General features: G+C 44.9%; 1 long non-coding RNA gene and 1 pseudogene across 2 annotated transcripts; one reads left to right on the forward strand and one right to left on the reverse strand.

The window, feature by feature from the left end:
- Positions 1 to 6,355: 6,355 nt before the first annotated feature.
- On the reverse strand, positions 6,356 to 26,371 carry LOC136454471 (cinnamoyl-CoA reductase 1-like; annotated as a pseudogene).
- Positions 26,372 to 32,523: 6,152 nt separating this feature from the next.
- On the forward strand, positions 32,524 to 48,609 carry LOC136451871 (uncharacterized). 2 transcript variants are annotated; one of them, XR_010758663.1, is made up of 5 exons: positions 32,524 to 32,657; positions 32,745 to 32,859; positions 34,028 to 34,100; positions 34,207 to 34,305; positions 48,346 to 48,609. It is a non-coding gene; the product is annotated as an uncharacterized lncRNA (long non-coding RNA). The 2 variants fall into 2 exon arrangements; XR_010758662.1 differs by lacking the exons at positions 34,028 to 34,100; positions 34,207 to 34,305; positions 48,346 to 48,609 and adding an exon at positions 32,970 to 33,993.
- Positions 48,610 to 72,089: the final 23,480 nt, after the last annotated feature.

A 72,089-nucleotide genomic window follows, 5' to 3' on the forward strand; every position in this document is an offset into this window, starting at 1 on the left:
AACCTCCAACAAATTTCATGAATATTGGATTCATAAATAATTTATAAAAATTCATACAAGGATTACCTATTTATAAAAGAAAAATCTATAACTACAAATCTATATATGCACTGATCCTCAAATTTTTACCAGAGCTCATACATGTCAAACATAGCTTAGCACAAAAGTTTCATAATTTTTTGAGCACAGGGACTCTAGATATAAAATAAACAAGTTTGTATGCATTCAAAAACACATTTCAAGTTTCAATTTAAATCTTCCAAAAACTTTACTGAAAATGCTAATATCATATTTTTCCTAAATACTACACTTCACCAAGATCTTAACCAAATTTGAACTACAAATTTTGGATCTCCCAAACTCCAGATATAAAATTTACAAAACAACATGAAATCTGGAATTAAATGAGCTATCCTACTCTCTACTGTCGCTGACCGGTGGGACCCGCCTGACAGTGGACCCACGCGTCAGTGACTCAGAACAGGGCAGTGGCGCTGCTTGATACCGCGCGGCCATGGCTCACCGCCGGTGAGCTTTTCCGGCGAAGCCAAGGGCACCATCATGACCTACAGCTCAAACCGCGTCGGATGGTCAAGTGGTGACCGTGTAGGTGTGGTGGAGCGGGCTCGTCGCCGGCCATGGCGGCACGGCGGCGCTGCTCTGTGTGTGCTGGCCGTCTTCGGCCATGGCAAAGCCTGGCGAAGCATGCAATAGCACCACGGCATCTATGTGACTGTGACTAAGCAATCTAGGCGGTTGGAGGTACTCCGACGAGGTATGGCCACGGCAGCAGCCATGGCGGCACTCCGCCGAGGGCGTACCCACGATGGCGCAAAGCGAGCAGTGGCTCACCTAGGGCACAAATGAGGGCGCTGCAAGGTGGAGACGGTGGAGAAGGTTGAGGCGGAGCTGCTAGCGCGACCGATTAGCAACTAGGGTGGAGGTGAGCGCTGGCGAGCTCGGCAGAGCAGCGGCGACGGCAATGGCGCTGGCGGCTGCGCTGGGGCAAGAAGGAAGCCGAGGAAATGGAAATGGCGAGTTGGGGGCAGTACGGGCGGGCGCAGGGAGTGATAAGGCGTGCGCTGGCCTAGCTTGGCCGCATGAGGTAGGGCCCCGATGACGCGCGGCCGTGCTTCGGCTCCACGCGGCGCATGAGCCCTGCCGATGCCGGCCACTAAATCGACGTCATTTAGTTCGTCAGTTAAGCGATGCAAGGTCTAACAGCGTGTTTTGGTGGCGTTAATTCTCTTAAACCGTGACGTATCACTTATCAGTGCATACTATCTAAACCAAAAGTGTAGCTCTATGTACCAGTTTCATATTCTCTTCAAAGATCGTGTGCTAACTCGCAACCAAAACCGAGTTAAATCACCCTAAAGGTCAGCTCGTCAGGCTGTTTAACATCTAGACTTAGAAAAAAATTCTAAGTGTAGGAATCAGTGTATTAGTGATTTTTGTGAGCCCAATTCAAGCATGTTAGGTGCTAAACTAGTCAATGACCCAAAAATAAAAGTTGTTCCTCTTGCCAAATACTACTACTTTGCTTTAGTGACCACCTCCATGCAAGGTCTCTAGCACATAGTTCAAACTTGGTCAAACATGTTACATTCAATTGATGGTATACATTCAAACTAATGCTTAGTGACCTATTTACCCCTAACCATGAATATCAAAGTTGTTCATATTGATACTCTAAACATGTTTAAGCTAATTGCAAGGTCACACAATCATTTCATGTATTAGTCACACATAGGGCTATCCAGGTCAACACATGTAACATTACTTAAGTGCTTGATCATGAAAGGTGACATTCATGAACAATGTTCCACTTGCTAACCTAAGTGTTGCTAACATGTTTTTGTGACTCATATCAACCAATTACCTATATACACTCATGATCATATGCATATACACATGGAAACATGAAATACTAAGAAATGTTGCATATGTTTCAATCAAATGTTTCAAGTGTAAATGCTTATATATGAGTGCTTGATGATCATGCTCATGCTATGCAAGTCAAGTTATGCAAGGCTAACACCTAGGGTGTTACACCGACGTGGCGCGGTGTTCTTTAGTCTCCCGATCAAGTGTCTGACATCGCGATTTCAAGCGATTCAATCTCCTAATCCAAATCGAATTTGTGCACGTCGGTAAAACGAAAAGTGTAGACCTATGTACCAGCTACAAAAGTTCTTAAGAAACCTTCTCCTAATTTGCAACAGGTGAGGAGTAAAATCAGCCCAAAGTTGAGCTCGTCACACTGTCAGTGAAACAAGACTTGGCAAAAATTCTAAGTGTTGAAAATAGTGTAAAGCTGATTTTTGTGAGCCCATTTCAAGCTTGTTAGGGGCTAAACTAGCTTATAACCCAAAAATAAAAGTTGTTCCTCTCATCAAATACTACAACTTTGCTTTAGTGACCACATCCATGCAAAGTCTCTATCATATGGTTCAAACTAGGTCAAACCTACTACATTCAAATGATGACTAACACTTGAACTATGACTTAGTGACCAAATTAGCCTTAGTCATGATTACCAAATTTGTTCATAATGACATTCTAAACATGTTTAAGCTATTCCTAGGGTCACACAATCATTTCATACATTGGTTACACATAAAGCTTTCCAGGACAACATACATTGCATCACTTAAGGACTTGATCATGCAAAGTGACCTTTGTGAACATTGTTCCACTAGTCATCCTAAGTGTAGCTAATATGTTTTAGTGACTCACATCAACCATTTACATGTATTCACTCATGATCATATGCATCGATGGGTATTCGTTCATCCGGTTGTTGCATAGATGAATGCCAGCACATCCCACCGGCATCCTTAGCTCTTGCTTCCTACCCTGCTTCTTCAAAAGGTTGACGACGAAGAGATACCGCCATAGGTCGAAGTGGGGACTAATCCCCAAGAACCCCTCACACAGGGTGACGAACGCCACAATGTGCTAGACCCCATTGGGAGTAATGTGCTCCACCTTATAGTAATCCAGCAGCCCTTGAAGGAACTTGTGGGTGGGGATGGTGAATCCCCGCTCATGAAAGCGAGCAAAGGACACAACATAACCTTTGGGTGGCGACAACTCATCCTCGTTGTCGGGCAGCCGCCACTCCTCGGTGGTGGTTAGCGGGCAAAGGAGGCCACGGTGAATGAGGCTCTCTAGGTGCTAAGGGGTGATGTCGGATCTGCACCACGGCTCCATGGAACAATTGGGAGGAGGGTGGATACGAGCTTGACAGCGGCCACGATGCGGGTATGGGAGGCTCAGGTGATTGGCGGTGGAAGTTGTATATGCAAAGGCAAGATGGCAAAGTACGGAACCTTGGGGGCAAACCCCTTGGTTTTATAGGGGCGACAGATGTGAGAAGGGCAACCATCCTCCAAGATCTCTGTGCCTACCATGATACACCACCATGTCATGTCGTAGGATATGTGCCCGTAATCCCTATCCTTTCCCACCAAAAGTCACGCCGGACATTTCGCCTTCCCGGGCAGACTAGGACTATTTTCCCACAGAGGGGATATGGGTCAAGAACCATTTCTCTGGCCCACCCAGGCCCAGGAGTTTGAGGGATGGCCCAATAGTTTCGACGGCCATCCCAAATAGGGATGGGCCCGTAAGCGGCCAGATCTCAGGCACATGAACCCTAAGGAATCTCGATCCGTGATTAAGTCTCAACTAGGCTAACCCTAGACAAATCCCCACGAATGGGATACCAGGGTTCCCTTTAAACTATCCAGTTGTCAAAATACCAAATCTCACAGCCATACTCGCGAAGCGTCTGAAATACCCCCCGGGCAATTCTATCCAAATCACCTGGGGGCTCAGGGGCTACACCCGATGGGTGCGCTCGCGCGCACCCTCTAGCAAATAAAAAACCCAAGTGATTCTATCTGAATCACCCGGGGGCTTGGGGGCTACACCCATCGAGTGCGCTCGCGCGCACCCTCTGGCAAGTCAAAACACTCCCGGGCGATTCTATCCGAATAACCCAGGGGCTCAGGGCTACTATCGGGGACCTAATACAGGGGTACCCAATGAGGTAGAGCTAATAACCATCAAACGTTGATGCTCTCAAGCAGACAAGAACACAACCGCACTTCTTATCCATATGACCAGAGGTTGGCTACGCCTTGCCTAACCCCCGAGGGCTGGACTCCACTTGACCCGACCCCCGTGGGCCAGACTCCGCCTCACCCGATGTCTGGGGCAGACTCCGCCTCACCCAACGGCTGAGGGCTGGCTCTGCCTCACCCAATGTGGGAGGGCTAGCCCCGCCTCGCCTGACGGCTAAAGGCAGGCTCCGTCTCGCTCGATGACTAGGGACGGGCCTCACCTCGCCCGACCCCTAGGGGCAGACTCCGCCTCGCCCGACGGCTGAGGGCTAGCTCTGCCTTGCCCGACGGCTGAGGGCTGGCTTCGCCCCACCCGACGTCCTAGGACAGGCTCTGTCTCGCTCGATGTCCTAGGGCTGGCTATGCCTCGCCCGGTGACTGCACCCTGCTCCTTCATAATGACGAGCACATGGTAGGACAGGACACTCAAGTCAACCGTAATACCGAGGACCATGCCCTACGCACCAATGAGAAGGTACCGTCAGGATACGATGGGACAAGCGCTTTAAGCCCTTTCTAGCCTGATAGAGCCCGAATAGTGTTGTAGGCACCGACTTTTGTCTTACAGTTTTATGGGCACCGCCATCAGCCCTCGGACGTGGATCCTAACATAAGCATACGACAACCACTATAATCCAGAAGGGAACTCACGTCATCCATAGTGATGGACGTATGGTCACTTCCCCGTCTACTCCCCGTAGGGTCACAGCTCAGGTCCTTGGCATGCCACACCGTTCATCGGTGTAGGATGGGACATACCCACTTGCTAAATGAGGCTAGGGCATGGCCCTATAAAGATCAGTGAACACGCCGACCCTGACATGGTCTGCCATGTCAGCAGGGTAGGCACAAGGGGAAAGGAAGACCTAGGTCCTTCGAAGGACCTTCTCTACCCTCTGGTTTTTCCTCTTTCTCCCATCTAAATCCATGCTCCCCCTTGGTCTATAAAAGGGAGGGTAGGGCACCCCACTAAGGAGACAGATCGATTCCACACATAACACACAACCAAGCAGCAACCGAGCTCTTGGCATTCTTTCGATCGATACCATCAGAGACTTGGGACCTATCCCTCTCTCGACCGTTTGTACCCCCTACTATGAACCTTTTTTGGTACTAATAACACAAGCAGCAGCAAACTGGACGTAGGGACATTCTGCCCGAACCAATATAAACCTTATGTCCTTTAGTACACCATTCGAGCCTAACACACAACAAATATAAATTTACTAGTTGGTGTTTGTTCGAAACACCAATTTTTTTCACGAGCCTAGCTAGTCGCCTGAACATAGACAATAGCTTTGTGCCTTGGACAATGCTTCCTTGTATTGGAATTCTGAGCATTTGAATAGCGATCCTTTGAGTAACATGAAGAACAGAGAAGATCTCATCTATAAGAATTGCATAATAATCGGTGCTTTTAGTACATCTTCTATCAATATTCTTTTCTTTTTGAACCTCTTGGTATCTTTAAGCAATGATAAAAAAAATCTCTTGATCAGTTGTATCCAAGACGACGCTTGGACTCAAAGGTAGGGTATTTTTCATTAATGTAGGGTCTTTTGTACGAGAAGCAATAGTATGTCTAGTAATAGTAACTCTGGTATGAAATCATGTAAAGTATCTCTTCTCGCCATCCCCATAACATATCAGGAAAATGCTTGCATATTGATAAGGGTCATATTCTATTGTTACAATTCTACCGGATATACCTTTTATTTTGTTGAAAATTGATTTTATGCTATATGTGCTTATGCCTTCCCCTATGATTTGGGGCAATGATTCCTTTGGCATTACGGTCTTTCCCATAATGGTGTCATCCATGAACCGATTTATCTGTGGATTAGATTTTGATTATTTTGACAAAGCAAGGAAATGTGCTTAAACCGATCCAAGTGAGAACACTTGGTGACAACATATTGCCTTTGTCGTATGTTTTTTTAACAAGAAAATTTCACTACTATTGGTTTGAATTGTAAAAAAATTGGGTACTCAGCTTGAACATTATATTGTGATATACTGATATTGAAGGATACGTTTCGAAAAAAGAACAATATATGAACACCAATTGCTTTCAAAAAAATATATTGAACACCAGCTTCAAGTTTGCCTTTATTTATTGAACCATTTGAGTGGCTATTCACTTTAGGAATAGTCTTTTCATGTTCATACATAGTCCAAGTATACCAACTAAGGCATTGCCACCATCTTGTTGAAATCCATTTTTTTTATATACTTGTTTCCCACAGGGATGACTTATGTAGCAGTACTGGGATATGACCATTCTCCTGTAGGCTGACCACTGTGTTGTATAAACTCTCTTTCAAAGGAGTGAACTTCATACCCAGAGCACCAAGCCTTTGCGTGGAGAACTTGTAAGGCTTGATCATTGGCTTGTTTTCATCCTTGCATCTAATTAATTGGTTAGACAAACAAAGGAAAAGTTAAAATCCGCAAAGCCAAATACTCAACGATGACGTATATATCTATTCTTTGCGGGAAAGAGGAGGAAGTTAAGTTTCTCAGGTGATAGTATTTTTAGATACATTTTGGTGGTGGTGGTGGTGGTGGTGGTGGGTGGGTGGGTGGGTGGGGGCGAGGGAACCCCACACCATGTTTTAATGCTAACCAGTTAGTTTTGAGATCATAAACATTTCTAAAATAATATCATAAATTAGACAAACATTGCATTTCAAATAAAGGATGTACTATTTGAAATCATAACAAGAATTACATATAATTACTTGGTGGTGATCGGGTATTGTGGGAAGAGCTCTCTCATCATTTGAAGAAACTCTGATTGATGTAGCATGTCACCTATGCAGAGGTACCGCCCATGCGTGCTCAGATCTTCATACACCAAAATATGGGCAAGGGCAACGTCCCGCACATCGACATATGCGCCCACTGCGTTTGAGTATGCCTTCTTTGTGCCCTTCATGTAGGTGGCGACACCGGATAAAGTTAAGTTTAATGTTGGTTGCCTATTGTCACTGATGGGACCACTATTAGCAGTTGTATCCCTCTCTTTGATGCCTCTTCCATTGCAGTCTTCTCAGCAACGGTCTTTGCATAGCAATACTTGTTCTGTAATTTGATCATACATATTAAATCAATAAAAATGATGCATGCTAAACATACTGGGTCAGCTAGCCTAGTATATATGACAATTTTATTTTCTGTAAGGGTTTTATGAGCCATATTTATGTATGGCATAACATGCCCCACTTAATTTTCCACGCTGATTGTTTGGATGCTCATAATAAATCATGTGCTATGTTTAAGTATCTACGATGATAAATTTGTCACTTTTTACGTTCGTTATAAAAAATGATTTAATGACGCAAAAATATGGAGTTGATAATAAGATAACAACCATCACTGTATGAGAAAATATATAAATGATGTCCATATATATGATGGATCCTAACATGATCCATCACTTATGAGGTCTTCGATCACGGCCTGACAATAATCCATCATTAACAAGTTGTCATTGGTCACTATCTTTGACCTACAAATGACATTTCTTGTGTGTGCCAATAGATGGATGGATGCTATATTAACGTGGCTCTAGGTATGATGATATATCAATGCTATATTTGAACTGAAACATGAAATTGCATAAAGAGCCTTGTTGAAATGAAATTGTTGGACAATGGTATTGCATGGAGAGCTATTAACTTGCGTGCTCTTAGTTAGTATGCATGTGCTTGCTTAATGAAGCATGATCAAACTAAAATCTTGGAAAATCTTTGTTTGTCGATTGCATATCTGAACTATGGCAATTGTTGCATAATTGTTAAGTATCAATCTTTATTTTCTTAGTGACATTTGACTAAATTGGAATTAGGTTGTAATATGAGTAAAATATTTACTATCGACAACAATTGTCCATATTCACTTTTGTTTAATTAGATATATTTTCAAGGTTAACTACCAATTGAGATCTCAAATCTAACTAATTATTGATGATGTAAATGATCAAACTACTTGCGACCAACTAGTTGTTTGTATAAGAGCATAATGTGTTTTATCCATATTAAATTCATGCTCAATATGTAGATGGTTAGTTATAAATATGGATGATTAATCTGATGTGGCACGGTACAAGCAGTTAGCAATTCTCTTTGGAGCATACTAGCATACCTAGTTCATCAGTATACTCACTAAGAGAATTCCCTTTGTATTCTGTCATGCAATGTACACTAACTTTGGTCTTGTGGCTTGATGGTCTAGACATATGGTTCTTTTTTATTGGATTGACGCTCCTAGTTGTAGGGTTTAGCTTTGGGAAAGTACGTATCCCCTCTTGTACCGCAAGTTAGTTCAAGAAAATGTGTATTTACCAATAACCTTTGGCCACTAGAAATTGCGGTGTTAGTTACGGGTTCTTTTGTTGACACTTGAAATTGCAGCAAATGGAAGTTAGAAAGAAGATTTATTTGATTTGGTTGGAGGAAAGTATGATTAATTATAGATGTAATGATCTAGTTGAAGGTTGAATTTAACAAAGTGACATGGTACATCTCACTAGCAATTGCAATTCTATTAATGGTATACGTATTGGGAACATATTCCTAGGACATAGCCATGCCAACGGAATCCCTTTTTTCTTGTTCTATGTGATATGTATTAACCTTAATCATCTAACAATGATGACGAGGTTGATACTGATTCTAATATATTATGATGCTTACTTCTAATATATTATGCTCCTGTACACATGGTGAGCAGATGAGAAGGCCATGGCTGCATTGGTGGTTAAAGTCATGTAATGATTCCTGGAACACTCCTCCCATGCACACTCTAGGTGTCCACTATCCCCAAGGCATGTGCTACTAGTGGCTGCTCCACGTGTAGCCATGGATTAACCTTGAACATAGTAAGACGGCCGGACTTCCTCTTTTTTCTCATGATTGCTTGTTCTGGTGATAAATACTTCTTCCTAAGTATAAGTTAGATAGGTCTTAGTCCATTTAAAAACTTTCTATGATATATGAATGATAGTCATTTAGTTACAACCAATGTTGGTGCTCAAACATGATCCTACGGATCCAAGATGCAATCCACAATAGACTAAAGAAACTTTGTGGATATGTATTTCAAGATATGTGCAAGGGGAGATGGTATTATGGATATATATATATATTAACAATTTTGGCATTTGTTTTATCGTCAATTAAGTATCATACTGAAAAAACAGTTGTACAATAGTGTTCGAAACCCTTGAGGACCATGGGTTCTTTATGCTTGAGAAAATATTATTGCAATATATTGACTTCTCCTTTTTTTTGAATAAAAGCGCTTGCAAAGGTAGAAGAGAGGGTGTTGAGTCAATCAGTGAGAGGCTTGAACTATTTAACAAATTTGATATGGTATAGTAATATATAATCTAGTTACTTTGATATACAAGAGCACTGGAATTTATTGTTTAAAAATATTATTGTATTAATTTACTTGTAGATTTTTTTGGTAATACCATTATGATAATTACTTTCCACTTGGGCTCTCCTACTATTATGGCTCTGGAATGGATCACAATAAAAAAGCAAGTTCCAAGCATATATATTATACGTTTTATTTACCAGGAGTGGATGAATTACCTACAACATGATTTATCATCTACGGTAAATCATTGGATCATCCATTTGAAGGGAAAGATAGTACGCTAACTCATGCACTAATTTATATAGATGAAGGAATACGATACACTAATATTGGATATTATACACAATATACTAGGTTAGATAGTCAAGTGTAATGTATGGATGTTTGTGAAAATATTTAATGTCACAACTATTATGTGTGTGCACTTGTATTTCTTGAGGGAACTATTTTGGGGCCGTTTGGCCGGGCTCCTACCTGCTTGGGCCCCATACTGTAGCATCACTATAGTGCATAGGGAGCTGTAGCCGAAGGAGAAAAAAAAGAACTGGCTCGGGCAGCTCCTTGTGTCACTGGTACAGAGACGGCCTTTACTCCCGGTGGGGAACCCCCTCTAGTCCCGGTTCCCCACCCGGGAGCAAGCATCCGGGACTAAAGGGGTCCTTTAGTCCCGGGTCAGGAACCGGGACTAAAGGGGGACCTTTAGTCCCGGTGGGTAACATCAACCGGGACTAAAGGTGCCTCCTGACATGCCACGAGGCCGGCACCCTTTAGTCCCGGTTGGTAATATGAACCGGGACTAAAGTTTTTTTTTTCTTTTTTTTTCATTTTTTTCTTTTCTTTTCAAAATAGGTTTTAGAAGTCGTATTGTATGCTGCTAATAATACATTTATATGCGCGTATAGTATGTTTCGGTTCAAGCACAATGAACGTATTAAATCACACAATTCAAGCATAGAAATATATATATATATATATATATATATATATATATATATATATATATATATATATATATATATATATATGCATGCATGCATATGTGTATTTTACATTATATTATTTTATGTGCATATATTACAAAAGATTGTATTACAGTTGTTGTGATATAACAAGTTTTCTCTCATCCTCTAGCTTGGCTTCCATGGCAGTGTTGGGTCGAAGTAGAACTCGCCCTTGGAATCGATGACCTGGTCATTAAAAAATCCGGCTATAGACTCTTGAATTGCTTTGATTTGGTCTTATCGTATGACCTTTTCCTCCAACCATCGAGCCTACAGGTTTGAATTAAAGGAAAATAAATTAATATATGTACATACATATATATATAAAGACATAGTAACACAATCAATAATAATAATTAAATGAATATATAGTGTATTTTTAACGTACTTTGAGTCTCTCTGTAGGAGTTCTTTGGGAGACCTCCTTGATAAACTTGCAAACATAGTAACCACAGTAGTTGTTCCCCTGTTTCTGCCTCAGACACCACTTTACGAGAAAAAGATTTGTCATCCAATCTGGTGACCCAGTGAAAGCTATATATTTAATTAATAAAGATGATGCGATTTAGGGGACTTACTTTCAAAGGGATTACATTCAGTGGCGCTTTGTATTTTCCCATGTGTTGCTTCTTAATAAAGGTTTTCCAAACACTGCCCAATAAAAAATTTGCCACGTCATCAGATATAGTTAATCATCATGTTTGTGTGTATATATAGTTGCTAGAGATACCGAAATTACCTCTGGATAATATCTATCATATCTTGGTAGTCTTGTTGTGGTTTTCTCATCGAGTCATAGATTATCAAGTGACTTTTCACCAGATCGATGTCCATCAATATCCAGTGATTCCTGCATGTGTTTATAGGATATAACGCATAACACTCATTAATTAACTAGAATCAACATATGAGCCATTAAGGACAATCGACATTATTAACACTCACTTGAAGTTGTAGGGAAAGAGTATATCCTTCTTGTGGCGTTGGTTCACTAAGAAGTTCATGAGGTTACTCTCTGACTCAGACTTTCAATTAGGCTTTGGAGTAACTGGGTCTTTGAATACTATATGAGGGTCAACAAAACCAATTTCATTTAAGCCTTCCTTTTTGTGCTCTATCATTGTAAATCTGCATATATATAGTACTTGTTAGGATAATTTATATGCATATATACACATATGATGAGTTTAATAATAGATCGAAAGAATTATTACTTACAGGCAATAGCAGCTAATAATAACTTTGTCCAGAGAGGTCAGGTGGCATAGTTAATGAAATTCTGCAAAGTCAACATACATAACATCATCGCCACGGAACCAATGTTCGTCTCTAATTCTGACACCAACGCAGAAGTCTCCACCGGTAGATGCCTACATGTACCACTTGTTTAGCAGGTACATTTGCGTCCCCAGATCACCTAAGGCTTGAGGGTTGTATAGACTCTGGCCTAGTACAAATTTTTTCTTCCAAATATCAACCTCCGCCGCACTCTCAATGTTTCCATCACCAAACATCTGGTAAAGGTCGAGACCAGTCTCTTCAATAAATTCACCAAGATGATCCAAATCGACATCCGGATGTATGTTTGCCTGATGCATTAATCCTAAATTCGAACCATATTCATTACCAACAACTAGCGGGGGGACTGATTGGTGCGATTATTGTCTGAGTTGTGCAACTCCTTTCCCTGCCCGCTTCTTTTTCTGTGCCGCCTCAATTGACTTGGTGAGAGTGCGGTCATAGTCCGTTAACGTTGATTTGGACGGCTTACGAGATTCCCGCTGTTGTTGCTGGTAAGAAGCCACCTTTTTTCTTAGAATATCTGGAGCTATGAAGAAGTATGGTTTCTCCGGGTTTCTCCTTCCTTCTTGATCCTTTTTAAGTTTGTCATAGAATCTGGACATATCTTTTTTATATGCATCAGTTACTTCTTCCTTCTCTTCAGATATTATTTTGGAAATAGCCCTTGGTTTCACGGTGGCTTTCTTTGCCGGCGAGGGCTAGTTCTTCGTTTGCGGGGCTGCCTCTTGCTAGTACTTGGCTTCTTGGAAGGTGGGGGCGGGGGAGGCGTTGGAGGCCTCCTTGGAGGTGGTGGCAGCGGCGTTGGAGACCTCCTTGGAGGTGGCGGCTGCGGCGTTGGAGACCTCCTTGGAGATGGTGTGGATGCAGCTTCGCCTTCCAACACATTGTCATCGTATAGAGCACTATGATGATCTGGCGATTGAACAATTGGATTTAGGTTGAGGGAGGATCTGCTACAAAAAAAAGGAATGACATATTATTATGAGTAGATTGTTAATTAATTAAGCAATATAAATTAATGATGTAGTGTTTTCATCCGCACCTATGGTGAGGTAGTTCAGGAGGAGGTGGAGGCGACATCTCGGGAATGATGATGTAGCGCTTGCGCTATAGAATGAATGTCTTCTCTGCTTCTCCGAGAGTCTTCTTGCCATCACCTCCAGGAATGTCAAGAGGCAAATCACTAAAACCTTTTTCAGCTTTATCTACCGAGATGGTAGCATATCCTTCTTGGATTATATTCCCATGAATCCTTGGTGTCTTGGTTCGATCGATAGGATTAACAAGACCGATAGCCACCTTGATTGTGGAATTCCCCTTCGGAATGTGTAGCTCACATGATGTACAAGGTTCAGTGATGTCATCCACAGGGAAGCGCAGTCCTGTGTCTCCTTGATTTGGTATCTTCGTGGAAGCGCAGCTGCTTTTCAACTAAACAGATTGGCTAATGTTGATTCCTGGCTCTGATGCCTGCTTGCTTGCACTCACTGCTATTTGCACTTGCCTTCTGATTTCCTCCTGCATTCTCGCTTCAAGGTTTTTTTCCCGCGCCTGTGCTTCACGCACCGCTTCCTCCAACCTCTGGAGCCGCTGTGCCTCTTCTTCCTTCTTTCTCTGGCGGCTTCTGTAGGAAGGTCTGTCCTGAGGGAATCCATGCTCCCACGAGACACTTCCTTTGCCTCTAGTTCGGCCACCGTGTTCAATAGTCCCGATGGCGTATGTCAGTTCATCCTTCTCTCTGTTGGGCCTGAACGCACCACTAGCAGTAGCTCTCTAAGCATAAAACAATCTTTCTGCTACTTCTTGCAGTCTTGCACCATAAACGCACGTCCCTGTCTCCTAGTCTAGTGTTCCCCCATAAGCGAAAAATCAATTCTTTGCACGCTCTCCCCACTCGAGTGATTCTGGTGTGATACCCTTGGCAAGAAGGTCTGCTTCCATTTTGTTCCACTTCTTAATGGCAGTCGGGTAGCCACCTGATCCCAAGTTATGGTGGTATGTCTTCTGTTGGGCATTACGTTGGTTCTTTATCACCTGACTCACACCCTCTTCCGACGTCTTGTACTATACAAACTCATCCGAATAGGGCCTCTGCTTTGAGATCGGGCCTAGGACAGTAAAATCTGGTGCTATGTTCTTCTTGACATACGTCGTGTATAGGTGTTTGTTCCAAGTCTAAAACTGGGTGGCCATCTTCTTCATTGTCCAATCCCTAACTCGCTCCTTCAATTCATCACCATCTATTATATCATCATAACCATCTGTTTGGAGCATGAAATGTACCAAGACATCTTTCCAAATTAACATCTTGTCACGATCGAAGACAAAACTGATATGAGGAGCATTGGTCTTCTTCTTCCATTCGCGGGTACTGATCGGGAGCCGGTCCCGTACAAGGTAACCATAGTGGTGCACGAATTTCATTTTATTTGTCCCCCCCCGGTTCGCCTGTATCCACATTGAACTCCGAGATGATGAAGCGGCCCTCCAATGGCTTTTTGGGACCTCGAACATTTTTACTCTTTGTTGTAGTTGTTGATGTCGATCCAGTGGGCTACAAAACATAAACATTATTTTTAAAGTCATGAGCACACATAAGACATATGATAATATATATAGCTAATAATAAAAAAATATATACTTGGCCAATATGTTGTTGCTCATTTTGTTCAAGAGCTAAGTACTGACTCCCGTCATCTGCATCCACTTGCACGTTATTTTTAGCACCATCATCGTCGGCAACTTGAGTGGTAGTGTTGATCAAATTCATCATCAACTCCTCCTCATCCATGTTTCTCGGGTCGGCCATCTAGCTTCAAAAAACAAAACCAATATATAGTACGTCAAATCTTTGCTTACATGCATAAAATCTATGAACAATATGCATTATTAAATCTTGCCCCTCGGTCTCGGACGCAATTCGCCACACTAGGGCGAACCGCGTCGGTACTAGGGCGAATTAGGGCTATACATAAACGGTCGAGGGCGAATTGCGTCGGTGACTAGGGCGAACTGCGTCGGTTCGCCCTAGTCACCGACGCAATTCGCCCTAGTGTGATTGTTTAGTGTTAACGATAACAATAATACGAATGTTGATCGACTAGGCCACGAGAGAGGGTGGTGTGACGAGAGTGGCGGTGCTCCACTCCGCTGTATATATGTTTGTACACATGGGTGAACGAGGGCGGCGGTGCTCCGCCGTATACATAGAAACGCATGGGTGAACGAGGGCGGCGGTGCTCCGCAACGTATATATACATGCATATGAATACAAATGACGTATATGTACGTGTCAGCGCGGTGGCCGGTGTGCTGACGACGACGACGTGAGGCGGGCCAGGGCGGTGTTGGTGCATGATGTTGTGATCCTATGTACCATGTGAACCATGTAGTCATTCATCATATATCTTAAAGTAAACATAGTCACTTTATTAACTACAATATATCTTATGCCGACAAATATTCATGTAAAATTAAATATATTAATTAATTCAATATTCATGTCAGGCTTTTACACCATATCAGTCACGACTAAGTTTCATTCACCTTCATGTATGAGTTTGTTTTCATGCTAGACATGCCAGGTTTAAATATCTGCAATGATGCAGTAGTAGATACATGTCGCAAAATAAAAAAAATGCAGTACCAGAAACTAAATGCGGGCAGGTTATCATCGGCAATTTTAAGATAACTGAATGTCGGCTTTCACACTAGATACGTGAGCTTGATTTCACACTAGAATTTCATCAGTCACAACTAAGTTTCAGATAGCAAGTTAAAGATAAATAAGTTTCAGATTGCAAGTTTCAGCTAGCTAAGTTTCAGATAACTAAGTTTCAGATAGCAAGTTTCAGATAACTAAGTTTCAGATAGCGTCTAGCTCCCATTCCGGCCAGCCGGTGCTCCGATCCGCTGTCTCCTCCCTGATGTCGTTGCCCCATGTGGAGAAGGAGCCAAGACGACGGCAGCAGCTGATGGCTCCTCCGCTATGGATGACAAGCAGCAAAAGACCCCAACCATGCACGGGCCCTCACTGATGCTGTTTCACCATGCACGACGAAAGCTGAGAGAACTCACCTCGGGCGGGCACGGTGGAGGGCCGCACGGGCGTGCGCGGTCATGGAGGGCCGCACGAGGTCGTCGGCGCAAGGTCATCGGCGGTGGAGGGCCGCATGGGCGCGCGCGGTGGAGGGCCGCACGAGGCGAGGCGGTGGCGGCGCGAGGAAGAAGAGAGAAAGGGCGGCGGTGTTCGATGAGGAAGAAGAGGAGGGGATCAATCTGCGCCAGGCACTGGTGGTTATATACCAGGGAGATTTACTCCTGGTGCCAGCTACCAGCCAGGAGTAAAGGTCCTTTACTCCCGGTGCGTGTTACCAATCGGAAGTAAAGGTCCCTTTACTCCCGGTGCGTGTTACCAACCGGGAGTAAAGGTATACGCACCGGGAGTAAAGGGTTTTTTTTGGCGGGCTACGAAACTGCAGCCCACCTTTACTCCCGGGTGGGCTTCCCACCCAGGAGTAAAGGTGGGCTGCAGTTTTGTTTCCCGCCTGTTTTGAGCAAAATTTTTAATAGAAATATGGATTTTCTTGTTAAATACATAGTAAATTAAATAAAAGGCATAAAATTATTTTGTTAAAAATATGGATTTTCTTTTTCTTTATTGCACATAGGAAAAATCTATAACCTAACTTTTTTATTTTTTGTTATAATTATAAAACATAATGTAACTAATATTTATTATTTCGTTAATGCAAAAATGTAGTGTTTAATTAAAATTATTGAAACTATTGGTTTTGGACAGGAAATTTGTTTTCACATCATTTTAACGTTAATATTTTAATTTTTCATCACTCAATATCCTAATTTAACTTTCGAGAGAGAAATCCCACCAAATCAAACATTGATTTAATTTAAAACACGACATAATAAACATCTAAATTCACAATTATTACATAATATCTCAAACACACACTACATTAAATCACTATATCATCAAGTGGGCACAGCAGTGAACTTCTTCTTTATGTATGTCCCTTGGTTATGACCACGTCGTAACCATGGAGTGTCCTCATCATTTACCAAGATGCTAGGGTCTTTGTTCACTTTGAAGGGCGGAATTCATTCACCCTTTTCATAATCTTCTGACATGTCCGACTTGTCCTCAATTCCCACGATGACTCTTTTCCCTGAAAGAACTATGTGGCGCTTTGGCTCTTTGGTTGAGTCATTATCGTTTTTCCCTCTTTTTGGTTTGGTAGACATATCATTGACATAGAATACCTGATTCACATCCTTGGCAAGGACGAATGGTTCGTCTTTGTACTCAATATTACTAAGGTCTACTGTTGTCATTCCATACTCGTTGTCTACTGTTACCCAGCCTCTGGTCACCTTGACCCATTGGCACTTGAACAATGGGATCTTCAAAGTAGGTGCATATTCTAGTTCCCATATTTCATCTATGTGGCCATAATATGTCTGCTTATTCCCATTCAGGTCTGTGGCATCTATGCAGACACCACTGTTTTGGTTGGTACTCCTTTTATCTTAGGCTACTGTGTAGAATATGTTCCCATTTATCTCATATCCTTTGTATGTGATGATATGCCATGATGGTTGCATAGCCAATAAATATAGTTGCTCATGGATGCTCTCATCACCTTGACATTTTTTTCACAACCAACCGCCGAAAGTTTCCATGTGCTTACACGTAATCCAAGCTTCAGTCTTCCCTGGAAACTCGGATCGTAAGAGATCCTTGTGTGTCTCAATATACGGATCTACCAAAGAGGAGTTCTATAGAACTATGTAGTGCGCTTTATTGAAATAATCATCCTCCGTACCAATATATGTTTTCCTCCCTAGTGTCCCCTTTCCGCTTAGTCTCCCCTCATATCTTGATTCAGGAACACCAATCGAGTCAAGGTCGGGAATAAAGTCAACACAGAACTCAATGACCTCTTCTGTTCCATAGCCCTTGGTGATGCTTCCTTCTAGGCGAGCACGGTTGTGAACATATTTCTTCAGGACTCCCATGAATCTCTCTAAGGGGAACATGTTGTGTAGGAACACAGGACCGAGAATGAAAATCTCCTTGACTAGGTGAACTAGGAGGTGTGTCATGATATCAAAGAAGGAAGGAGGGAACACCAACTCAAAGCAGACGAGACATTGAACCACATCATTCTATAGTTTAGCTAGATCAGTTGGATCAATTGCCTTCTGAGAAATTGCATTGAGGAATGCACATAGCTTCACGGTGGCTAGACATACATTTGGAGGTAGAATTCCTCTTAATGCAACTGGAAGTAATTGCGTCATGAGAACGTGACAGTCATGGGACTTTAAGTTATAGAATTTCTTCTCTGGCACATTTATAATACCCTTTATATTCGAGGAGAATCCAGATGGTACCTTGATGTTGTTTAAGCATTCAAACATGATTTCCTTCTCCTCTTTGCTTAGAGTGTAGCTGGCAGGACGTAGGTAATGGCATCCATCATCTGTCTTCTCTGGATGCAGGTTGTCTCTTTCTCTCAAACAACGCAGGTCCTGTCGTGCTTCAAATGTATCCTTAGGCTTTCCATACACACCCATGAAGCCTAGCAGGTTCACACAAAGATTCTTCGTCAGGTGCATCACGTCGATCGAGCTGCAGACCTCTAGGACTTGCCAATAGGGTAGCTCCCAAAATATGGACTTCTTCTTCCACATGGGTGCGTGACCGTTAGCGTCATTCGGAACAGGTTGGCTGCCATGTCCTTTTCCAAAGACGACTTTCACATCATTGACCATATCGAGTACATCCTCACCGGTTCGGTTGCGAGGCTTGGTCAGGTGGTCTGCCTTCTCTTTAAAATGCTTGCCTTTCTTTCTTACGGGGTGATTTATAGGAAGAAATTGATGATGGCCAAGGTACACGACCTTTCGATATTTTTTCAAGAATACACCTCTAATATCACTGAAGCAGTGTGTGCATGCATTATATCCCTTGTTTGACTATCCTAAAAGATTACTTAGAGCAGGCCAATCATTGATTGTTATGAACAACAATGCTCGCAGATCAAAGTGTTCCTGTTTGTACTCATCCCACACACGTACACCTTCTTTATTCCACAAAATGAGAAGTTCGTCAATAAGTGGGCTCAGGTACACATCGATGTCATTGCCAGGTTGCTTCGGGCCTTGGATGAGCATAGGCATCATAATAAACTTCCGCTTCATGCATAACCAAGGAGGAAGGTTGTAGATACTTAGAGTAACAGGCCAAGTGCTATGACTACTGTTCTGCTCTCCAAAAGGATTGATACCATCTATACTTAAAGCAAACCTTAAGTTTCTTGCGTCATTTGCAAACTACGGGAATTCTCTGTCGATTGCTCTCCACTGGGACCCATCAGCAGGGTGTCTCAACATATTGTCTACCTTACGGTCTTCTTTGTGCCATCGCAACAATTTTGCATGTTCTTTGTTTCTAAATAGACGTTTCAAGCGTGGTATTATAGGAGCATACCACATAACCTTGGCATGGATTTTCTTCCGTGGATGTTCGCCCTCAACATCACCAGGGTCATCTCGCCTGATCTTATACCGTGATGCATGGCATACCGGGCATGCATCCAATTTCTCGTACTCTTTGCCACGGTAGATGATGTAGTCATTAGGACATGCATGTATCTTCTCAATTTCTAGCCCCATAGGATAGACAACTTGTTTTGCTTCGTAGGTAGTGGCGGGCAATTCATTGTCCTTCAGAAGCATCTTCTTTTAGATTTTTAGTAACTCTCCAAATCCCTTGTCAGATACACCATTCTTTGCCTTCCATTGCAGCAATTCTAGTGTGGTTCCCAACTTTTTCTGCCCTGCATCACAAGTTGGGTACAGCAATTTCTTGTGATCTTCTAGCATCCGCTCAAACTTGATCTTCTCCTTTTCACTTTCAAATTCTCTTTGTGCGTCACGAATGACCTGACAAAGATCATTAGCAGGCTCATCTTCTGTGGCTACCTCTTCTTTAGCTTCTCCCATTGTAGTATCATTGAAGCACGCACCATCAGGAATAATATCATTGTCGTCCCATTGTTCTTCTTCACCTTCTTCCATTACAACGCCGGATTTTTCGTGCTTCGTCCAACAAATATAGTTTGGCATGAAACCCGACTTAAACAAGTGTGAATGAAGAGTCCTTGAGCAATGATATTCCACCGTATTCTTACATATGGCACATGGGCAGCATATGAAACTGTCGTGTTTGTTTGCCTCGGCCACACGTAACAAAGAATGCATGCCGTCAATGAACTCTTGGGAGCGACGATCAGCATTATACATCCAATGCCGGCTCATCTGCATTACATGACATAAATACCATATTAAAACCTAGATCATAATTAATTATTTATACAACATGCGTGCCACCACAAAAGGTACAAATTTATGAAAGCATCGCTACAATGTAGACAATCCCAACTAACACTAAAAGAACTAAAGCTAAAATACATTTTAGGAGCACAAGGATTTCATGACCAATCTCAACTAAAACAGATAGATCCCCCGATTGTGCAACATCTTTGGACTTCTTCGGCTAGATCACTATCTCATTAACCACCGTATCTGCCTGTTGTGCAAGATATTTTTGCACGAGTTCAACATACTCTTCCTCCTAGTAGAAGCCTAAACATCGTCCACTGCCATCCCACTGAAATTAAAATAAAAAAATTAGAACTTTAATCACAACCATCATGAAAATAGGTATAAACTAACCATAATCATTAAATACGATAAAATAACTCACATTGCGATCCGGACACTTGTAGAAGATACGATCCTTGTTGGGACCCTCCTTCTTCACTCGGTACTCTATCACAATCTTCGTCTCATCACGACACTTGCCGCATGGAATGAGAGGGAGACCCGGCCTAAGTCGCTTTGGAAACCCATGAGAGGCCGAGGACCCGGAAGTAGTTGTCATCTACTCTCTATACTCATTTTTTAATACACTATAAATTTCTCATTTTATAAACAAATAAAATTAAGAAACTATAAAATTATCTATATCTCTAAACAATGATATTTTTAATGGTCATTGTGTTCTCGTCTTTTACTGCGGCAGGTAAGTAATTCACATGATATTTCCGTAAATTAACAGAAGAATGGGAGTGTACACACATAACAATCGATTATCGTTTATATTTATATATATACTACGTTTGGGTACAGTGATTGACAGACTACTGCGACGATATCGGGATGTGTGAATAAATAACCATCTGTACTAGTTGACCTTGCTTATGTGATCATCTCGGTGAGCATTTCTCCACCGGACGGCATCGTACTTGGCCACAGAAGAGCTCCGATTCTACGAGGAAGGGAACACGGTCTTCCATGACCGTTGCCGCTCTCCCTCGTAGAATCAAAGCTCCTCCTTGACGTCCGTTACCGCTCGGCAGAAAACATGCTCGCCAAAATGAACACGGCCCGCTAGTTCAACTAGCTACTTTAACCTTCCTTCATGTAAATATGCAAGCTTGAAGTGATTTTGAACTCAAATTGCTTACAAATGAAAAAACCCACAATAAAGAACCATATATATATATAGTGAACAAAATGGGATAAGACAATGATGAAACATGAGAGTATGAAGTTGGTAACCTTTAGAACCGAAGAATCGACGGAGGAATTGAAGAAATCGATGGAGGAATCGAAGAATGGATGGAGAAAGAGTAAGAACACTGCTTAAATTTGAACTTAAGCTCTCGGGCAAGCTCAGGGAGGAAGAAGACGGCCAGCAGGATTTATAGCTCAAAAACATGTTTTAATAAATAACCATCCGTACTAGTTGACCTTGCTTACGTGATCATCTCGGCGAGCATTTCTTCACCGGACGGCACCGTACTTGGTCAAGGAAGAGCTTCGATTCTACGAGGAAAGGAACACGGTCTTCCACGACCGTTGCCGCTCTCCCTCGTATAATCAAAGCTCCTCCTTGATGTCCGTTACCGCTCGGCAGAGAACATGCTCGCCGAGCTAAACACGGTCCGCAAGTTCAACTAGTACGGATTTTCTATAATTTTCTAACTATTTTCTAAGTTTTTCATTTCATAAAAAGTTAAAATAAAATGTTTAGTCGCGGAGTCCATAGAAATGACCATATTTTGACCTAGCAACGCATTGTCAATTGTCATTACGTTGCATTGCACCCCGGACCAGACTCCGGACAATAAAATACTATGGTCGATCGATGCCGTTCTTTGTCGTACAGTCGCACGGCGACGGCCGACGGACCCGTTCAACCACCAAATCTGTCAGGTCCGGCTGTTCGGGCGTATCGTCAAAAGAGAACGGATTTGCTTCCTATTGCACGGCCTTGCATTGCATCTGTCATACTAGTCAGAGGCACTAGTCCCTATACTCATTTTTAATACACTATAAATTTCTCATTTTATAAACAAATAAAATTAAAAAACTCTAAAATTCTCTATATCTCTAAACAATGAAGTGTGCTATGCATGCTATAAATGAACGGTGAATACTAGTTTTTAATAGCTACTTTAACCTTCCTTCATGTAAATATGCAAGCTTGAAGTGATTTTGAGCTTAAATTGCTTATAAATGAAAAAAACCACAATAAAAAACCATATATATGTAGTGAACAAAATAAGATAAGACAATGGTGAAAAATGAGAGTATGAGATTGGTAACCTTTACAACTGAAGAATCGACGAAGGAATCGAAGAAATCGACGAAGGAATCGAAGAATGGATGGAGGAACAATAGAGGGAGGAAGCAAGAACACTAGTGCAGTGAGCTTCAAAATGTGCTGAGCTCAGGCTCGGGGAGGAAGAATGAGACGGCTGGGATATAAAGGGGGATCTTTAGTCTCGGTTGGTGGCTCCAACCGGGACTAAAGGTATCTCTAGTCCCGGACGCAAAAAATTCTAGGACTAGAGCCTATTTTGATCGAGGATCAAAGATCTGTTAGTGAGAGAGAAAAATAAATTTTGTGAATAGTACTGCTACGCGTGTATCAGACGGAGCCCGAGCTGGCAGAATCCATACCAAAGTGGCCCTTTGTCTTTCTTCATGCTGATGTACATGTATTAGTGGATGTGGATGCTTTGTTATTTAGGCCCCGTTTAGATGCGAAATTTTTGGCTTTTGGCTACTGTAACACTTTCGTTTGTATTTAGCAAAAATTGTCCAATTATGGACTATTTATGCTTAAAAGATTCGTCTCGTCAATTACAGGCAAACTGTGTAATTAGTTATTCTTTTTACTTACATTTAATGCTCCATGCATGTGCCGCAAGATTTGATGTGACGAGAAATCTTGAAAATTTTTGGATTTTGACTTGCATCTAAACGGGGCCTTATTGTTTGTAGGAAGATGGTGGCCGCCAAATCTTGACTTTGCTCCAAGATGTAGCCAGGAAATATAATAAACGTAGGGTGCGGGTGGTCATGTCACAAAAAAAAAGTATCCATTTTCGTGTCGTCCTGAGTTCGTCACGCGTCAATCAAGATTTAATGTAGGTAGTGATTATTTTAATAATTTAGCTGCACGTACTTCACTGCCCTATATGTTCGCACGCTCATTCTTATTAAAAATTAGTTCCATTAAAAAGTTGAAAGTCAGTGGGATAATACGTTAGGAGATAATGTGAATAGTTAGTGAAAGATGATGTTGTTGAGTTATATGTTAAAATAGAACGTTATAAAATATATAGATAGTAGAAGTAGTGGACCTGTGTTTGCTTGCAGAAGTCAAGGTCACTCCAACAACTCTCGTCCACAGTCGATCAGGGTTCCCGTTAGGGTTCATATGGACTGCTCCATAAGACGAGGTGAACACCACACGTTGCACCCCATGTCTGCTGCAGCGTTCGTAACGTTCTTTGTTCCCTCAATAGCAACCGGCACAAGGTCCTGCATGCATGCATCATTTGCATTGTGCATAAGCATATACTCCAAGATTTGCATAAGTATATATATGACGCTTGAATCACTACGTAGAAAAAGGGTTTTAGGGGTGGCTGGGTTTTAGGGGTGGCTGGTATTGATTTGTAGGGACGGTTTTGCCAGCCGCTCCTATAAAAGGGTGGCTAAAAATAATTGATTTATAGGGACGATTTTCAGGCCGTCCCTACAAATCAATTTGTAGGGGCGGCTGGTGTTATCAGCCGCCCCTATAAATCTGATTTGTAGGGGCGGCTGGATATTGAGCCGTCTCTACAAATCAATTTCCAGAAACGAAAAAAGGGACAAAAAATAGCAATTTTTTTTAACCGAGGAGGTCCCCACCGACAGCCACACACACCCTCACTCTATGGTTGCAAGCACGACCTCTCTCTCGCACACCATCTCCTCTACCACTACACCTCACATTCACTTGTGTACATAATCCATTTTGATTCCCCATGTATTATACAAAACTGAGCATAAATTGATTGTTTGAGCCCCTAAAGTAATTCAAATGAAAAAGTTGTCAACTATAAAGTTTTATAACTTTTCGAGATCTACAACTTTCAATTTGGTAGTTTCTCCATTTGAGGTCACTTATAAAATTTGAATTTCAAATAATATAAATTCGAACGTAGTTTTGCATGACAAGATGGTTTCAAATGAGAAAGTTATCAACTACAAAGTTTCATAACTTATCGAGATCTACAACTTTCATTTTTACTGTTTGTCCATCCAAGGTCGTTTAAAAATTCAAATTTCAAATTTTTAGAAATTCAAACGTAGTTTTTCTTGATAAGATGATTTCAACTGAAAAAGTTGTCAACTACGAAGTTTCATAACTTTTCGAGATCTACAACTATTATTTTGGTTGTTTCTCCATCCGAGATCGTTTACAAAATTTAAATTTTAAATTTTAGAAATTCAAACGTAATTTTTCTTGACAAGATGATTTCAAATTAAAAAGTTGTCAACTATAGAGTTTCATAACTTTCCGAGATATACAACTTCTATTTTAATCATTTATTCATCCGATATAGTGGTAGTAACATTGTTCATAAATGTTACATATCCCTCTTATTGTTTATGAAACTATAAGAGAGATATGTAAATTTTGTGAACAATGTTATTACCACTTTATCGGATGAAGAAATGACCAAAATAAAACTTGTAGATCTTGATAAGTTCTGCAACTTCTATGTTCATGATTTTTTCATCTAAAATCAATTAGTATTCCAAAATAACGTTTGGCCTTCTCTATGTGCTCCTCTAGATATTGTTTCTCTTTTGCCCATCTATTTTTTTCTTCTTTTTTTTTTGCTATCGTTGTTTTTTGAAAAATTTTGACTTTTTTATTTTATTTTTTTGATATTTTTCCTTCACTTAGGAGCACAAAAAAAGTAACCACAGAAAATATGAGCTCAAATAAGTGAAAGACGTGGCCTGTGGAAAATTCAGAAGACGTGCTCGAAATCGACAAAAAGCTTGTGACCACTAAAAGAGGATCTTGTGACCACGAAAAGAGGATCTTGTGACCACTTTTTGACCAATCTAAAATTGTTCGACCCCTAAAAATTCAGGGATGGACGGATCCGAAATTTTTTTCTGATCGATTTTGATATATGGAACGTCGAAATCGGAGTTCGTATGCGAAAACTAGACTAGTTTTAAGAATTAGCTCCGAATTAGAGGACAAAATGGGAACAATAATTTCAAACAGTATTTTCAAGTAGTAAATGATTTTAACTGAAAAAGTTATCAACTACAAAGTTTCATAACTTTTCGAGATCTACAACTTTTATTTTGATTCTTTCTTCATCCGAGGTCGTTTACAAAATTTGAATTTTAATGCTTACTTTTTAATATCCGGCGTCCATTTGTAGAGGCACTTCATTGTTGAGCCGCCCCTACAAATCAATTTGTAGGGGCGGCTCAATATCCAGCCGCCCCTATAAATCGGGTCATTTGTAGGGGCAGCTGATAACACCGGCCGTCCCTACAAATTTATTTGTAAGGACGGCTCATTTGGCAACCATTTGTAGGGGCGGCTCTATCACCAGCCGCCCCTATAAAAAAAATCGTCCCATTGCTAAAAAAAACATTTTTTACGTAGTGAATTGGAATATGTAAATCTATGGAAAAAGAAGGAAGCCTAACAACGCATAGACAGGAGGAAGTAGACTACTACTGACTGGATCATTGGATATCGGGGAGGCAACATGGAAGACACCATCACATAAGCTGAACGCACGACGAAGTGACACGTAGTCCAGCACATCAGCAAGGTACAGAGACACCATCACAGCCGTTCCTGAGCTCCATCCAGTGCCAGCAGATGGAAATTCTTGGAGTCCTCTGGCAGGCACCATAACAAGAAATTGAAAGTATAAACAATTTGCTGGAACGAATAGACACACACCAATATGCATGATAATACTGAATAGCTAGCAGCGTACGTGCTGACTCACCAGGGTCCCTGGCGGTGCCCCTCACAGCATAGCCGCGTTGGAGCAGCTCCTTGACCAGCCATGACCCGATGAAGCCTCCAGCTCCGGTCACGCACACCAGCTGCTCAGCAGTAGCTGCCTCGGCCATCGGTTGACGATCTCTATCTCTTGCGAGGCAAATAAACTACTATACCGGCGCACGAACAAAACTGGTCCTACATTCGACTCTCTTATATAGGCCACTCAAGGACGTCTCGATGACTCCATCTGCTTCTATCTATCTAGTAATACTACGTATTAAATAAGGGACAATTGTCTGTTCACTTCTAAAGATGGTCCTTTATTGACAGACACCTACTTTGGAGTATTTTGTCAGAAAACACTCTGGTTCGGTGAAATTAGGCCACAAAATACCGCGGACCAGTTGCAGCCGGTTGAGGAGAGAGAACGGCGGTGAAATGACATTCTTGCCCCTACCGCTTTCTTCTTCCTCTCTCCGTTTCTCCGGCCGGCGCTGCTGCTGCTATGCGTGCGCCGTTGTAGCCCACTACCACACGCCGCCGCCGCTGCTTTCCTGCTGAGAGCACTCACCTAGAGCAGACAGCAGAGGCATGTAGCATCTCTCTCGTGACGCCCGGAGCAGACAGCATAGGCATGGACACCGCGGTGGAGCTGGAGCAGAAGCCGGCGGTGAGGTACTAGAGCGTGATGGGCGCGGCTGCACTGCCATGAGGACGGTGTGTTCGTGTGCCCCGACTGCCACGCCCTCGCCACCGTCACCTGCCACGCCGACGCCACCGCGCTCTGCTTCGCCTACGACGCTGACATCCACTCGGCCAACCCGCTCGCGCGCTGCCACGAGCGCCTCCCCGTCGCGCCCTTCTTCGGCGCACTCACCGACACGCCGCAGCCATTCCCATCCCCGGCCTTCGCCGCCGCGGCACAGAGAGAAGCGAGACAGAGGGAAGCGAGAGGGAGAGAGAGAGAGGGAGAGAGGGGAAAGGAGCTGGGGAGTAGGGTGCCGGCGGCAGGGGCACAGGTGCCGGCGACGACGCTCTATGCCCGTCTCCAACTGAGCGAGAGAGGGAGAGGGAAGGTAAGACGGAAAGGAAAGAGAAGGATGGAGGAAGCAAGGAGAGGGCAGAGCAACTCTGGCCAACGCCGACCTCGGCTTCGGCGAGGTGGCCGGCGGCGTGCGCTGGTCAGGGAAGGAGAAGAGAGCGAGAAGTAGCAGAGAGGGAGAGGTAGAGATGGAGGGGGTGCTCGGCAGGAGAGCGTCGGGGGGGGGGGAGCGGAGTTCCGACTCGGCCTGCGACCACCGTGGCCAGAATCGCTGCCGCCCGGCGCTCGTAGTCCGCCCTTGCCGTAGTCGAGCACCGTCGCAGTGCTCTACTTCTTCCCCCTTCTTCCTCCTCTGCTCTGCTTCTTGTGCCCGCGTGTGGACGAGACTGAGGCCGTCCTCCTGCCGTCGACCTCGCCGCGACTCCACATGGAAGCCCCGCCGCCCGAAGCCCAGCTCCCACCGACGCCCTGCCCCTTCGCTCTCCCTCCTTGCCTTGCCTTCTCTCTGTCGCTCTCCCTCTATTCTCTCTGTTGACTGCGCGAAAGGGAAGAAAGCAGAAGCCAGTAGCAAGCGCCCGCCACCACCTTGCCCTCTCGCTGGTCGACGGCGGTGGCTGCTGCTCAGCAATGGAAGAAGAGAAGAGGAGAAAAGTAGGAAGAAGAAGATGGCAGGTGGGGCCCGCGCATCAGTGAGAGGGAGAGGGGCTGACCCAACTATGGCTTAGGGGCACCGGATGTCAAAACAAAAAATTTTCTCTCCTCAACCGGCTGTAACCGGTCCACGGTGTCCTGTGGCCTAATTTCACCGAACCAGAGTGTCTTCTACCAAAATGCTCCAAAGTGGATATCCGCCAACAAAGGATCATCACTTTGGATGTCCAACAGACAATTATCCCTAATAAGCAATATGAAGCTTAAAAAAATCGAGGAAGTTCGCACCCGGGTTCCACGTGAGTGTGATGTCTAGCGCAAATCATCGGTGGAGAGTGGGCTTTCGTTTAAGGGAAGAAAGCAACTTGAGCTGATGAGACAAAACACAGTCATCTAAAATAATCAGCTATTAATTTTTAATTTCATAACTAATTGCACACCTACAATGTGATGATCATGTTTGGGAGAGTTATCAAGCATTAGACGCTAGGAAAAGCTAGCTGACAAGCTAAATTAGAGTTATCTGTATGCCAATATATATAGCTTCATTGGTTAAGGTTAAGGAAAAAGTCTACTTAACCCTCCACCTTTCATACTTGTCTACTTCATCCCCAAACTATGAAACCGTCTGTTTTACCCCCTGAACTTTCTAAATCCGTCTATTCTACCCCCTGGGCGGTTTTTGATAGTGGTTTTGCTACAGTAACGATGGGTTTGCTACAGTGTTGGTTGTTTTGGATTTTTTTATTTATTTTCGTTGAATTTTTGAAAAATCATAGTAAATCATAGAAAAATCATAAAATAAAAAATCTAATTTTGTTGGACTCCACGTGAGTAGATCTACATAATGAATATATAATACGGTATGCTTCAGTACAAAATTTTTACTGTAGCCTTAGATTAATTGAAAAATCTAATTTTGTCTGTAATTAATTGGAATAATTCATAGCTGCAGCTTCTATGGTCCAATTGTGGTGAAATTTTTATGGTACGCTAATTATTGTATGCTTGAACTATAGTAAAAATTTCGTACTCATTGGACTATGTATAACTTAGTTATAGATAAATTCTAATTAATTACAGATAAAATTAGATTTTCCAATTAATCTAAAGCTAAAAAAAAAATTTGTACTAAAGCATACCGTATTATATATTCACTGTGTAGATCTACTAATGTGGAGTCCAATAAAATTAGATTTTTCATTTTATGATTTTTCTATGATTTTTCAAAAATTCACCGAAAATAAAATTAAAAAATTCAAAACATCGTACTGTAGCAAACCATTGTTACTGTAGCAAAGCCGCTGTCAAAAACCGTCCAGGGAGTAAAATAGACGGTTTTAGGAAGTTCAGGGGGTAAAACAGACGGTTTCATAGTTGAGGGGTAAAATAGACCAAGTATGAAAGATGGGGAGGTTAAATAGACTTTTTCGTTAAGGTTAATGTGACGAAACTTGTCCAAATATAGGATCGGAGTTCTATGCTAGCGCTCATCATGAGTGTTCTTGTATATTTTCTTCCTTGTCGCAAATCGAGAGAAGAAAATTATGGTACTCCGACATGATTCGCACGTGGTTCTACTATATATCCGTGCTACAACAAATCCAAGAGAGGTGCGTTTGCTTTTATGGATGTAAAGGTTTGCAATGTGTGGATGCACGTATAGTGACAATTTAGGTTTTATCACTGTTTTTATATATTTTTTTTTGTGCGGCCATACGCACTAAGTTGAATATAGTTCGGCCCATGTGCATGCATGTCAATTTCTCCACGGAAGAATGAACGAAACTCATTGGTGCATGCATGTCTATTTCTCCACGGAAGAATGAAACTCGTGGAGGAAGAAAGGACAGGAGATTCATCAAATTCCGAAAGCACGGCCGGTTTAGATCGAGAAACCGAAATTCAGGCAAAGCAGTCAAGCAGATAGTACAAATACAATACAAAATACGTATAGCTAAAGGCAGTCCCAATATAGTTTCTATACATATTAATTTCTACAGACACTACGTGTAGAAATTATGGTCCCAATAGATAGTTTCTATAAAATAATTTTCTATCCAATCGCATGCATTCTCTCTCCATTCTCTACCAATCACATTCATTCATGTCTTGGTTCTCGTGTAGACATGTTTTCTAACTTAGGGCAGTCCCAATGGTGTATTGATGATGGTTTCTATCCTCATTAAATAACTTGCCACGTAGGCAAAACGTTGACATAGCAACGTAATTAATAAAGAAAGAGAGCAAAAATCCTAGAAATGATTTCCTCATGAAGAAATCAGGTCTTCTCTTGACCCAATGCACCAAGAAACCATGAAATCACCGTTGGGGAGAAACCACTAGTTTCTAGGGGGCTCGTGCCGCACTTCCATTGGAGAAAGAAGATAGAGTTGGAAGAGAGAAAGAGAAAAATAATTATTACTCATAGAAACCATGGGTTGGAAAGTAGTATTTTTTTGTGCGGTATCTTATGTTATAGAAACTACTAGTTTCTTTCATTGGAACTACTCTTAGATCCGGTTTTTATGATTTTTATTTTCTCTCTCATCAATAACTACCTTGCCACATCAGTAAAACGCTTAGGTGACAGTATAATTAATGTTCATAGAAACTATGGTGATTTCTATATTGAGAGTGTCCTAAGTTGTCTCCAAAAGTTAGTTCGACTCTAAAGCAGGGTGCTATTTTTTTTTACATTAAAAACACAATCACGAGGACCACGAGACTACGCAAAAGAGAGCTCTCGCCATCGCACGACTATTTTTTGAAAGAAGGGTTGCCCGATGTCCAAAGAAAGCCCTACACATTCAATAAAATACAAAAATACGGCCATTGGTTAATCATTATTGGCAATGACTGTTGCATGAACTCATCTACCTATCTAGATTATCTTAAAAGCAACTCTAGTCTAGGAGCTTAATTTGTGAACGAACCTATTTCAATTTTTTGGCAAAAAGGAAAAAAAAACCTTCAATGATTTGGTAATTAAAACAACTCTTTAAAAATAAAAAGTTGTTCAAACTCCCCCTCCAACTCGTAACTTTGCCCGTGGAATAGGAAACAAGTAACACCCCTCCTGCAGTTTTTTTTCGTGTGTGTGTTTCTGACACAGTTTCTCTCGTTGTTTTGGGCGCCACTCACGATCTCTCCCATCGCCACTACCGTCTAGTGATGACCTCCGTTGGCGTAAGAAGTTATAAGTAGTCCCTCCCTCCTAAAACAGAAGTTATTCGTCTTTCTTGAGAAGTTAAATATTTTTAATTTTAATCAAATATATATATTTATTTTTTAATATTTATAATATATAATTAGTATTATTAGGTAGATCGTTGAATATACTTTCATAATAAACTTATTTGAAGATATAAATGTTCATCGTATTTTTTATAAATCTAGTTAAAATTGAGAAAGTTTGACCTGCACGTATCCTATAACGACTTCTATTTTAAAACAGAGGGAGTACCTCTCTAGCAACTATGGCTAGCGCCTAGCGTCATCTTGCAGCATTAGCTAGGTGCCACATCTTCTGCAACTAATAAATAAAATATGAATATTTTTTGGTGCGATATTTGGTTGAAAGGTCCTGCGTGCTGTGTTTCCGCATTCTGGCTCCGATGCCTGGCCATTTGAAAAGAAAGGATCGCTCCCGTGATTATCTGCACGGCTACGCATCCACAGCGCCCCATCGTCGCCCCTCACCGCGCCGCCGCCGCCGCACGCTCCGTCTCCCTCGGTTAAATCAACGCCGTCTCCTGGATCAGCGTCATGGCCGCCTCCGTCGGCTGGATCTGCGTGGGGCGGCTAGATCGACGCCGTCTTCCGGATCAACGCCGTGGCTGCCCTCGCGTGGACACGCCGCCCCTTCATCTCCCCCAACTGGATCATTGTTGAGGTGGTCGGATCGACGCCGTCATCAGCCGGATCGATGTCGTGGCCGCCCTCTCGACGCGTCACCACATTCGCGTACGTGATCATCTTCTGGCTTCCTCTCTCTTTTAGGCATTCCGGAGACCAGGGCCATGAGTCCATGAATGGCGGCGGCGGCCATGGCTAATCTATAGGGCTCTGGTTGCAGCTGCAGCCATGGCGAGCACACGCCGCCAAGCCGTCCCTCCCCCGTTCCGCATGCGCCAGCGTGCTCAACTCACAGTCACTATTTCCGTGCAGGTAAGCCCTTCAATGAAATGCCCCTTAAAGTCTGCGTCGCAAGATCCGCGCTGTGCCGTATGTCGTGCTCGCTGCCTGTAGTGAAGGGGGCGCGGTGAGGGAGGCGGCGACAGCGCGTAGTGTGCCATCCGCCTGCATCGAAAGGTGCCTGCTTGGGAACTCGTCCTGCCTCTCTTGCCGCCAGATCCTGTCCCTCCGGCTGCCTCCCGGCAAGCGGGTGCGTCCACTACAGCTTGCGGCCACAAGACGAAAATGTCCCGCATAGCAGAGTAATGCAATGATCTTCCATGCTTTTCTGTCCTGTTCTGAAATAGCGAACCATGCTGTCATGTTCTGTCTATTTTGAAATAGCAAAACTTATATAGGCTTCAAATACAGTGAACTTAATCCCTTTTTCTCTGGTGAATTTAGTGGGGGCGGATTGGATCTATCTTCCTTTCATAAAGCTAGGAAGTTGGTAGTTGCTCATGACCATTGTGCCAGTTGACTCTGACGGCAAACAAATGAATGGGGATTTGAACAATGTGAACAAAGACACTATTGAAAGCAAGGTAAATCAAAGCAAATTGCTCAAGATATATAGGTGACCCTCCAAAACCTTACCTTTCATATCAATTTACTCGTTATAATTTGTCAAGGGCAAAGTTAAGGAAGAAGATGCTCAGGTGCCCTTGATGAATGGGAGAAGAGGAAAGCCACTGGTTCTGAGATGAGGAGTTGGCAAGGCAACTGCAGGAACACCTAGATATGCATGTTAGTCTGATTCTCTGTTGTGGTGATGCATAACTTTCCAGATTTTTTTACAACACCAATGTCAGAATGTTGAATTCAGTGTCAATATAATGTTTTTCATGGTGGGGCAGATGTTTTCAGTGGTGGGGTGGAGAGTTCAGATGCTGAACGTTATGGATGAGCATGTTAGCCTTCAGAGGCCTAGATAAAGCAGGTGGTGGTAGAAGAGATTTTCGACGCCGGGTCCAAGGCAGGGGAAGTGTCCGAGGACGAGGAATGGGCGGAGGAAGATTTTAGTCAGCGACATAGTTGTAGGTTTATAGGTTTGTTGTGTGTCGTGTGTGCACTGGGTGTAGGGGTAAAAGTGGTACGACGGTGACCTTCTCAAATCATGTTCACATTTTTTCTAGCCTAATGGTGACCTTAGAATATTATATTTATTATAAATAAGAGCTACCAATTTATTTCTATTAAGAAGTTTGTCTAGCGTTCATGTTCTACAACTAATGGTGGTCTAGAATAATGGTCAACTCACATGGATCAATATGGTGAGCGTAAATGTTATTTCATGGTCTTCTATACTTTTCGATTTATAATTTATATAATGCTACTATTTTACTTTCTGATTTCATCCAGCCTCCGTCGTGGTCCATGTTGGACTGTTGGAGTACACAAATCCATTTAAATTCCAAGTGGGCCTTGATTTGTTTTTTTTTCTAAACCAGGTAATAAAAAGATTATCTAAAACAGCTAAGCACCTCAGTATATCCTATCTGGGATTGGGTAGGGTAGGAAGGAAAAAAAAGCGCCATAGATTGACAAACAGGTTACCAAGTCTACACTGATTTTGTATTCTAGCTGTTTGCTTCATCTCTATCTTCTAACCCTACTGTTTTTGTTTGGAAATATCAAATCCTATGTGTCAATCTCTTGTATATGTTTTTCATTGAGTTGATTGTTACCCAAATCCATCACTAAATTTAGCTCATTGGTGTGAATTGGTATGGTTGGTTGGACTGGGCTCTTGCGTGCTTGGGAACAAAGTCTCTGGATGATTAATTGCTAGCTGTTTGAGGAATCAGTTTTCCTGCCCAGTTTTACTTGTTCGTTATTTTAGGAACTCTCATGCCCTTATCTGATTCTTCTCTATTTAGAGCAAATGGCTGACATTAATGTGTCTCAATTGCAGTTAAGCTAGCAGACATATCTAATTTTGATACAATGCTTTGGAAATTAATTAAGGACCTCAATGTCACCTATTTGTAAGTATTTATGAATTGGCTATCTAATTAAGTACACCGGTCACACTTCGGCTTGATTTATTTTTTCCATATATATTTTCCATGAGTAATGGTTATATGTTAACAGATCTGGAGCTCTCCTGGGTTATATTTGGAAACTGGTTTAAAGTTTGCTTTCGACAAACAAGCCGTTTAATATCACTTTGAGATCTTCGGTTCAAAAAAGGTACGTCACTTGTTACCGAGTCTAAAGAACCAGCTCATTTTATAGGTACTGCAAACTGGTGAAGTGTTTGAATTTATGCCCTTTTAGGATTCTTTTAGGATTTGATGGTGTCGGGTTCATAAATTCGGGGTCCCTCGCGGATCGGCTTCCCAACAGAGGCTTGGCCCAGGTTGCAACGTTGCAAACAACGCGCAACTCATGGGCCGGCCCAAGTACCTAAATGATAGGCCAGAAGGGCGATCCAATCACTGACCGGAAGGCCTGGCCGAGGAGGAACAACGCTCGTTTCTGACTCCGGCCCACCTCTCCGACCGGAGCGCTCACTTCGGTCTCCAGCCCACCTCCGGACAGCCTCTCCGACCGGAAGGCCTGGCCAAAACACCGCTCCTAACTCCGACCCGCGTCTCCGACCAGGGATGCGTCAGACCCTTGCTCACTACTCTTCTCCGACTGGCACGATCGGAGCTGACTGGAACCAACCGACCGTGGACGCCCGCTCGGTAAGAACCAGGAAACGGACAGAGAAAGTAAGGCAGGGCGCACGAGTTAAACCGTAATATCGGGGATCCGTACCTTGTACACCTGTAGAAATAGTACTCTATGACCTCCCTGGCACGACAGAACCCAAGCAGTATTGTAGGCGCCGACAGTTTTTCCTATAGTATTATGGGTGCCATTAACTCCCATACGATAAGGCTTCCCCCATATGCCTCTGGGCATCGACAGTGTTGTGGGCGCTAGCATTTACCGTACCAGGCGAACATGGTAAAACCCCTTGCATGTCTCTAGGTATCAATAGTATGGTAGGCGCCGACGTCTGCCATACCTGAAGAAGACAACACAACCTCCCACGTACATCTGATATCCAACAGTGTTGTGGGCGTCAACCATCATCTTGTACCCGCTAACGTGGGAAGCAAGACTTAGCAGCAAACATACTCCTTCCCTCTCACTTGTAAGGCCATCCCCTTTATCTATAAAAGGGGATGCGCTCTCTTTCAACAGATTCATTAGATCGATCAAGTTCACTAGTACACAACAGCAGAACCACTAGATTCAAACCATGAACACATGCTCAAACACTTAGCACCTAGCGGAGCTCTCGTTGCTCTCGGTCCCTCTGACCAGAGTCCGACCGGACCTCTTGTACCCGCCATCTTTCTTCTTCTCGTTTGTAACCCCACTGCAAACTTCGAGCACCTGGGCTCAGGAATAATGTCACCGACCGACTCAAACTGGACGTTGGGCACGTTGTCTGAACCAGTATAAACCATGTGTTATTGAGTGTTAGGCCACCTCCGATCACAACGTACGACAAAACTATAAATATTTACTTGTTGGTCACTTTCTGCACCGATAGTTGGCGCCGTCCATGGGGAAGACGTTGTACGTTCAACACTTTTTGGTCATCGGATGGCCTACTTTTCTGTCACCTTCGCCATGGCGGGCTCAGGCGATACGACTCGCTTCGGCTCATTGGAGTTTCCCGCACTTTCACCTGTTGGGATGTGGGTTTCACCCGTCTTCGAACTATCCCAGGCCTTCCTCTTCGGAAGCCTAGACTTCATCACCGACCGGCTCGGCATACTACACCTCCGCGAGGAGGCATTCGTTCCGGCGTCTATCGGAGGGGAACCCTCCATCGGCTCTAGGACGCACGATGACTTCAACGACGAGGCATCTGCGCTTCATTCCGAGCAAACTTTCTGCTCAAACCCCGCTATGAGTAATATGCATACTGTTATTTACTCTCTAGTTACTATCTCCCGCCAATTATTCGGAGGGACCATTTTGACTGCACCGCAAACACCGTATGATCGGTTCTCCTACGGCCTCACGTCCCCAACGGACGCGTGCGCTTGGGGGCTCCGAAGGATGCTGGCGCCATCCCCTCTCACATCCGAATTCATGGGAATGGCGAGCTATGCTCCTACCACTTTCCATGAACTCCTAGATGATGAGGATGAGAGCGACGGCTCCAGCATCGGCGACATGGCACCTAGCCACCGTCCGTTCTAGGAGTGCGCTATGGCGGACGCTCTGGGACAGCCACCAGTGGTTGTGAAGTCCGTGCAGGCTCACACCCCTCCGGACCCATGTGCAGAGGCCCTAGCGTTTACACAAGAGCACGCCAAGGAACTGCGACAACGGCGGCAGAACCAGCCGCCGCCTGCGCCGGCGTGCTCGGTGTAGCACGTTGCGCCCCATGCACATGACCCGACGGGCGGTGCCCGGGGTCGCGTCCGCCAGGTCCAACACGACATCATGAACAAGGGGAACGATCCCCCACAGTTCGCTCAGGTTAGCTAGAACATCGCTGCTACGGCAATGCTTCTGCACGACATTCCCGAGCTCGTCGTCCCCCAGGAGCGGGCGGTCTACCAAAACCTCTGGGTGCTGGTAGAAGACACCGCCGTTCAATAGGCAGAAAGCTCCACATCGTGACTCCAACACGTGCCCTCTCTCCCCACCGGGGGACTAGGGACGCGCCAGACGGATCGCTCCATCCGCTCGCTGCTACAGCCGCCAAGTGCGGCTCGGGAAGCAATGGCTGCGTCGCGATCCAACCTAGCGCCTACTCTACACCGACCACCGGTATGCGGATGGCCCGGTCTGCACCAAGACGCTCATAGCGTCATCAGCAATCGGCATTAGGCTTGGCATGATGATGACGTCGATCAGGCGGCGATGAGGGCACACGACGCGGGTCCTAGCCAAACCATCGAGGGGAGCGATGAAACATGCCCTAGGCATGGTCACCGACCAGACGACCGGAGTCCCCAGCCTTGAGGGCCCGGGACCACGGGCCTTTGATCGGCGTATCTGGAAAGCATAGTTCCCACAGCACTTTCAACTGCCCACCAACATCACCAAGTACACTGGGGAGACAAATCCCGATATTTGGCTCGAAGATTTCCGACTCACCTACCGAACCAGAGGGGTGGATGACGACTATTTCATCATTCAGTGTCTCCCCATCTGCATGGGGGAACATGTTCGGGCATGGCTTGAATTCCTCCCACACGATAGCATCAGTGACTGGGTGGACCTCAAGAGGGTCTTCATTGGAAATTCCCAGGGGACGTATGTCCACCCTGGAAACTCCTGGGACCTCAAGAGCTGCCAGCAGGAGCTCAGTGAGTCCCTACAAGATTATATCCGTAGGTTCTCCCAATGATGCAACTCCCTCCCTAATGTCGTCGACGCGAACATCGTCAACGCATTCCTCTCTAGGATGACATGCGAGTCCCTGATCCACAAGCTTGGCCGCCTAAAGTCCTGTACCACCCGCGACCTGCTCGACATCGCCACTAACCTTAGGGCCACGTGACAAAGGCGGTCAGAGTGGTCTTGAACGGAGGCCGGAACAAAGGCAAGGCCAAGCACATGAATCAAGACGAGGGCCCCTCCACACAGAGGGGCAAGAAGAACAAAAAGGATCGGCGCCGATTGAACAACACCGCATTGGTTGCCGTGGCTGATCGCATGGGCAAGCAGCCCCACCAGGGACTGTCTGACCACTTAAACAAGCTCATGGACAGCCCATACACCAACCATGCCTACCCCATCAAACACCCCTACAAAGACTACGAGCTCCTCAAACATTTCCTATGATAGGCCAGTAGGCTGAAAGAAGGAGACGACAAAGAGGTGGCAGCCAAGAAAGGAGGCGTGGCGGGCAAGGACGGAGACGGCTTCCCCAACCCTGAGGAATGCATCATGATCTTCCGTGGATCCGATGCCATCTGGTCCAAGCGCCAGCACAAGTTGCGCTATAGGGAGGCATGTGCCGCCGAGACGGTTGTCCCCTCCTTCGTCAGCTGGTCAGAATCTCCGATCACCTTCGATCAGAGGGACCATCCCTCCCACGTCGTGAGATCGAGACGTTACCTGCTCGTCGTTGACCCCAAGTCTGCAAGAAGCGGCTAACCAAGGTGCTGATGGATGGGGGCAGCGGGCTCAACATCCTCTACGTTGACACCCTCGACGCCATGCGCATCCCCCGGTTAGAACGCCACCTGGCGGGCTCTCCCTTCCATGGGGTGATCCGGGGAGCACAGGCATACCCGCTCGGGCAGATCGACCTACCCATCACGTTTGGCAACTGAACCAACTTTCGCTCGGAGGTCCTCACCTTCAAAGTGGTTAACGTTCCAGGGTCCTACCACGCCATCTTGGGGCGACCATGCTACGCCAAATTCATGGCAATCCCCAACTACATCTACCTCAAGCTGAAGATGCCAGGACCGGATGATGTCATCACCGTGAGCAGCGCCTTTTCGCACGCCTTCACGTGCGATCGCAAGCATTTCGAGCTCGCCACCATGGTCATCAACTCGTCCAAACTTCCATGGCTTAGGGAGTAGTCGACCCTAGCAGTCCCAGACTACAACAAACCAAACTCCTCGACGGCCTTTTGCCCGCTTGAGGAAACCAAGGCGGTGGGAATCGACCCCACCGACCCAATCGAAATGGTGCGGATCGGGACCTAGCTCTCGGCCAAATAGGAATGTGAGCTCGTCGATTTCCTGTACGTCAATCGTGATGTCTTTGTATGGAAGCCATCCGACATGCCGGGCATACCGCGGGACATCACCGAGCATGCGCTGCGCCTTATCCTAGGCTCAAAGCCCGCTAAGCAATGACTGCGCCGTTTCGACAATGAAAGGCGCAGGGCCATAGGCGAAGAAATCGCCAAACTCCTGGCAGTCGGATTTATTAGAGACGTATTCCACCCCGACTGGCTTGCCAATCGCGTTCTTGTTAAAAAGAAGATTGGGAAATGGAGAATGTGCGTTGATTATACTGGCCTTAACAAAGCGTGTCCAAAGGATCACTTTCCTTTGTCGCGCTTGGCAGCCGGATTTATTAGAGAGGTATTCCACTCTGACTGGCTTACCAACCCCGTTCTTGTTAAAAAGAAGATCGGGAAATAGAGAATATGCGTTGATTATACTGGCCTTAACAAAGCGTGTCCAAAGGATCACTTTCCTTTGCCGCGCATAGATGAGATAGTTGAGTCTACCTCGGGTTGCAAGATCATCTCCTTTGTGGATACCTACTCGGGCTATCTTCAGATCATGATGAAAGAGTCTGATCAGCTCGCAACCTCCTTCATCACCGCGTATGGTTCTTGCTGCTACGTAACCATGCCTTTCAGCCTAAAAAATGCTAGCGCCACCTACCAAAGGTGCATGCAGCAATGCTTCGCCGACCAAATTGACCCGCTCGATTAGCCTGATCAAGCCAAACGGCCAAGACCAACGATCACCGTCTATGTTGATGACATAGTGGTCAAAATGGCTCAAGCTTGCGACCTGATCGCAAATTTGGCCGCAACGTTCACGAACCTCCGAAGGTTCAACATCAGATTGAATCCCGAGAAATGTGTTTTCAGGGTTCCAAATGGGAAGCTACTAGGATACATTGTGTCCGAACACGGCATCGAGGCCAACCCCAAAAAAATCATGGCCATTTCCAACATGGGTCCCATATGTAACGTCAATGGCATGCAAAGGCTCACCGGCTGTCTGGCCGCTCTGAGCCAGTTCATCTCTCGGCTTAGCGAATGAGGGATGCCACTCTACAAGCTCCTAAAAAAGACGGACACCTTCGTCGAGACCGAGGAAGCTCAGCAGGCTCTGGAGAGCCTCAAAGCGTCCCTAACGTCGGCCCCAATCCTAGTCGCTCCCGAACGGAGAGAACCTCTCCTCCTATACGTCGTGGCCAGCAACCATGTGGTAAGCACTGCCTTGGTCGTCAAGAGGGAGGAACTAGGACACCACCTTATGGTCCAGTGGCCCGTATACTTCATCGGGGACGTAGTCACCGACCCCAAGGTCTGGTACCCCCAGGTGTAGAAACTCCTATACACCGTTTTGATGGTGACCCGGAAGCTCCTGCACTACTTCACCAACCACGAAGTCGCGGTCGTCACTTCATACCTGCTCGGAGACATCATCCGCAACCGTGACACCGCGGGATGGATCTCTAAGTGGGCACTCGAACTCATGGGCCACAACATCAGGTATATCCCCCGTACCGCCATTAAGTCTCAAGCTCTCACGTATTTTGTTGCCGAATGGACGGAGGTCCATCTACCTATCCCAGACATCACCCACGAGTACTGGACAATGTACTTCGACGGGTCCGTCATGGCGCCTAGATCAGGGGCTGGAGCGATCTGATCTCTCCAGACAGGAGTAGGCCCCGCTATGCCATCCGCCTCCACTTTTCAGCCTTGAACAATGCCGTGGAGTACGAGGCCCTCATCAACGGACTACGCATCACCATCGAACTTGGTGCTACACGACTACGTTCGTGGTGACTCGGAGCTTATCATCGATCAGGTCATGAAGGAGTCCTACAAAAACCCCCTCATGGCGCCATACTACCAAGAGGTGCGCAAGCTCGAGGACAAATTCTAGGGAATTGAGCTGCATCATGTCCCCCGAAAGGACAACGCCGCCGCCAATTTTCTCACAAAATTGGCCGCCAGGCGAGATCTATCCCCGAGCAGGGTCTTCATCAATGATCTTCATGAGCCATCTGTCTGTGTCCTGGAAGGTCCGATCCAGACACACCCCGACGCCAAGCCAGCGCCCGGAGGCTCCGACCCTGACGCCAAGCCGGCACTCAGGGGCTCCGACCCTAGTACATCTAACGACATCACCCACTGACGTCGCCGTATTGGCACTCGATCAAACAGACTGGCGAGCGCCGCTACTCGCCTACCTCCTCGAGGAGGTTCTTTCGCCCAACGGATCGCTCAACACGCCAAGACCTTCATCACGCTCGGTGACAAACTCTACAAATGGAGTCCATCGGGGGTGCTCATGAAGTGCATACCCACCAACCAAGGGAAGCAGCTCCTCCTCGAGGGCCATGCCGGGATCTACGAACATCACGCGGCCCCAAGGTCGCTGGTCAGAAAAGCCTTCCGCCAAGGTTTTTAGTGGCCCACCGCACTACGAGATAGAGGAGGTCGTCCGTAGGTGTGAGGGATGCCAATTCTATTCTCGACAAACTCATTTGCCGGCACAAAGAACTTCAAACCATCCCCATCACCTGGCCATTCACGGTCTAGGGCCTTGACATGGTAGGACCCCTCAAAACGGGCCCGGATGGTTCCACTCACCTACTCGTAGCAGTCGACAAGATCACCAAGTGGATAGAGGCCAAGCCCATCACCAACATCTGCTCGGAAGAGGGGGTCAAAATCTTCCTCGACATCATCTACCGGTTCGACGTTTCTAACTGTATCATCACTGACCATGGGACTAACTTCACCATAAAGAAGTTCCTAGACTTCAGTAATGGATACGGCATCAGGATCGATTGGGCCTCGGTCGAACACCCACGTACTAACGGTCAGGTTGAGCGTGCCAATAGCATGGTCCTCCAAGGACTTAACCCACGCATCTTCGACCGACTGGACAAGTACGCCAGGAGATGGGTTATAGAGGTCCCAGCAATCCTCTAGAGCCTGAGAATGACCCCAAACTGATCCACGGGGTTCACACCCTTCTTCCTAGCCTATGGAGCTGAAGCAGTACTGCCCTCCGACCTCGACCACGGCGCCCCAAGAGTAAAGGCTTTCGACCGTGACCGAGCCATGGAGGCTCAGCAAGACACAGTCGACCTGCTTGAAGAGGCCTGTGAGATGAGCATCATCTGCTTCGCTCGCTACCAGTAAACTCTCCGTAGGTACCACGAAAGGAAGATCAGGGGGAGGATCCTCGAAGTCGGTGATCTCGTACTTCAGAGGACCCAATCAACGAAGGAAAAACACAAACTCTCTCCACCATGGGAAGGACCGTATACGGTGACCAAAGTGATCTGACCGGGCACATACCGACTGGAGGACGACAACGGCAGTGTTCTCACCAACACTTGGAACATCGAATAGCTACGTCATTTTTCCCCTAAATTTGGTCATACCGCTTTTTAGTCAACACTTGCTCCTGTAAAGCACCCTAGCCCAAACACTTTTAGCACGGGTCACTCGGGGGCTCCATGAGGGTACAATACTAAATACTACCTCTCTTTTTTACTATCACATGGTAACAACTTCGTCCCCGAAAGGAAGCGCATTCCATTCCTTTGATTGCCCTACGTGACTTTGTTCTTACTCCTAACCGAACGCACCCTGCCATGACCTACAGTTACGAGTAGCCGAGCCCCACAGGCCATGCCTAGGTTCTTAAAAGCTGCAGCCTATGGAACTAACGGGCAAGTGCAAAAAAGAAAGGATAAAAACAAAAGCTATGCTAGGATAAAAAACAAGGAACGGATAGTGGTTCTATCACAAGAACAGAACTGATGTATTCATTGATACATAAACTGTTCAAACGGGGGCTCACCCACAAACTCAACTATTACATTTTCTAACTACTACTCCAAATACTACTATCGCAGCTCGACAACATCGCCTGACGCCAAAGGAGAGGCTACGGCACATGCCACCGGACATAACCACCGCCATAGGGGCCCTACTCAGTTCCGCTCCCTCGACTTCGGTGAGCGCAACGGGTACCTCAAGGGACCCGCTCGATTCCACTCCCTCGACTTTGACGAGCGCAATGGGTACCTCAAAGGCGTTGCACCCATAGATGCTCAGTAGAAAAGCATGGAACGCCAGACCTTCTCATGTAGTCGAGGCAACTCCTAGGTAGGGACGCTGCTACCAAGGTATGGCTGCCATGGCTAGAAGAGATTTCATCAAACTTTATGAATTGGCCAACCGAAGCAGCTGCAGGCACGGAACCCTCCACCAGCATGATCTTGGGCAACTTCCCCTCCGATAAGACTCGCCCGGTGAAGATCCACCAGAAAAAATCCACACATGACTCCATCCCGAAAATGGCCTCGCAGATGAATCCAGCGCGCCACCTCCTTCGGCGGAAGCCACCCCTTCTCAGGCAAAGATGGCCAGCACCACCCCGGGCAGCCTCCAGCTCGACATCGTGCTCTGGATTCTTAAAAGGATCTATAAGTCCTCCCCCTCGCTTACCCTCTCTCTCACTTAGGAATCGTCGCGACATACAGGCACTCTCGGTGAGGAGGAAGAAGGAAAGGCAATAGTTGGAGAATAGGTAAAGGACTACGACAAGAAGCCCTCTCCCTCCCCCTATCTAAGGAGGAAACACGATAGCTAAAGAGGGGCAAAAGGTCAAAGTGAAAAACTCTCTCCCTTCCCCCATTCAATGCAGATGGGAAACGATGGGATGCACCCTGATCGATGGGACGCACACTGACCGATGGAATGACTCCTGGTTAGACGGAATGATGCCTGGTAAGACGGGATGTGGCCTAGGTTTGGCCCACCACTACCGCATGCCGGGTGCAAAAACCAAAGCATCACCATGTGCAGGCGGCTCTCCGCCTCCCCAGGCGGGACATGGAAAAACCCAAACAACAGGATCTCCGCTAGGAGAGACCATCGGGCTTCCTATGTCGATCGAACGGCTCAGAAAAAACACATCAAGGGACAAGTAAGGAGCAAAGGGACGCCCCATGTAGGCCATGCTGACTCCATCATGAACGACGAGCATGGGTCCTGATTGGAGCTCTTCAACCCCCATCACTCAAGTCATCAAGGTAACACTACCGACCCCAGCAATTCCTTTATATAATCATTCATACATTTATACACACATTCATTCCATACGCCCGTGCCCCCCGGACGATTTGGGCCTTGAATCGCCTAGGGGCTCAGGAACTAAAGCATCGCACATGCGGCAAAATGCATCACAATGCTCCGTGTTGCGTCACAAAGCGGCAGTTGCCTCATTCAACATAAGCAACGATCGATCGGGGTTCGAAGGCCGACCCACTAAGGGCTTCAGGCCGCCCCACGTCAAACATAGCCAGGGGAGAAAACACAGATGAGCCCCGTGTGGCCCTCGCCCAGTCTACCCCAAAGCAGACAGGGTTATCTCAACCTTCCCATTCGATCCTAAACCTCTCGCCAAGCCCATAGAATCTCCATTGGGGGGAGGCCAGTAGGCCACCCGGGTCGGTCTCCAGAACGACCCAGGCATCTACCGGGTTGCAGGTAAAGGAGCAGTGGAATGTCACAAGAGGGCTATGCCAACCCCATCATGAATGACGGACCCGAATTCCACTCGATCATACCCATTAGCGAGTTCACTGAGCATGTCACTCAAGCCCGGGCGATCGAGGCAAGCGACAAAGCTCAGCCCCTTCGGTTGTGAGACACTGAGGACGGGGTAACGGACACAGCTCAAACCAACCCCTACCAAAGCCCAACGGGGCTCGAGGGCTCAAGACACCCAAAACACCTGGGTTTGCGACCCCGAACTCGCCCTATCCCTCGGCTATGCCTCGACTGCACACCAAAACGCCTGGGTTTGCGACCCCAAACTCGCCCCATCCCTCGGATACGCTTCGACTACACACCAAATGCCTGGGTTTGCGACCCCAAACTCGCCCCATCCCTCAGCTATGCCTAAACTGCACACCAAAACACCTGGGTCTATGACCCTGAACTCGCCCCATCAGGATCCACGAGCTCCGCCTCGCTCGATCCCTAAACTAAATGACTAACTGCCTGTAACACCCCTAGTGTTACGAGCTCCTTTAGCACCGCGATTTAGGCCTAAGACAAATTTTCGAAATGAGTTTCTTGGAATTTCTGATTTAAAAGATACTTGATGCGAAGTGAATCCTGTGTGGCTTAGTTCGTGGGCTCAAATAAACGCCCAAGTTAAATTACTCATTGCGTAGAAATATTTAGGAATGTCGAACGACGATGCCAGCGAATGGTTTGTACTGTTAGATTAAGCATGAAAAGCAACTTTTATAAATAAAATAAAATCCATTAATAAATAAAATGATATATATATACTCACGTGTTTATTTTGATAAGCATGCTTAGTGAAACGCTTTGGCCTAGTGACATGATTACGTTTACGTATAGACTAGTTTTAGTCCCTAGATAAAATGGTAACATAACCGCGACAGCTGCCGTCCTGACCTTTTGGATCCCCCAAATTATTGCGTCATTGTAACACCCTCGGTGCTACGCCTTAATCAAAACACTAAACCATATCATAAGCATAATGTTTATGTATTATTACATGTGGTAAATGAGAAATTAAATTTTATTTCACTAATTCTCAAATTGAGCTCTAACTTACTCATTGACCAAATACTCTCCAGCACAGCTCAATTCACTATTGTCATCCTGATGCAACTCCAGCTTTTATTCTTCTTCTCCTCAATTTCCCATTAACGCACTCGGCACTCGCAAGCCCGCGAAGCACGCTTCCGTATATACTTTGGTGAGATGCAGTGCTTTTTTACTTTGTCGTGTCAAGCAAGTCAAGTTGGCAGCACATGACCGACCGGCAGCAACATCGCACACGCTACGCATTAATCTCACGCACAAGCTCGGCCCGCTGAGCACTCTATTTGCTCGCTGCTCAGTTGCTTTGCAAATGAAGGTCAGACATATTTTCCACACGGCAGCACTGTACAACACAGAAAATACTATTCACCGCAGAAAATACTGTTCATCATGGAAAACACTGTTCACTATGGGAACACTGTTTATCCGCAGCAACACGTCGTACACAGGTAGCGTTTTTTTACCTTTAAGCAAGCTAGTTAGCCACTAACCTTACGACGTGTCGCTATTGCGCCTTCGCGTCTCCTGCCTTTAAAAGGATACGCCGAGCCGCTGAGCCATTCCGTTCCGCTGCTCACTTGCTTATCTCAAATTAAGTTTCTCTGTTCTTGCCTGTGAAAGCTGCGTATATCGATTTCTCCTGAGCTGCAATAATCAGCTGAGGTAGCTAGTTTGCAATTGATCTTCTCGTTCTCTAATGTTTTCTTGACCTGTGGTCTCCTCCCCCATTAATTCCTTGACCTGCATGAATGAACCAGCACCCCACCACCAAGCACGTTTAGCCCAAAGCACACTCCAGTCTTGATGTGCTCGTTAAGTCCAAAGACCACTCAAAGTCCATCATTTGAATTAATTCACTCATGACCAAAGACCCACTCTAAGTCCATCACGTGAAATCCAATTCACATGACCAGCTAGCCAAATGCTAGCTCCACCTCCAGCCCCGCGTCTCCTGCCTATAAAGGACACGCAAAGCCCGCCGAGCCGTCCCACTCCGCCACTTACCATCTTACTCTCTAAATCGAGTTCCTCTGTTCTTGTCTAGGAAGGCTGCGCTCTGTCGATCTCCCTCTTCGAGCTATAATCGACCGAGGTAGCTAACCTGCAAGGATTCCTTCATTCTCCTTCTTCATTATTTCTAGACTCACAGTCACGTGCTGGTCAACAAGTCCAATAGCATGATTAGCCTCCACCGATAATATCATTTTCTTCATCTCTAGAGCTCATTTGAATTTATTTATTTATGGTGAAATAAATTTTGTTAGATTCCTAAATTCATGATCTATCTGTTAGTGTAATTAGTTCGTATGGTTCTGCAATGTTTTAGGGTTACTTATTAATTTTAGGTTGCTTGTTAGTATTATGGTATTTAGAGAATGAAAATTTTTGTGATGCATTGGTAGAAGTGCTAGCCCTAAAATTCTTTTAAAGTAGGTTCATTGTATTATTATGTGCTCACTGTAATTTTTGTGGCCTTAGAATAGGTTGATAAATATGGTAGCTAGTGCACCTTGTTTTATCATATATATATAGTAAATTGATATTAACAATAAGGATGCCTTTAGTTGCTAAGGTAATACATGAAATGTTTCATACCTGTTTAGTGGGAAATAATAGGTAACTTTGCGTATTAGTCATTAGAGTTAGCTTAGTAGCCTAGTAGATGTATTCTTATTTTAAGAGTTGTTGTTGCCGTATTACTAAGCGTTGCATCATCATTTCATGCATGTAGATAACGAGTGGGTAGAGTTCGTGACTACGGGCGAGTAGGAGTACGACTAAGTCGTCGAAGAGTACGAGGAGGAGATCCTCGTGTAGGAGGACGTTTCGGAGCCGCCCGTCACTGACTTTGCTGACACCGTGCCCGCTGAAGGCAAGCCCCGGTGCATAACCCCTATTTTGCTATAGTTTAAATTATATTTGTGCATTAAGTTTTAAGGGGTTGAATGAAACCCACTTGCATATATATCTTTATCCTATGAGTCTTACTAGTATGATAGGATCGTGTAGAATGCTATGCTACAGGACTCCGGTAGAAGTCGAGTGATTGCCTGTCACTCATGAGAGATAGGAAATATATTACTGTATTATTATCACTTGGAAAATATAAATGGTGGAAAGGAAAAATGGTGACCGGGTAGGGATATGGTTTGGGTATTGGTGGGTGTAAGAGGTTGTGTAGCCGTGGACGCGGAGCATGGCTTGGTTACACTATTTTCCCTATCCGTGTCGATTAAGGACCAGTCGTTGCATAAGGCTCTAGGCAAGTCACAGACTTATTATCCCGAGCACATACTTGGGTATGGGCGCTTGGAAGACTTGTTGCTCTCTTATCACGAATTTGGCTCTTTTTGGATCGACTATCAGGGTTTGTTTTTGGTGGAGGAGGTCCTTGCACCGCCCTGAATCCGGGACTCAGGGGCGGGGGCTTAGAGTCCTAGTTTGGATGGGACCTGGACACTCGGGACAGGAGGGTGATGGGTTGGTCCTGCTTGTGCCTTGGGTACAAGCGGGGCGTGTGTTTTTGGGGTACCCAGCTGGGGGCATTGATTCGTGAATCGCCGGAAAATCTGGTACGGCTCGTCTGTGGCCTAGCACCGTAGTAAGAACTGAAGATGAAAGATGGAAGATGGAAAAAGGAACTCTGATTGCTTACCACCTGCTTGAAAGTAGCACAGGTGCTTACATAGAATGGTTAGTTAATGAACCAATGTGGCAGTTTATTAAAAATTGAATATAAGGACGCACGCTTAGTAATGCTTCCTGCAAATGCAATCAACCCACAAACCAGACAGCCTTGCATATCCTTGGAATCTTCTCTTTTCTCCTATCGGGTAAGTCTTGTTGAGTATAATTGAGTACTCAGGGTTTTATCCCCCCTGTTGCAGGTGACAGGTGGAGGCTTGAGCTGACTCTTGTGTGTGGATTCCTCCTGGTGGGCTCAGAGAGGATTTCTTTACGCTACGATCGTAGTGTTTATTTATAACTCCCATCAAATATTTTTATAAATGAAAGTTTTATAATCTGTTGTCATAGCTTATATACCAATGCTTCATCATGCCATGAATACCTGTTTATTTCCGCTGTAACTCTGTTCATATGTTTATATTCCGTTGTTCAATTAAAATATTCGTAACTCTGATAATATGATTACATTCCGCTGTTATAATAATAAATACTGTACTCTAATATTGTATTAAAAGTGATGTAAGAAATGATTAAGAATGATGTAAGCTTTATTCTCTCATTTGTGATCCTGATGGCAAAAATATGGATTTTTGGGTTCTCCCATGGGGTGTGCCCGACGGAACCGAGTAATTTAGTGTCCTCCCTTGAGTGCTTAGTGTCTAATTGAAGACGAACACTCCTGGGAGGCATTAGATTAGGTGGTTCTGCCACACGGCCTCGGCTGTGCGGGCTGCACCGAGGCCAGGATCCACGACTCCGACTTGGCCGATCCCACGGCGCGCACCAACGCCAGGACCTGCGAGCTCCGTCTCGTCCGGTCCCTAAACAAACTACCTCACTCGATCCCACGGCGCGCACCGACGACAGGATCCATGAGCTCCACCTCTCCCGATCCCAAAACTAACATCCTCGGCTACGCAACGACGCCATGGTTGATGACTCCGTCTCGACTAAAAAACACGCACACACGCCCGCTGAAAAAACCCTAAGACGATTCTACCTGAATCGCCCAGGGGCTCGGGGGCTACACCCATGGGTGCGCTCACGTGCACCCATTGACGAAACAAAAACCTCCCCCACTGGCAACTCGAAAAACCCCCTAGACGATTCTGCCCGAATCGTCCAGGGGCTCAGGGGCTACACCCACGGGTGCGCTCGCGCGCATCCGCCGTCAAGACAAAAATCCCCTAGACGATTCCACCCGAATTGCTCGAGGGCTCGGGGGCTCCTATCGGGTTCATAAACCCGGGGTCCTTTACGGACCGGCTTCCCAACAGAGGCTGGGCCAGTAGGCAACGTTGCAAACAATGCGCAATTCATGGGCCGGCCCAAGTACCTAAATGATAGGCCAGAAGGGCGATCCAATCATAGACCAGAAGGCCTGGCCGAGGAGGACGGCGCCCATTTCTGACTCTGGCCCACATCTCCGACCGGAGCGCTCACTTCGATCTCTAGCCCACCTCCGGACGGCCTCTCCGACCAGAAGGCCTGGCCAATACACCACTTCCAACTCCGACCCGCGTCTCTGACCAGGGATGCGTCAGATCCCTGCTCACTACTCTTCTCCAACTGACGCGATCGGAGCCGACTGGAACCAACCGATCGGGGATGTCCGCTTGGTAAGGACCAGAAAACGGACGGAGAAAGTAAGGCAGGGCGCACGAGTCAAACCGTAATACCGGGGACCGTACCCTGTACACCTGCAGAAACAGTACTCTGCGACCTCCCTGGCACGACAGAACTCAAGCAGTGTTGTAGGCGCCGACATTTTCCCCTATAGTATTGTGGGCGCCATTAACTCCCATACGATAAGGCTCCCCCACATGCCTCTGGGCATTGACAGTGTTGTGGGCGCCAGCATTTACCGTACCAGACGAACATGGTAAAACCCCTTGCATGCCTTCAGGTATCAACAGTATGGTAGGCGCCGACGTCTGCCATACCCGAAGAAGACAACACAACCTCCCATGTGCATCTGATATCCAACAGTGTTGTGGGCGCCTACCATCATCTTGTGCCCGCCGGCGTGGGAACCAAGACTTAGCAGCAAATGTACTCCTTCCTTCTCACTTGTAAGGCCATCCCCTTCATCTATAAAAGGGGATGCACTCTCTTCCAACAGATTCATTAGATTGGTCAAGTTCACTAGTACACAACAGCAGAACCACCAGGTTCAAACCACGAGGACATGCTCGAACACTTAGCACCTAGCGGAGCTCCCGTCGCTCTCGATCCCTCTGACCAGAGTCCGACCGGACCTCTTGTACCCCCATCTTTCTCCTTCTCGTTTGTAACCTCACTGTAAACTTTGAGCACCTGGGCTCAGTTATAAAGTCACCGACCGACTCAAATTGGACGTAGGGCACGTTGCCTGAACCAGTATAAACCCTGTGTCATTGAGTGTTAGGCCACCTCCGATCACAATGTATAACAAAACTACAAATATTTACTTGTTGGTCACTTTCTGCACCGACAGATGGAATCCTAAAAGTAAAATGAAATTGTTTTGTGTGCTGGACTACTGTCTTTTTCCTTTTTGTAGCTATACATGCATGCTAACATATGAACAGTTAACCAGCATGCTGATATATTCTAGATAAGTTCATAACATGTTCAGTCTGAATTTCCTGGAATCATCAGTTCGAACTTCCAAGGGCCTTCGGGAAGATGTTTTTTTTCCTGATATCTACACATCAGCAGGTCATCTTGAGGTGCATTCCATGACACAACAGGGGTACTAATTTTGAGAATTGAGAGTATTTTTGTCTTTGCATGTACACCATGGACAGGAGAAAGTAGATAGCCGTAGGTCCCGTCGAGCCTACCTATCTGGGAATATCCAAATATGTGAGTTAGCGTGAAGCTGTTTGCATTATTAGGCAAGATCACTCTACCCTTTTGCTGTCATCTGAATCATGCTGCCGTTTTAGTTTCTTTGTTACCTAAGTCAATGTATATACATAATCCGCACCTATTGGAACTCTATTTTAGTACTTGGAACCTTTGTAAGCATTAATTCTACCTGACTTGAATGCTTTCTACCTTTGATAAATATGTTGTTTGCTCGTAATGCCTCGGGCCTTAGGGCTTCAGGATCACGGTGTTTGTGTTCCTGAACAGTTGTCGGGTTAGTGCCTGGTTGCAGTTTTGGTCAAAAAAATGTCTGCTATGTGTTTATGGTCTTCTGAATTTATTTATTTTTCCATAAGCTTGGATTTCCATACAAATATAGAATGCATGATACGCTAATCTCCTAGCATTGTCAAACAAACTTGTGCTCATGATCACCTAGCCAAAATATCAGTATCTTAGTTTTGATTAAATTTGAGCCGCATTGTACTCATGATTGGTAATTTGATGTTGATCTACAAGATATATTATCTCATGAAATATTTTGGCATTCCATTATAACACACGGTCTATATAGTATAGTTTGTGAGCCTATGACGTCGTGCTCTCCGTGACTGTGTTAATTTCACGTGAAAGCATCTAGGCCCCTAGTTGGGTTTCGGTGATTAATGACAATACAAGATTACTATGACTAACATGTGTTTTGCAGAGGCAATTAAGTTAGGTCATGGTAATGGAGATCGATTGGGCAATCGAGGTGGTCATGCCCCTACGATGGAAATCGTTTTGGTTTTCAAAGGATGGACGACAAGGTTAAGGATGACTAGTTCTAAGTGTCGATTGGAGTTGGAGTGAAACTTAAAGTAGTTTAGGACTTTGTTTTTTTCCTTTGGCCGTACTATTAAGGGGGGTATGGATGTGTAGCTTGACATAGGTGAGTCTAGTGAGTTAGGTGTGGTGCACACTTGTTAAAACTAGCTCTAGGTAGCTCCTATGAATGCCTAAGATCCTTTGGAGCAAACTTCATTCACATATGTTCGAGAGTTGGAAGTGAATGGAGGGTCAAATGCTGACCGGACGCTAGCTCCGGTGCGACCGGACGCTGGCCGCAGGGTCCGGTCAGTTCATTTGATCAAGAGACTGCGTTCAGTGTGACCGGACGCTGGAGTGGTCAAGTGACCGGACGTTGAGAGGCAGCGTTCGGTCGACTCTAGTTAGGTTCCAAAGAAGGGAATCTATGACCGGACGTGTCCGGTCAGTTCTGACCTGACCCTAGAGGTTCAGCGTCCGGTTGAGTACAGTAAGGTTCCAGTAAGGGTTTAATGCGACCGGACCCTGCCAGCGTCCGGTCAACACATTATCATTGGAATGCGGGTTGAACTGACCGGAGCATCCGGTCAACACGACCGGAGCGTCCGGTCACCCCGTAGAAGCTCATAACGGTTCGTTTTTTAGGCTGCCTTATAAATAGAAGCTCCACTCGTGTGTGGAGTCACTTTTGCTCATTCCAACAGCTGACAAACACGTTTGTGAGTGCCAAGAAGAGCAAGGTCCTAGTGAGGTGATTGAGATTCGTGAATCCAAGAGAGTAGCCTCATTAGTCAATCAAGAGTAGACAAGTGTGCATCCATCTTCTCATTAGGCTTCGCGTGGTCAAGTGAGAGTTCGTGCTTGTTACTCTTGGTGATCGCCATCACCTAGACGGCTTGGTGGTGATTGGGAGCTTGGTGATCACCCGGCGGAGCTTGTGGGTGACCCAACTCAAGTTGTGAGCGGCTTTGGGTGATTTGCCGCGACGGAGTATCGAAGAATCAACCCGTAGAGAGCACTTGATCCTTGCGTGGATCAAGGGGGAGCTACACCCTTGCGCGGGTGCTCCAACGAGGACTAGTGGGGAGTGGCGATTCTCCGATACCTCGGCAAAACATCGCCGCGTTCCTCTCTCTCTCTATTTACCTTGAGCATTTACTTTGAGCATTTACTTTAAGCAATTCAATACTTGTTTTTACATTCATAGAATTGTCATGCTAGAGTAAGTTTGGAACATAGATTGCAAGTCCTTTGTGCGTTATATCAATAGAAACACTTTTCTAGGCACAAGGGGTTAATTGGGCTATCCGTAGGATTTGATTATTGCAAGAAAATTTAGAATTAGCCTCACCGTCGAAGGTGTTCGATCTAGGTTTTCCCACCAAGTTTGTATGGAGTCTCCTAGCACCTAGACAGAAGGTTGCAGGTGTTCGTTGCCTAGCCACATTGCAATGTCCTCCCAAATGCACGAAAGAAATGGATATCGGAGATTTCTTTTTGCCGATATAAAACATTTTTTTAGGCGCATCACGAAAAGGTCTATAAAGTAGAGTTTGTAAGCCTGTGACGCCGTGCTCTCCGTGACTGATAATTTCACAAATTTTACTTTTTGGATTAACTGTAATTTTAACATTGATATTTAATTTTTACAATATTGTTATCTCATCGTGCGATCTGTGTGTTTTTTATATAAATTGTTAGCTATCCCGAGTTTTAAGCTAAGGACAATTGCCGCAAGAAGTTATAAGTGCCTCTCTAGCAACTGTGGTTGCCGCCTAGCCTCATCTAACAGCATTAGCCATGTGGGTGTCACATCTAGTTTTAAGCTAAGGGCAAAAATGAATGGCAATCACATGTTTGTATATCAGAATTAGTTTATTTATATATAGGATAATTTTAGTAGTGGTACATGGTAACATAGCAATATCATTACATAAACGATAAACAACGATATAAAAGTAGACGTACGTATAAAAGAAAAGTAGACAAACTTATTTTATTCTTCTTGAGTGGAACGAAACTTCTCATATGTAGTTGAACTAGATTACACCAGCCTAATACGGAGCATCGAAATCATTGGCGTTATCCTCGGCAAAACCCAAGTTAGCTACAACGTCTGGGAGCAAGGGGGGCACGTTACTACACAAAATATTGTTTTATAGTCATCTCCTATTTTTCCAAAAATAATTCACTTAACAAACCACATCTAACTACAGCGAGCAGCACTATAGCATAAATACTACTCCCTCCATACTAAAAAATGAACGCGCTGTTCGCTTGACTTATAAGCCATACTTTTTTAGCTAACAAATAGTATTTTTCTCTCACAACAAATCAGCCAACAGTACATTCAACCATGGCTTCTCAGCCAAGCGAACAGAGTGTTCGTTTTGGACAGCGACACGGTCTCCAAAGCATAACTTTGACTATTTATTTTTATAAAGATATTTATCAAAAAGTGATATATATAATTTTTTATGAAAGTATTGTAACACCTCTTGTGTTACGAACTTGCTTAACACCGAGATTTAGACATAAGAGGATTTACCGAAATGATTTTCTCATATTTTAAAATTTAACTTATGTTTGAAAGTGTCAATTTGGCGAATTATATTGAACAACGGGTTAATTAGTTCCTAGATATTTTGTTTCTACGAGTTAGTATGACGTATGGACTAGTGTATGAAATGCGTATTGGTTGAACTTAGTTAGATTTAGGCATATTAAAAATTACGGTAAAAACGCTAAAGGTTGTTAGTTCTAGCTAAGTTATTATTCTCTCTAAGTCGGAAACGATAGTAGACAAAGCCATTTTGGCATTCGATCTCCAACAAAAAATGGTTAAGCACTACATCTATATTTTCGTACGATCGGTTGCAGTCAGGTGTATACTAGGACATGGTGCAGGTCGTAGTTACGTTAGAGTTACGATGCTCACGCAAACATTGACCGAACTTTGTTAGAATGTGTTGAGGGCATGTCATTGGTGCTCTGTCCGTGAACCGGTGTTCTGCGCAACCCCACCTAACCACGGAGGAGCTGGTTGCCTTCGCTATCCCGTCACGCTGCGGCTGTTTGCCTGCGCCACTGTCCTTCACTCTTTCACTCCTTCGTTAGCGTCTTGTCTGAATTTTAATGGGAGCACATGGCTCTGTCATGCCCACGCCCTGCTAAGCGCCACCGTCCAACTGCCAATTCCGTCGCCTCACCCTGCATGCACTACCAACCCACGCGCGCTCTGCCCCCAGCGTGTCTATTTGCCTGCGTCGTTGTCCTTCTCTTCCTCGCTTGCGTCGTGTCTGAGTTTTTAATGGGAGCGCCAGCCGAGCCATCCAGTGGCAGCAGGTCCTTGCTTCTTCGCCTACCCCTTGCGCTTGGAAACTTAGAGTAGTTTAGGACTTTGTTTTTTTCCTTTGGCCGTACTATTAAGGGGGTATGGATGGGTAGCTTGACCTAGGTGAGTCTAGTGAGTTAGGTGTGGTGCACACTTGTTAAAACTAGCTCTAGGTAGCTCCTATGAATGCCTAAGATCCTTTGGAGCAAACTTCATTCACATATGTTCGAGAGTTGGAAGTGAATGGAGGGTCAAATGCTGACCGGACGCTGGCTCCGGTGCGATCGGACGCTGGCCGCAGGGTCCGGTCAGTTCATTTGATCAAGAGACTACGTTCGGTGCGATCGGACGCTGGAGTGGTCAAGTGACCGGACGCTGAGAGGCAGCATTCGGTTGACTCCAATAAGGTTCCAGAGAAGGGAATCTGCGACCGGACGCGTCCGGTCAGTTCTGACCGGACCCTGGGGGTTCAGCGTCCAGTCGAGTACAGTAAGGTTCCAGTAAGGGTTTAATGCGACCGGACGCGTCCGGTCAGTAGTGACCGGACCCTACCAGCGTCCGGTCAACACATTATCACTGGAATGCGGGTTGAACTGACTGGAGCGTCCGGTCACCCCGCAGAAGCTCATAACGGTTCATTTTTTAGGCTGTCTTATAAATAGAAGCTCCACTCGTGTGTGGAGTCACTTTTGCTCATTCCAACAGCTGAGAAACACGTTTGTGAGTGCCAAGAAGAGCAAGGTCCTAGTGAGGTGATTGAGATTCGTAAATCCAAGAGAGTAGCCTCATTAGTCAATCAAGAGTAGACAAGTGTGCATCCATTTTCTCATTAGGCTTTGCGTGGTCAAGTGAGAGTTCGTGCTTGTTACTCTTGGTGATCGCCATCACCTAGACGGCTTGGTGATGATTGGGAGCTTGGTGATCACCCGACGGAGCTTGTGGGTGACCCAACTCAAGTTGTGAGCGGCTTTGGGTGATTCGCCGCGACGGAGTGTCGAAGAATCAACCTGTAGAGAGCACTTGATCCTTGCGCGGATCAAGGGGGAGCTACACCTTTGCGCGGGTGCTCCAACGAGGACTAGTGGGGAGTGGCGACTCTCCGATACCTCAGCAAAACATCGCCGCGTTCCTCTCTCTCTATTTACCTTGAGCATTTACTTTAAGCAATTCAATACTTGTTCTTACATTCATAGAATTGCCATGCTAGAGTAAGTTTGGAACATAGGTTGCAAGTCCTTTGTGCGTTAGATCAATAGAAACACTTTTCTAGGCACAAAGGGTTAATTGGGCTATCCGTAGGATTTGATTATTGCAAGAAAATTTAGAATTAGCCCAATTCACCCCCCCCTCTTGGGCATCTTGATCTTTTCAGTTGGTATCGGAGCCTTGTCCTCATGTTTTTAAGCTTAACCGCTTAGAGAAAGATGTCTCATGGGGATGGACCTCCTCCTATCTTTGAGGGAGATGACTTTCCATATTGGAAAATCCGCATAGAGGCGTACTTAGAAGCTCTAGACGTTGGTATTCTTAGAGCCGCCTCACAAGGCTTCCCAAAACCTCGGAATGCTACTAACCTACAAGGCGATGAGGTTAATTATGAAAAATGGAATGCAAAGGCTCGCAACACCCTTTTTAGAGGCATCTGCAAAGATGTGTTCAACCACGTAAGGAACCACAAAGACGCCCATGCACTATGGTCGGACGTTTGTGCGCTCCATGAGGGAACCAAGAGTGAGCATGAGGAACGCTATCATCTTGTGATTAAAAAGCTAAATTCATTTGAGATGCTTCCCAAAGAATGTGCTAATGAGATGTATTCACGTTTGAATGTTCTTATAGAGAAAGTCAATGGGCTTGGACTTACTCAAATGTCACCATACGACGTTGTGGGAAAGATCTTAAGTGTCCTCCCCATTGACAAATATGGGCATATTGTGACCGCGCTACACCAAGGTGATCTTTCCACCGCTACACCGACATAAATCTTGGGAAAGATCAATGCTCATGAGATGTACATGCACATCACGCCACAAGATAGCTCATCCTCTACCAAGAAGAAAGAGAAGGACATAGCATTCAAAGCTAGCCAAGAGAAGGGCAAGGCAAGACTTGACTATGAAAGCTCAAGTGAAGATGAAGTTGATGATGAAAGTCTTGCTCTCATGGTAAAGAAGACCGCCAAGATGCTAAAGAAGCTCAACAAGAGTGGCATCAAGTTTGATGGTAAGAAGAAGTTCTTCACAAGCTCAAGAAGAAAGCCTATCTCCGAGATGGATTGCTATAATTGTGGCGAACTTGCCCATCTCGCTCATCAATGCACAAAGCCCAAGAAAGACAAGTTCAAGAACAAGAACAAGGGCAAGAAAGATGACTCAAGCAATGAAGATGAAGATGAGAAGAAGAAGAACAAGCCATACAAGAAGAGAGATGGCAAAAGAGAGACTTCCACAAGAAGAAGAGTGGAAAGGCCTACATCATCGGTGATTGGCTCACGGACATTGATTCATCAAGTGGATCATCCGATGATGATAGTGACAATGAGAAGGTGGCCGCCATTGCTATTGATCTTTTATCTTCACCGCCACCATCGCCATCATCCTCTACACACCTATGCCTTATGGCCAAGGGTGAACGCAAGGTATCAAATGATGGTGATAGTAGTGATGATGAGCAAGCTAGTGATGATAGCGATAGCGATGATGATGATTCACCTTCATATGATGATCTTGTCAAAATACTAAGAAAACACACTAAGATCACTAGAAAGAGTAGAGCAAAAAATGAAAAGCTTGATGCTAAAAATGATTCACTTTTAGCAAAATGTGATACATTGGAAAAGGCCAATAATGAGCTTAGAGAAACTAATGATACTATATCATCCAAACTCAAGAAGCTCAAATCTTCTAAGAAAGAGCTTAAAGATAAACATGATAAACTTGAGTGGGTGCACAATGAGCTCATCACTAGCCACAACAAGCTAAAAGATGAGTATACAACTCTTAAGATCAATCATGATATTCTTATTATTGCTCAAGAATTTTTACCAAATGAGCCACATGATGCTACTAACCATGTTGTTAAGATTGATATAGCTACATCATGTGATGATTTGATTGATGAGAGCATTGAGCAAGAATCTAGTGGCAAAGGCAAACAAGTGGTTGAGTGCAATGACTATGATGAATATGTCAAGCTCAAGAGTGATAATGACAAGCTCAAGAAAGATCTTGAAGAGATCAAAAGCCACAACACCATTATGCTAGAAACTCATGATCATGATGAAGAGTTGATCCTTGAGAATGAGAAGCTCAAAGAAAAAAACAAGAAGCTCAAGGAAGAGAAGAACAATGATGTTCTCAAGGAAGAGAACAAGAAGCTCAAGATGGAGAAAGAGCATCTCAAGGTGGGATTAAGCAAGTTTGCAAGAGGTAAGCATCTCCAAAGTGAGCTACTCATGAACACCGTCATGAAGATGGATAGAAGTGGCATTAGATATGTGGCAAGTATAGAGAAGAAGAAGGCTCAAGCTCAACAACAACAATCAAAGCCAAAGCCAAAGCCAAAGCTAAAGAGATGTTTTGAGTGTGGACAAGGAGGCCACTTTGCTCATGAGTGTCAAATTCCACCGCCACAACCCTTGCCCAAGCATGCTAGACCCTTTGCCTTCAATGCTTATTACATGCTTAGAAAGGATTCTAGTGGAAAGATGAAAGTCATGTTCTTAGGACCTCCTAACAAGAATAGGCCTAAGAAGATTTGGGTGGCTAAGTCACTTGTTGAGAAGGTGAAGGGCCCTCAACAAGTTTGGATTCCTAAAGCTTGAATCTCTTGTGTGTAGGTGAACTACAAGACCGGTGGAAGTCATTGGGTTATTGATAGCGGTTGCACTCAACATATGACCGGTGATCCTCGTATGTTCACCTCACCAGATGAAGAGGTAGATGATGAGGACATCACTTCTTCAGATGTACCAGCTGATCCTCCAACCGTCATGCATGGTCCAATGACCCGGGCTCGAATGCGTCAACTCAATTTACAGGTGAGCTCGTTCTTAAGCGATCCTTTTCATACTTTTGAGAATAGACTACTACCTAATGATGTTATCTTGCTTAGGAACATTGGAGAGGGTCAAGAGGGACTAAGAGGACGTGGAGGAGGTGATGATGACCAGCAAGGATGTCCAACACAAGCCGGAGGCCTAGTACAACAAGAATTCGAGTCTGCCTCGGCCTCCAGGACCAGTCTGCCTTAAATTGGTCTCCCAGGACGCATCCAGACTCCGTTTTTGATGATCCACATATGGATGGAAAGCTAATTTGATAAGAAAGCCAATCCAAGTGGTTTCACATCAAAAGCTGTTCGGAATCAATGGGAATCGTCGAAACAAATCAGCGTCCAGAATCTGCCAGGGTGCTGCGACACCGTCTTTTGGTCTGTTGGACTATGTATCGAGTTTGGGCTCATTAGGGGCGCGTCCAGGGGTCTTGCATGACCCTAGAGTCTTCATAAACAGCCACCACCCCTCCATTAGGGTTCTGGTTTTGCTTAGATTAATCTGTCAAGAACAGTTTCGCCGGTCATCGGTTTGTGAGACCCCAACTCGTGAGATTAATCATTCATCTGTAATTTGGTTGTTTTCTTTCTCGTTCTTGCTTGTGTTCTTCATTGCGCAGGCAGGGATTAGCCTTCTTGGCGAGGTCAACCTAGTCCATGACTTGGTTGATAACCAGAGGAGCTGTGGTGCTAAGATTGCAGGGTTCGATCTTTCGATCTGAAGCCGGATCGGTGTGTCATTCTCCGCCACAACGATAGTTACCATCACCTGACGGAAGATCGGGATCCCCATCTCCATTAAGTGGTAATCAGAGCTAAGGTATACCGTCAGGTTCACTTTTATTCCCTAGTTTGAGTGTTTCGCATTCGTCCCATAGTCCAGTGCCATACTCGTTTTTCCTGTCCTAAAACCTTCCGCGCCATAGCCTTTGCATATTTCAGTTTCAGAGTTCGTCGTGTTGAGTTTGTGTCCTAGTCGAGGTCTTGTTGCTGGTTAGGTCATGTTAGAGTCCAGTTCGTGTGTTTTCCCCCATCGTTTCCATCAAATCTTGGCTGTTGTGACCAATTTTGCACACATTGTTCCCGTTTTGTCCTCTAATTCGGAGCCAATTCTTAAAATTGGCCCAGTTTTCGCATACGAACTCCATTTTCGACGTTCCATATATGCAAATCGATCAGAAAAAAATTTTGGATCCGTCCATCCCCCGCGTTGTCGAGGTTCGGAATTTTTCGATTCGTCAAAAAGTGGTCACAAGATCCTCGTTTCGTGGTCACAAGGTTTTTGTCGATTTTCATCCAGTTTTCTGAAAATTCCATAGGCCACGTCTTACACTTGTTTGAGCTCATATTTTCTGTGGTTACTTATTTTGTGCTCCTAAGTAAAGAAAAAATATAAAAAAATAAAATAAAAAAGTCGAAATTTCCCAAAAAAACAACGACGGCCAAAAAAATAGAAAAAATAAGAGGGGCAAAAGAGGAACAATATCTAGAGGAGCACATAGAGAAGTCCAAAGTGAGCTATGTTTGCGTGTGTTGTCTGGTTCCTTGTTTGTGTTGCTGTTTCCATCCACCATACTTGTTTTTCTCATACCTATCACCTTGCTATCCACCATACTTTTGTCACAACCTGGTACTTGCAACACTTTAGACCAGCAACGAGAACAAGTACTTTAGACTATAATTCAGCATTACTTTCTGTTACTGACTTGTGTGCCAGATATACATATTACTCTTTGTTTGCCTTCCAAGCTCCATAAATTCTTCAGATCAGTACAGACAAAGGGCCTTGCAATCTCGGTACCACTACCTCACAGGTATCACGAACCAGCCGTCGGTTGTACCGCCCACTGCTTGCGTTGGTAAGAACTTGGTAAGAGCTTGGTAAGACGCTTCCACTTGCTGTGAAAAGTGACACCACTACAACCACGTAGTCATTTGGTATGGATAACTTTCACCGTTTGTTCCTATTTTTGTGTTTACAATGGCAGGAGGTGATCAGACTGAAGATAACAATCCTAAGGGTTTCAACGAGTGTGTCAGCCAAGAGCAACTACAAGCTGTTGTAGAGGATGCCCAGAAAAGGATGAATGAGGCCATCAGGAAGGCCGTCACTGACGCACTCATTGAACTCAACATTGGCAATAGCATGGAGAGATTGGACAAGCGAATTTCCATGCATTGGCCATGTGTAGAAGGACCGCCCAAGTCAGTAGGCATATATTGCTACAGAAGATGGTTACATCAGCACCTCTGATATTGAGGATGAAGAAGACCAAGATGCAGATGAGGAGGACGGCGAAGTCCTTGGTGATGAGGCCACGGCGTCCTATAGGAGCATCATTGTACAGCGGGTGTTCAACTCACAAGTCCAGCAACCTGAGAAGCTACAACGCCATAACTTGTTCCAGATTTTCTTCGTCATCAGCGACCGTCGAGCATGTGTGATTATTGATGGAGGTAGCTACAACAATTTGGTGAGTTCTGATTTGGTCAAGAAGCTTAGCTTGACCACACGCCCACACCCACGTCCATATCATATTTAGTGGCTAAATGATTCTGGTAAAGTAAAGGTAACACAAACTTGCAGAGTTTCATTTTCCATTGGTTCTTATGTTGATTCTGTTGATTGTGATGTGGTACCTATGCAAGCTTGTTCACTTTTATTGGGTCATCCTTGGAAACATGATAATGATGCTACACACCATGGTAGAAGTAATAAATACACTTTTGTGCATAAAGGAAAGAAAATTACTTTGGTACCTTTGACCCCTGCTCAAATTGTACAAGCTGATAGAGAACGCGCTGCTAGTTTGAATGATGTTCAATCTAAAAATCAGCAAGTTGCTAATTCTATTTTCCCACCTAAAAAGGATAAGTCTACATCTATTTCTAAGGCTGAGGGGATTAAATTGAAGGGTGGTGTTATGCTTGCAACAAAATATGACTTTGCTGAAATTTCTGATGATGATATTTGCTATGCTTTGGTATGCAAACGAGCTATGTTTTCGCTTGATGATATTGTTAGCTCGGTACCTCCTGCTGTCACTAATCTTTTGTAGGAGTATGAGGACATTTTTCCAGATGAGATACCCCCGGGGCTGCCACCTATGAGAGGGATAGAGCATCAAATTGATTTGATTCTGGGAGCAACCTTACCCAACCGTGCTGCTTATCGAACCAATCCTAAGGAGACTAAGGAAATTCAGCGGCAAGTCCAAGACCTTTTGGACCGCGGGTATGTATGTGAAAGCCTTAGTCCTTGTGCCGTTCCTGTACTTTTGGTTCCTAAGAAAGATGGAACTTGACGTATGTGTGTTGATTGTAGAGCCATCAATAATATTACCATTCGGTATCGTCATCCTATTCCTAGGCTAGACGACATGTTAGATGAGTTGTGTGGTTCTATAATTTTCACTAAGATTGACTTGCGAAGTGGCTACCACCAAATTAGAATGAAACTTGGAGATGAATGGAAAACTACGTTTAAAACCAAATTCGGGTTGTATGAGTGGTTAGTAATGCCTTTTGGTTTGACAAATGCACCTAGCACTTTCATGCGCTTAATGAATGAGGTTTTAAGAGCTTTTATTGGACATTTTGTGGTAGTTTACTTTGATGATATATTGATTTACAGCAAGTCTTTTGATGAACATATGGATCACTTACGTGCTGTTTTTAATGCTTTATGTGATGCACGTTTATTTGGTAACCTTGAGAAGTGCATCTTTTGCACGGATCGAGTTTCTTTTCTTGGCTATGTTGTAACTCCACAGGGAATTGAGGTGGACGAGATGAAAATTGAAGCCATAAAGAGCTGGCCGGTTCCCCAAACCGTCACACAGGTGAGGAGTTTTCTTGGTCTTGCAGGATTCTACCGCCGCTTCGTCAAAGATTTCAGCACCATTGCTGCCCCATTGCATGAGTTAACAAAGAAAGGAGTGGTGTTTCATTGGGGAGAGGCACAAGAGGAGTCCTTTGACACTTTGAAGGACAAGCTTACACACGCACCATTGCTGCAACTTCCAAACTTTGGTAAGACTTTTGAGCTAGAATGTGATGCTAGTGGAGTTGGCATTGGTGGTGTTTTGATGCAAGATGGTAAACCTGTTGCTTACTTTAGTGAAAATTTGCATGGTCCTGTTCTTAATTATTCCACGTATGATAAAGAATTGTATGCACTTGTTCGTTCTTCAGAGACGTGGTGTCATTATTTGTGGCCTAAAGAATTTGTTATTTATTCTGATCATGAATCGCTTAAGTATCTTCGCTCTCAAAATAATCTGAATCGTAGGCATGCTAAATGGGTTGAATTTATTGAATCTTTTCCTTATATTATCAAACACAAGAAAGGGAAGGATAATGTGATTGCTGATGCTTTGTCTAGAAGATATACATTGCTGTCCCAACTTGATTGCCGGATTTTTGGTCTTCAATCCATTAAAGAACAATATGCGCTTGATCCTGATTTTAAGGATGTGTTGTTTAATTGTAGAGAGGGACGCACATGGAATAAGTTTATGATCAGCGATGGGTTTTTGTTTAGAGCTAACCGCCTATGCATTCCAGTTGGTTTTGTTCGTCTTTTGTTGTTGCAGGAGGCACATGGAGGTAGATTGATGGGACATTTTGGTGCCAAGAAGACGGAGGAGGTGCTGTCCACACACTTCTTTTGGCCAAGGATGAGGCGAGATGTAGAGCGATATGTGGCTCGGTGTGCCACATGTCAAAAAGCTAAGTCGCGGTTGAACCCACATAGTTTGTATATACCTCTTCCTGTTCCTTCTACTCCTTGGGCAGATATATCTATGGATTTTGTGTTGGGATTGCCAAGGACTAAGAGGGGGAGGGATAGTATTTTTGTGGTGGTTGATCGTTTTTCTAAGATGGCACATTTTATTCCTTGTCATAAGAGCGACGATGCTGTTCATATTGCTGACCTTTTCTTTCAAGAAATTGTTCGCTTGCATGGTATGCCTTCTACTATTGTTTCAGATCGCGATGCAAAATTCTTGATTCATTTTTAGCACACGTTGTGGAATAAATTGGGGACCAAGCTGCTGTTTTCTACAACATGTCATCCCCAAACTGATGGACAAACTGAGGTTGTGAATCGAACATTGTCCACCATGTTGAGAGCCATTTTGAAGCACAATTTGAAGATGTGGGAAGAGTGTTTGCCGCATGTGGAGTTTGCATATAACAGGGCGGAACATTCCACCACCAAGGTAAGTCCTTTTCAGGTAGTGTATGGTTTTAACCCCCGTGCTCCTATTGATCTTTTGCCTTTACCTACCACTGAGAGAATACATAGTGATGCTAGAGAGCGTGCTGATTTTATTCGTAAGTTGCATGAAACAACTAAAGCAAATATTGAAAGCATGAATGAAAAGTATAGAATTGCAGGTAGTAAAGGTAGAAAAGAGCTTAAACTTGAACCGGGTGATTTGGTTTGGTTACATTTAAGAAAAGATAGATTTCCTGAGCTACGTAAGTCTAAATTAATGCCAAGAGCAGCTGATCCTTATAAGATTATTGAGAAAATAAATGATAATGCATACAAACTTGAGTTGCCACCCGAGTTCAGGGTTAGTCCCACATTTAACATTGCAGATTTGAAACCTTATTTAGGAGAAGAAGATGAGCTTGAGTCGAGGACAACTCCAATTCAAGAGGGGGAGGATGATGAGGACATCATTTCTTTGGATGTACCAGCTGATCCTCCAACCGTCATGCAAGGTCCAATGACCCGGGCTCGAATGCGTCAACTCAATTTACAGGTGAGCTCATTCTTAAGCGATCTTTTTCATACTTTTGAGAATAGACTACTACCTAATGATGTTATCTTGCTTAGGAATATTGGAGAGGGTCAAGAGGGACTAAGAGGACATGGAGGAGGTGATGATGACCAGCAAGGACGTCCAACACAAGCCGGAGGCCCAGTACAACAAGAATTCGAGTCTGCCTCGGCCTCCAGGACCAGTCTGCCTTAAACTGGTCGCCCAGGACGCATCCGGACTCCGTTTTCGATGATCCACATATGGATGGAAAGCTAATTTGATAAAGAAGCCAATCCAAGTGGTTTAATGTCAAAAGCTGTTTGGAATCAACGGGAATTGTCGAAACAAGTCAGCGTCCAGAATCTGTCAGGGCGCTGCGACACCGTCTTTTGGTCCGTTGGACTATGTATCGAGTTTGGGCCCATTAGGGGTGCGTCCAGGGGTCTTGCACAACCCTAGAGTCTTCATAAATAGCCACCACCCCTCCATTAGGGTTCGGGTTTTGCTTAGATTAATCTGTCAAGAACAGTTTCGCCGGTCATCGGTTTGTGAGACCCCAACTCGTGAGATTAATCATTCATCTCCAATTTGGTTGCTTTCTTTCTCGTTCTTGCTTGTGTTCTTCGTTGCGCAGGCAGGGATTAGCCTTCTTGGTGAGGTCAACCTAGTCCATGACTTGGTTGATAACCAGAGGAGCTGTGGTGCTAAGATTGCAGGGTTCGATCTTTTGATCTGAAGCCGGATCGGTGTCATTCTCTGCCACAACGATAGTTACCATCACCTGATGGAAGATTAGGATCCCCGTCTCCATTAGTAGATGGACAAGAGAAAATAACATTTGGAGATAATTCAAAGGGAAAGGTTAAAGGATTGGGCAAAGTGGCAATATCAAATGATCATCCCATCTCCAATGTGCTCTATGTTGCTTCATTGAGCTTCAACTTGCTATCCGTTGGGCAATTGTGTGATCTTGGCTTCCAATGCTTGTTCATCGAGAAGGAGGTTGTTGTATCCAAGGTAGATGACAATCAAGTGATATTCAATGGATTTAGATACAACAACCTATATCTAGTGGACTTCACCTCTGAAGATGCAAACTCGAAGACTTGTCTATTCACCAAAACAACACTTGGGTGCCTATGGCATAGAAGACTTGCTCATGTTGGGATGAGCTCACTCAAGAAGCTTATGAAGAATGATTTAGTGAGAGCGTTGAAGGATGTGAAGTTTGAAAAGGACAAGCTTTGTAGTGCAAGTCAAGCCGGCAAGCAAGTTGCAAATACTCATCCAACCAAAGCTTTCATGTCAACCACAAGACTGCTAGAACTCCTACACATGGATTTATTTGGACCAACAACATACAAGAGTTTGGGAGAGAATCTCTATTGTCTTGTGATTGTTGATGACTATTCAAGGTATACATGGGTATTCTTCCTTCATGACAAATCTAAAGTTGCATCTTGCTTCAAGAAGTTTGCCAAGAGAGCTCAAAATGAATTTGAAGTGAAGCTCAAGAAGATAAGAAGTGACAACGGAAAAGAATTTGACAACACAAACATTGAAGCTTATTGTGATGAAGTTGGGATCAAGCATGAAGTCTCCGCAACTTATACTCCTCAACAAAATGGTGTAGTTGAGAGGAAGAACCGGACTTTAATCACTCTTGCAAGAACTATGCTAGATGAGTACAACACCCCCGAAGCTCTATGGGCGGAAGTAATCAACACCTCTTGCTATGCATAAAACCGCATATTCCTTCAAAAGTTCCTTGGCAAGACACCTTATGAGTTGCTCAATAGGAAGAAGCCGAACGTCTCCTTCTTTAGGGTGTTTGGTTACAAATGCTACATCTACAAGAAGCAGCAACACCTAGGGAAGTTTCAAAGACGTTGTCATATTGGTTTTCTTGTTGGTTACTCATCAAAGTCCAAAGCATATAGAGTATTTAATCATGCCACTGGCTTGGTTGAAGAAACATATGATGTGGAATTTGATGAATCTAACGGCTCCCAAGGAGCACATGAGAATCTTGATGATGTAGGTGATGAACCATTGAGGGAGGCTATGAAGAACATTTTGATTGGAGACATCAAGCCAAAAGATGATGAAGATGATGTACAAGTCATTGATCAACCTTCTTCATCAAGTGTGCCACAAGATAGTGAAAAAGATGGGAGAATAGAAAATGAAGATACTCATATCTCCCATGAGCAAATGGTGGTACAAGCACAAGATGTTGATGCCCCACAACCTCCTCCTCAAGTGGTCAATAAAAGAAATACACCTCTCCTACAAGATCATCCACAAGATCTCATCATAGGGAGTCCATCAAAGGGTGTAATGACTCAATCTCAAAAACTTACTTCATTTATTGCTTATCACTCTTTTGTCTCTTGCTATGAGCCTACCAAGGTAGAAGAAGCTCTCAAAGATCTAGATTGGATCAATGCCATGCATGAAGAGTTGAACAACTTCACTCACAATGAAGTTTGGACTCTTGAAGAGCGACCTAAAGGTGCAAGAGTCATTGGAACAAAGTGGGTGTTCCGCAACAAGCAAGATGATCAAGGTGTTGTTGTGAGGAACAAGGCAAGACTAGTGGCAAAGGGGTTCTCTCAAGTTGAAGGTTTGGATTTTGGAGAGACCTTTGCACCGGTTGCAAGATTAGAAGCCATCCGTATCCTACTTGCATATGCATCACATCATGAAATGAAACTATATCAAATGGATGTGAAAAGTGCATTTTTAAATGGCTTTATTAATGAACTAGTCTATGTTGATCAACCTCCCGGGTTTGAAGACCCTAGATATCCTAATCATGTTTATAGGTTGTCCAAGGCACTATATGGGCTTAAATAAGCCCCAAGAGCTTGGTATGAGCGCCTTCGGGACTTCCTCATTGAGAAGGGCTTCACCATTGGGAAGGTCAATATCACACTATTCACCAAGAAGCTTGATGGGCATATCTTCATTTGTCAAGTATATGTTGATGATATCATCTTTGGATCATCAAATGAAGACTCATGCAAAGAATTTGGTGAATTGATGTCGAAGGAGTTCGAGATGTCCATGATTGGTGAGCTTACATTCTTTCTTGGTTTTCAAGTCAAGCAAATGAAAGAAGGCATCTTCATCTCTCAAGAGAAATACACTAAAGATCTTCTCAAGAGATTCAAGATGGATGAATGTAAGCCAATCAAGACACCAATGGCTACCAATGGACATCTCGACCTAGATGAGGGAGGTAACCCGGTTGATCAAACTCTCTACCGTTCTATAATTGATAGCTTGTTATATTTAACTGCATCTAGGCCCGACATCATGTTTAGTGTGTGTATGTGTGCTAGATTTCAAGCTAAACCTAAGGAAACACATTTAATAGCCATAAAATGAATCCTTAGGTACCTTAAGCACACACCAAGCATTGGCCTTTGGTATCCCAAAGGAGCTATATTTGAATTAGTTGGCTATTCCGATTCGGATTATGCCGGTTGCAAAGTTGATAGAAAGAGCACATCCGAAGGGTGCCATTTGCTTGGTAGATCACTTGTGTCTTGGTCCTCCAAGAAACAAAATAGTGTGGCTTTGTCCACCGCCGAAGCGGAATACATTGCTGCGGGTGCTTGTTGTGCACAAATTTTATACATGAAACAAACTTTGCTAGACTATGGTGTAGTTCTAAAAAAGGTACCTCTTTTGTGCGACAATGAAAGTACGGTAAAACTTGCAAATAATCTGGTTCAACACTCTCGCACCAAGCACATAGATATCCACCATCACTTTCTAAGAGATCATGTTGCTAAAAATGATATATCACTAGAAGGTGTAAGAACCAAAGATCAATTAGCGGATATCTTCACTAAACCGCTAGATGAGGCTACATTTTGTAGATTGTGGAATGAGCTCAATGTGCTTGACTTTAGCAACTTCACCAAAAATTGAGCTTGTGTTGTCCCTTGCATTCATTGTAATATACAACATGTTTAATTTTTGGCAATACATATAGGGCTTGTCTAACATGGTTAAGATAACCGCTGAAAAGCGTGTGAAGAAGCTTAACCTTGGATCAAACTTGACAAGCAACTAGATTTACTTACAAGTATTGCATATGCATAGATGTTGTTTTTGTCGTTTTGTTCTATTTGCCCTCTTATTGCCTATTTTCTTAAAAAGAATTATAGCCTAAGGCAAAATATTTTGAAAAATATGAGGGTTTGAGAGAGGTCACTCACATCAGTCCCAATTGGTGTTTATTTGGATCTTATTCAAGTTGGGACTTGATTGGGAACAGGCAGCATGAAGGAACTTTGAAGATTTGCTGGAAAAGGACCACCGGACGCTGCACCGGATGCTGTTGTCCATCGTCCGGTCAGTTCACAGGAGGTGAACTGTTGCTGAAGGAGTGACCGGACGTTGTGTCTGTGCGTCCGGTCAGGAAGGGATCCAGCATCCGGTCGTTTGAAGGAGAAATAGGCTGACCTAATCGGACCCTGCTTGCATCCGGTCATGGACCACCGGACGCGTCCGGTCGTGATTCTAGAGGAATTGGACCTCTTTGGAATCGACCGAACGCTGGGTGGTAGCGTCCGGTCGCTACCACCGGAGCATCCGGTCAGTGGATCTCATGCGGCACCAGGACTCTTCCTCCGTTTCCTATTCTGTCGCATTTGGGGTCCTCATTTAACCGCAGCCGTCGTGTTTTTCTTAACCTAACCCCGTACACGGTCATGACCGAGCCCTAGCTAGCGCCGTCGCAGCTCCTCCACGCCTCCCGCGACTGCATGCCACCACAAGCTCGCCGCAGCAGCTCCTGTGCCCACACCGCCGAGCTCCTCGTGCCACCACAACCACGCCGTCGCTGTCCCACGCTGAATCGCCGCCGCCACCTACGCCCTTGTTCCCGCGTGCCTCCCGCGACCCAGCACCACCGTTGGCTCCCCTGCCACCGTGCGCCATCCAGCTGCCGTGCCCTAGCCCTGCCTCCTCGTTGGTAAGGCCAAATCCTTGTTCTCAAATTGCTTCGCTTGTGACCAAGATCAATTTCCAAGCATAAGCATTGATTTCAAATCATCCAGGGCGGCCGATTCATCGAAGTGGTTCACGAACCCTAATCCTAGCCGGTTCCGAGGTTCCCCGCGTGATGTCTCTTCTTTTCTTGGATCGCCGGTTCATCAGGTAGAAAGCCCATCGCCTCAATTTCGTACCTACATTGCTTGCTTCCTAGGGTTTTCTCATCTATTAGATATATTATATTTATTTGTATATCCATCTATTCCATCGTGCAGCAAGTCGGTGTCGTTGAGGTTCTTGTGGCAGTTGTCAGACAACTCCAAGCCAAGCTCGCGAGTACGGATCGAGGCCAAGCCTCGGGAGTGTCAGTTTAACAGTTGATCTTCGTCAGCGGCAGTTCATCCTCTTGTTAGGTTAGATGGCTTGCACGAAGAAGTTGGTAGTGGTCCGGGAGATGACGATCGGAGGCCCCCGCCTCGCCAGCTTGCAGGACCAAAAGGCAAGGCAACAAAGCAAGTTACATCTAAGAAGCGCAAGTACCCCGATGTAGAGACAGCGAGAGCAGCAGCAGTCGCTGAGGCAACAGAGCGTGCCGAGAGAGGTGGTGCTCATAGTGGTGTTGTCATTGTAGATCCACAGCTCACACCAGCACAGAGGGCAGTAGTTGAGGAGGCTAAGCGTCGTCATGGTGGTCCACCTAGGACTGTCATGATGGCAGGATGTCGATTGGCTATTGAGGAGCCTCAACATCAGGGGGAGCCCCAGCAGGAGCCACAACAGTAGCCCCCACCAGCAGAGCCTCAGCCAGCTCAGGAGACTCAGGAGGGTCAGTAGGACGAGGAGACCGAGCAGGCGCCCCAGCTACGTTGCTCTGGTCGTACCAGTGCTACAGTTCCACCGAGGCTAGCTACACAGCGCAGGGGTTCACGCCCACCACCTAGACCACAGGGTCCACCTCCAGTGGTACACCTTGACTTGAGGGCCGCCATGGCCAGACAGGTTCGACAGCTGAGGTTTGTTGAGTTTGAGGTGTGGTTCCCTCCGAGGAGGGATGAGAGAGTAGATGAGGGTTTCTATATGCCACTATAGGAGGATTTCTACAACGCTTATCTCAACAGTGGGGCAGTGTTCAGATCTCAGCGGGTATGCAGTATAGAGTCTATTGTGGCAGCAGCCGAAGAGCATATCCGCCCCTACTTGTCATATTTGCCGGGGTTGTCAGATCTAATTGGCCAGACTAGACTATATGTGCCATCTTGGGTTTGGCAATTTTATGCTTCGCTCTACGTTGACCCACAGTACAACTTCATACACTTTGCATTCAACGGCAGAGACTACAGTGTGATGAGTTTCAAGGCCCGGGAAATATTGAGGCTACTGGATCAGCCTATCAAATTGCATGAGGTATGTTATGGACAGCAGGAGCCTCCCAGGCGTCCTCATGGAGGGATGGTGCCCCCTACAGATCTTGTGCGCCATTACTTCAAGGAGCCTTTTGGTGAGGGGTCAAGGACGAACCCCAGTGACCTTACTCCTATAGCTCGTGTGCTAGAGGCTATCATCCGAAGGACACTACTTCCTAGGTTGGGATACAGAGAGCGTCTGACTCGCCTACAGCTCTAGCTCCTTAATGCCCTGATGCAACAGACCGTGTTCGACATTTGGGACCTCCTTCTATCAGAGATGGAGGATACTACAGCTAAGGGCTTCAAGGGTCACAGACAGCTTCTGTATGCACATTGGATCACCTTCCTGATGCTCAAGTATGTGTAGGTTCAGACCTCTGAGATGGTTGCAGAGTACAAGGGTGCCACCACTGAGTTTCCAGCTTATAACATGGCACAGAGGATCAGGCACAGCACACCATAGGCACCCACTCAGCCCGGCCATCGTCCAGATGTTCTAGAGTCAGCAGCTTAGCAAGACAAGATCATCAGAGGCATAGCCGCTACTGAGGAGGAGCAGCTTGAGGCACAGCAGGAGATGACCGAGTCCAGTGATAGTTCGGATGATGACTATCAGCCGATTCCTCAGATGCCTCCACGCAGACATGATGCAGAGGCCGACAGTTCCAGCTCAGCTCCACCTGCACCACAGACAGACCCTGCTT

This window comes from Miscanthus floridulus, chromosome 5 (genome assembly GCF_019320115.1).
Source record: "Miscanthus floridulus cultivar M001 chromosome 5, ASM1932011v1, whole genome shotgun sequence".
In the NCBI taxonomy this organism is placed as follows: domain Eukaryota; kingdom Viridiplantae; phylum Streptophyta; class Magnoliopsida; order Poales; family Poaceae; genus Miscanthus; species Miscanthus floridulus.